The sequence below is a fragment of the Alnus glutinosa genome, chromosome 2 (assembly GCF_958979055.1).
Source record: "Alnus glutinosa chromosome 2, dhAlnGlut1.1, whole genome shotgun sequence".
NCBI lineage: Eukaryota > Viridiplantae > Streptophyta > Magnoliopsida > Fagales > Betulaceae > Alnus > Alnus glutinosa.
In genome coordinates, this window is record NC_084887.1 from 5,208,684 (window position 1) to 5,280,000 (window position 71,317).

Below are 71,317 nucleotides of genomic sequence, written 5' to 3' on the forward strand. Positions count from 1 at the left end.
CACCCGTGGTAAATTTTGTATTTTATATTTTATTTCGTTTATAGTTAAAGATAAAAATGATACCTCTTTTCAATTTTTGTCAAAAAATTTAACAAAAATCTACGTCCTATGTCTTAAAACAACCGACAAATATCTCTATTTATAACTTAAAAAAAAAAAATTCATGATCGGTTTGGTAGTGGTCGAACCACTCCCATAGCTCTTGGGGGTTCGGTCACCCCCAAATCGACCAATTGTCGATCTAGGGTTGGTCTAACCCACCTCCAAGGCTTTTGGGGATGTTTTGATCACCCATGGGGGTGGTTCAGACACACATAGACCGGTCAAGGGGTTGGCTTGAGTCACCCCTCTTTTTTTTTTTAAAAGAAAAAAAAAATGTTTTTTACTTTTTTTATTTTTTTTCAAAGCTTTTAAAAAATAAAGTCTACTATACGAAATTCACCACGGGGACAAAAAAATAAATCTTTAAACCATACGAAGCAAAAAGATATTTAATCCTTAAAAAAATAAAAATAAAAAATAAAAAAAACGACGATCTCTCCTACCGGAGAATTAAGTTCATGTTCTTCAAAGAGAAAAACGAAGAGGAAATACAATTGGGTGAAACATTCTAATAGGTTTGTAAATAATGCTGAAAACAAATTCTTTATTGGCTAGATTGATGTACGTACAAGCATTAATTAGAATTCTTTGAATTGTTTTGAGGTAACTTTACAATAATATTCTTAATTAAAATCCTATAAATTATATTTAAATTAAAATGTTAAAATCTTGTCATTTCAACATTTATATTATATATACTTAGAATATTTTTAGTGTTTGTTTATTAGTTCATTGTATCTCACTTAGTCACATCCAAGTAACAAGATCTAAACCATCCAGTTTAAAAATAATAATTCGAATTTCAAAAACTCTAAAAAAATCATACCCAAATGAAAAAAGTCTTTGGTAATTGTTCTGCATTTTGTTATTTTTCCTCCTTGTCTCTACTAAACCTGGTTACTCTGGTATATATAGATAGATACCCATGTGAATTGTGATTCAAGTGAGTGTATTTTTTATTTGGAAGTGCCTGTCATGTGTAAGAAAATGATTAATTATGTTGATTTTTGGTATTAGCGGCCACTTTTTTATGTGGCCGCTAATAATCAATTATTAGCGGTCACTTATGTGGCCGCTAATAATATTTAGCGTTTTTTTTATGTTTTCAAAATAATATGTGCTAACTTTTTTCTTTCTTTTTTCTTCTTTTTTTAATGTTTTCAAAATTTTCATTTTTTTTGTTTGTTTTTATTTTAAATATATATTTTTCATTCTTAATTTTTCTTTTTGTTTTTCTTTAATTTTTTTAATTTGTTTGTAAAAAATATTTTTAAAAAAATTGGTTTTTTTAAAATAATAAAAAGAAAAGTTAATTTTTGGTTTTTCTATCAAAAAAAAAATCGTTCTTTTTCCTTTTTTTTTTTTTTTAAAAAAAAAAAAAAGAGATTAATAGAAAACTAGTTTTTCTTTTTTATTTATTTTATTTATTTTTTCGTTTGTTTTTTTTTTTTAAAAAAAATGTTTTCCAGAACTATTAGCGGCTACTTTTTTGGCCGCTAATAATCAATTATTAGCAGCCACTATTTTATGTGGCCGCTAATAATATTTAGCGTTTTTTTATATTTTCAAAATAATATGTGCTAACTTTTTTCGTTTTTTTTTTTTTTAATGTTTTCAAAATTTTCATTTTTTTTTGTTTGTTTTTATTTTAAATATATATTTTTCATTCTTAATTTTTTTCTTTTTTGTAAAAAATATTTTTTTAAAAAAATTTGTTTTTTTAAAATAATAAAAAGAAAAGTTAATTTTTGGTTTTTCTATCAAAAAAAAAAATCTTTATTTTTCCTTTTTTTTTTAAAAAAAAAAAAAAAAGAGATTAATAGAAAACTAGTTTTTCTTTTTTATTTATTTTATTTATTTTTTCATTTGTTTTTTTTTAAAAAAAAAAACAAAAATGTTTTCCAGAACTATTAGCGGCTACTTTTTTTGCCGCTAATAATCAATTATTAGCAGCCACTATTTTATGTGGCCGCTAATAATATTTAGCTTTTTTTTATGTTTTCAAAATAATATGTGCTAACTTTTTTCGTTTTTTTTTTTTTTAATGTTTTCAAAATTTTCATTTTTTTTGTTTGTTTTTATTTTAAATATATATTTTTCATTCTTAATTTTTTTTTTTTGTAAAAAATATTTTTTTTAAAAAAATTTGTTTTTTAAAATAATAAAAAGAAAAGTTAATTTTTGGTTTTTCTATCAAAAAAAAAATCGTTCTTTTTCCCTTTTTTTTTTAAAAAAAAAAAAAAAAGATTAATAGAAAACTAGTTTTTCTTTTTTATTTATTTTATTTATTTTTTCGTTTGTTTTTTTTAAAAAAAAAAAAAATGTTTTCCACAACTATTAGCGGCCACTTTTTTGGCCGCTAATAATCAATTATTAGTTGCCACTATTTTATGTGGCTGCTAATAATGGATTATTAGCGGCCACTTTATGTGGCCGCTAATAATATTTAGCGTTTTTTTTTTATGTTTTCAAAATAATATGTGCTAACTTTTTTCCTTTTTTTTTTTTAATGTTTTCAAAATTTTCATTTTTTTGTTTGTTTTTATTTTAAATATATATTTTTCAATCTTAATTTTTTTTTTGTTGTTTTTCTTTAATTTTTTTAATTTGTTTGTAAAAAATATTTTTTTTAAAAAAAATGGTTTTTTTAAAATAATAAAAAGAAAAGTTAATTTTTGGTTTTTCTATCAAAAAAAAAGAAGAGATTAATAGAAAACTAGTTTTTCTTTTTTATTTATTTTATTTATTTTTTTGTTTTTTTTTTTTTAAAAAAAAAAATGTTTTCCAGAACTATTAGCGGCCACTTTATGTGGCCGCTAATAATATTTAGCGTTTTTTTTATGTTTTCAAAATAATATGACCTAACTTTTTTCCTTTTTTTTTTTAATGTTTTCAAAATTTTCATTTTTTTGTTTGTTTTTATTTTAAATATATATTTTTCATTCTTAATTTTTTTTTCTTTAATTTTTTTAATTTGTTTGTAAAAAATATTTTTAAAAAAAAATTGGTTTTTTTAAAATAATAAAAAGAAAAGTTAATTTTTGGTTTTTCTATCAAAAAAAAAATCGTTCTTTTTCCTTTTTTTTTAAAAAAGAAAAAAGAAAAAGAGATTAATAGAAAACTAGTTTTTCTTTTTTATTTATTTTATTTATTTTTTCGTTTGTTTTTTTAAAAAAAAAAAAAAATGTTTTCCAGAACTATTAGCGGCCACTTTATGTGGCCGCTAATAATATTTAGCGTTTTTTTTTATGTTTTCAAAATAATATGTGCTAAATTTTTTCCTTTTTTTTTTTAATGTTTTCAAAATTTTCATTTTTTTGTTTGTTTTTATTTTAAATATATATTTTTCATTCTTAATTTTTTTTTTTGTTTTTCTTTAATTTTTTAATTTGTTTGTAAAAAATATTTTAAAAAAAAAAATTGGTTTTTTTAAAATAATAAAAAGAAAAGTTAATTTTTGGTTTTTCTATCAAAAAAAAAATCGTTCTTTTTCTTTTTCTTTTTTTTTTTTTAAAAAAAAAAGAGATTAATAGAAAACTAGTTTTTCTTTTTTATTTATTTTATTTATTTTTTCGTTTTTTTTTTTAAAAAAAAAAAAAATGTTTTCCAGAACTATTAGCGGCCACTTTTTTGGCCGCTAATAATCAATTATTAGCAGCCACTATTTTATGTGGCCGCTAATAATATTTAGCGTTTTTTTTATGTTTTCAAAATAATATGTGCTAACTTTTTTCGTTTTTTTTTTTAATGTTTTCAAAATTTTCATTTTTTTTGTTTGTTTTTATTTTAAATATATATTTTCATTCTTAATTTTTTTTTTGTTTTTCTTTAATTTTTTTGTAAAAAATATTTTTAAAAAAAAATTGGTTTTTTTAAAATAATAAAAAGAAAAGTTAATTTTTGGTTTTTCTATCAAAAGAAAAAAAGATTACGATCCTATTGATCTATCACGATCGATCATATTGATCGATTACGATCGATCGGATGATCTATCAATCATATTGATATTTCACGACCGATTGGATGATCTATCGATCCTATAGATCGATCAGATGATCTAACGATCCTATTGATCAATCACGTTCGATTGAATTATCTATCGATCCTATAGATCTATCACGATCGATTGGATAGGATCGATACTATCACGATCGATCGGATAGGATCGATACTATCACGATATATCGAATGATCAATCAATCCTATTGTTCGATCACGATCAATCACAATCGATCGGATGATTTATCGATCCTATGAATCTATTACGATCGATCGAATGATCTAACGATCCTATTGATCGATCACGATCGATCGGATGATCTATTGATCCTATAGATCGATCACGATCTATCGGATGATCTATCCATCCATAGGATCGATCACGATCGATTTGATGATCTATCGATCCATAGGATCGATCGATAGGATCGATAGATCATCCAATCGATCGGATGATTTATCCATCCTATGGATCGATCACGATCGATCGGATGATCTATCGATCCACAGGATCGATCGGATGATCTAACGATCCTATTGATCGATCACGACTGATTTGATAATCTATCGATCTTATTGATTTATCGATACTATTGATCGATACAATCATGATAAATAGAATGATCTATTAATCCTATGGATCGATCACGATCGATCGGATGATTTATCCATCCTATGGATCGATCACGATCGATCGGATGATCTATCGATCCATAGGATCGATCACGATCGATCGGATGATCAATCGATCCTATCAATCAATCACGATCGATCGAATGATCTAGGATCGATCACGATCGATCGGATGATCTATCGATCCTATCGATTGATCACGATCAATCGGACGATCTATCGATCCATAGGATCGATCACGATCGATCGGATGATCTATCGATCCTATCGATCGGATGATCTATCGATCCTATCAATCGATCGAATGATCTATCCATCCTATGGATCGATCACGATCGAACGGATGATCTATCGATCCTATGGATCGATCACGATTGAACGAATGATCTATCGATCCTATCGATCGGATGATCTATTGATCTTATAGATCGATCACGATAGATCCTATCGATCAGATGATCTATCGATCTTATCGATCGATCACGATAGATCCTATCGATCAGATGATCTATCGATCTTATCGATCGATCACGATCGATCGGATGATCTATCCATCCTATGGATCGATAACGATCGATCGGATGATCTATCGATCGATCACGATCGATCGGATGATCTATCGATCCTATTGCTCTGTCATGATCGATCGGATGATCTATCGATCCTATTGCTCTGTCATGATCGATCGGATGATCTATCGATCCTATGGATTGATCGTGATCGATCGGATGATTTATCGATCCTATGGATTGATCTTGATCGATCGGATGATCTATCGATCCTATTGATCAATCACGATCGATCGGATGATCTATGGATCCTATTGATTGATCAAGGCCGATCTAATGATCTATTGGTCCTATTGATCTACCATGATTGATCGGATGATCTATCGATCACATTGATTTATCATGATCGATCGGATGATCTGCCATGATTGATCGGATGATCTATCGATCCTATTGATCTATCATGATTGCAAAGATGGAGAGAGATACTGATGGTGCATTTGAGTGTTGAATTTTTGAAATCAGAATTAAATTTTTATTCTGTTTGCGAATTTTGAGGTTTGATTTTTTAGAAAAAGTTGAATAAAATATGATTTATTTTTTAAAAAAGTAGAATCAGAATTATATTTTATTTTCAAAATTTCGTATCCAAACACATCATGAGTTGAGAAATAGAGAGAGAGGGATAAGAGACTTGGGTGTTGAGAGGGTTGAGGCTTTTGGGCAAAAACCGAATTTTATTTATTCCCACAGGAAATGAATAGGTATTCCACTTCTTTTTGAATGGAATACATATTCCTCTTCATAAGGGAATAGCTATTCCCATAAATAATATACAATCAAACAAAGAAATAGCTATTCCGTAAGAATAACTATTCCTTTGCATGGGTTTAATCCGCGAACCAAACGAGGCCTTAGGGAAATATATATTAAAACTCGGGCAAATTAAACTTGTGTCCAACATTTCTATGGACATTTTTTCTACATGTTCTGAGTTTCACATGTGATATGTGCGCGTGCATATGGAAACAAGTTTTTCATTCACATCTCACATATATCTCCGCCACACATTCATTTACAAACATACGTTTGTAATTGATAGAGAGGGGTCTATCTCTCATTGAATTAAACAGGCTCTATTATCACTAACACGATTCGATTTTTTGCTTTAACGTCTGGGGCTCCGTGCCCATCGCCGTATTGGTACGTGCATTGGGCAATCCGAGCAAGGTTGATTGCTGTTACCACTAAACCTTCTCCAAATGGAGAATCAACTACTCGCTCTTCATTCATCTTTTTCCAAGTCCTATCAATCATGTTATGGATGTGTTTCTCAGCAGCTTCCTCAGAAACACCAGTTTCACGCATGTAGCAATGGATTGAATTTGCAGTTTCACCTCTCTTCAACTCTCCCTGTATTTCAAATAAACAACTAAATATGTGAAGTAGGGGTTCCAATATATATTGATGATATAGACCTTAAAATTCATTTCACACAGAAGACACTATAGAATGTTGTAAAAAAGATTACCGCCGAAGTACTCAAATCATTGCAAAGTCGAAAAATAATTGATGGCAAACGCAAAAGGTCGTGGTATTTTTCTAAGCCCTCAAGTGCTTGCTTTGTGAACTTTTGATTCAAGAAAAAATAGGCATGAACAATGAAGACCGCCCCCGAAACAGATACCCAGCCATTGTCAAGATAGTCCTTAAAGATTGGCATATCTTTGTTGTAACACCACTTAGCTTCTTGTAGGAATGCTTTGCACAGATCAGCCCACTAACATAAGGGAAGCAACTCCAAAATTATTAGATTTAATATTTCAAACGAAATGCGATTCATGTAAAAAACAGAAAACGATAGAATGGTTACATTTACCGCTTTTGTTAGGTATGGAAGGATGTTTTCTCCTTTCTCCTTAAGAGTGTCATATACCATCTCATTAACAGTGTTGTAGAGAGCTAGGAAGCATAACTTCATATGGTGAGGAAGATTTTTAACGGCATTGACATCCCATCTGAAAACACAATCAAGAAATTTAAAGTATGATATGTCTAATTAATTGTATAACATAAAAGTTATAACTAAGGGATTCCATTACATTGCAAATGTTTCCTTTTTCTTTTTCTTTTTCTTTTTTTTCTTTTTTTAATAGAACTTCACTTATAACCCCTGAACTTTCACCCATTTTTGAAAGAAAGTACATAAACTTTAAAATGTCTCAATTTAGGGTATGAATTTTTCAGAAAATTTCAATCTCAATCATCTGTTAGAATTTTCAGTTAAATCCTATCAAAATTTTTAAAATACACCTGTATTTATTTTATAAAAAATAAAATTATAAAATTTTTCAAACATTCATGCATGGTATTTTTGCCAATTCGGTTAAATTTTAACTAACACCTAAATCCTAACAATTTTTTTTTTCCTTTTTCTCCTAAAAAAAAAACGATGGGTATTATGAAAATTTTGACAGAATTTAACAGAAAATTCTAACGGATGACTGAGATTAAAACTTTCTAAAAAATAAATACTATAAATTTAGACATTTTAAAATTTAGATACATTCTTTTAAAAGTGGTGAAAGTTCAAGAGTTACCAAGTGAAGTTTCCTTTTTTTTTTTTCTTTTTTTCTTTTCCTTTTAGTGGCATATAAAGGGAAGACCTATCAAGTATTAACCTTTCAACAGCATATGTGAACAGCTCTAGTTCATCCAAGGTACCATAAACATCATAAACATCATCAATGGTGGTTACAAGAGCAGCCACTTTTGTTAACCCTTTACGAAAATTACTTAATTGAGGTTCGAAGGCTATTCCAACCGCCCAAAAGAAGCATTCCATCAGTCTATCTCTAATGAAGCTCAAGTTGTTTGCCAAACCCATTTCTTCCCACCACCTAAATGGCATAGGAGAAGCCAAATAAGTTTCAAATTAACATTCAAGAAGCCAAGGCAAAGTCAATTTTCATCTTTTAACAGAAGACTGCGACCTTAGTGATGTGAATAAATACTTCAAATATATATTTCTTACCTTGACATATCTTTAAGTTCTCTTTGAAACACCGACTGTACTATGTTAAAATCCAACTTTGCAAGTTCAAGTATAAGAGAATTTGCACCTTCCCTCTTATTGTATGCCTCAATATACCACCGAGCCTCTAGCCTTAGCATCCTACAGTGCAATGGAACCTCAAATGCATGACTAACTTGTTCTGCCATGCTTTTACTCACATTTCCTTTGAGGTCCTTGAGATGCATTCTTGTGAATGCCCTGGCCTCTTCCAAGATGTTTTCTCCTTCAAAAGCAAGATAAGAAGCTTCATATAAACTCAACATTCCTTTGACATCCTTACTAAGGCATTCCTTGAAATTGCCACTATGGTCCTTGAAACTGTTAAATACGTCTGTGTTTCATACAAAATATGGTATAAGAAGATAGTAAGATCAACACAGAAATGAAATCAAGAAGTTTTAGGATCGACTGTATCAGAAGAGAGAATCAGCATGATATCATAGAAGGTATATATATATATATTTTACCTTGAGAGACCTGATAGCCTTGTTGTCTGAGGAGCCTAAAGCTTAGAGCAGTAGCATGGAGACTCTTCTGTATTCTTTCATCACAGAATTTTGAAGATGCAAAGTTGTCAAGAGCTCTTATTATGTCTCGCTCAAATCTGTATCCCAAACCTAATCTTTGAAGATCATCAATCAGTTCAAGAGTTGCCAATAAGTCCGCATTTTCATTAGTAATCATACTCCTCACATCCTCCTCCAGCTTCTTTGCACTATCTTTGTATCGCTGATCCTGCATGATCGTTCACAATTTAAGATAAATATGTATAGCGTACGTAGGTGATTCTTTTTCATCTTATTATTGTTCAAATTTCTCTTCCGTTTTGTCATGAGTTATGTAACAGTCAGACAAACGTTTTTCGACTTTAAAAAAGAGAAATCAAGGGAGGGGGGTTGAGGGGAAATAAATCACGTTGGAGTTGAAGAAAAATGTGCATAGTTACCGCATAATCACTGTTTAAGGACTGCAAAAAATCGTAACTCCAGAAGCTTGGCTGGTAATTGGCGGATTGTCTTTCAACTTGTAAATGGGAAGTTTGTATACTCGCAAAGCGTCGGAACTGCCCATACTTGTGGTCGGGAAGAGGAGATCTCTTTATGGGATATTTAGGTAATTTATGAGGCAAGGAGAAATTCTGGGACAAGGAAAATGCGTGGATTAGTGCCATTCCGCTTATGGTATAATTGATTTGCTTGTGATTTTCAAAGGAAGGCGTTAAGCTCTATATATATAGAAAAAATACTATTTAACCCTCCAAATTATTAATCATTCTCCGGGTAACTTTTCGAACTATCAAAACTTGAATTTTGGCTCCCCAAACTATTAAAACCTTTGAAAAATGTCATTTTTTGACGAAATATGCTCATAATACTCTCGACACGTGTCATTTTTCAATTAAAAATTAACAAAAATTAAAATAGAATTAAAAAAAATAACTAAATTCAAAAATAAAAATAAAGTTTAAAAAAAATTCAAAAAATTTCCAAAAAAATATTGCGATCGACCGAAGGACGTAGTGCTTCTTTCCAGCATCGTCGTTGGGCACGATGCACGCCTGTAACTCGGCAAACTCGTCCCCGCCTCTCTGAACCCGGACATGGCTAATTTTCTATCCTTCGATATTTATGATATTAATCTTTCGAAGGTTATGAACGATTCCAATCTAAATTTTGTTTTGTTACAAACGACGAGCAAGTCTATCATCTTTGTAGAAGACCTCGATCGGTTTCTGACTGAGAAATCAACGGTCATGAGCTTATTCGTCGGTGTTCATATCCATTTTTCTTTTTGTGATTTTTGGCATTCAAAACGTTGACCAACAGCTACTTGAGGCTCAAGGATTACAAGCTTTTCTCTCAGGTGGAGGATATTTTTCAGAGTAAGGCTAGCTTGAGCTCGATCGAGACCAACGAGCTAATGATTGTGAACTGGAACTCGCCAAGCCAGGCTAAAAAATCGATCATCACGGCGTAGCAAACGGACGGTGACCGTAGAGGTGTCAGGAAGATTGGGTCGCAGTTGGAAAATAAAGCCACCCCAAACACCTATATTTTCTTAAAAAAAAAAAAATTAATTAATTAAATTAAATAAGAAATAAAATTTTAGATTTTTTTTTTTTACTTCTTTTAAATTTTTTGATTTTTTTTGATTTTTTGAATTTTTTTATTTTTTAATTGAAAAATGACACATGGCCAGAGTATTATGGGGATATTTCGTGAAAATGAGCATTTTTCAAAGGTTTTGATAGTTTGGAGAGCCAGAGTCCAAGCCTTAATAGTTCAGGAGACTATCCGAAAAATGACTGGTAGTTTGGAGGCTAAACTGTATTTATATATATATATATACCTCAAAAATTTGCTTAATTTTTGTGTATGACTTGTGAAGAAAACGTGAAACGTATGGGTGGACGTAACGAGTTTGAAAGCAGAGTTTTCGAACAGTTTAAGGTTCACAAATTATTCAAGATTCACATGTCCATTGTCCGATCTCCTCAGCCATGCGCAGCCCCGGCCTAACTAGGCCCCATTTGACCATTTGAATAAGACTTCTAAATAATATATATATATATATATATATATATATATATATATATATATATATATATATATAATAAAATCTTAAGGCTATAACAAGATAAAAAGTTAATAAAATACTCTTTAATTAAGCCCCCACTTAATAATTGTACGTGTAATGCAGGTTATTTTCAAAACAAATTTTAAGAACTTGGTAAAAATTTTATAAATAGTTTTTAGTTAGACCCTCAATCATTGTAAAAGTAATTACAAATTGAAAGTCTCATTATTCACATTCAGAAGAAAAAAAAAATCCATAAATTCTTGAAAAGTTTCAGTTATTTACTTTTTTTAAAAGCCTCATTTTTACATTCATGAAATTAGTCTAACATGCATAATTTTTTCTCTAACGTTTATTTGAATTGAATGTTTAAAAAAATATGAAAAGTCTTTAAAGTGTATACATTTTTTTTTGCATTATGTATGTTCTATTATAAATCAATCTTTATATAACTTATTTCTATTTTTATCTTTATTTTTTTTTAAATCTTATTATTGCGTGTATTTGAATTAAGTGATAAGTAATTCTATATATAATAAGTTATAAAAATTAAAATTAAAATACAATTTACAAATAGAAGAATGTGCTCTAATTGACATATTAAATAAAAATATATAATATAAATATTAAAATAAATTAATATTTAAGTATAAGAAAATGGCCTCACTTAAAATTATTGTCTTATGCCTCAAAATTTATCAAACATGCTCTATCCTCACCCCATATGTAAAGTGATGTGTTAAAATATTAAATAAATGATTAAATTTATCTTTTATTATTAGTTTAACATATTATCAAAATAAAGATCACGTGTTTAAATCTTACTTTTCTTATTAACCTTTTAAAATTTGTCTTTTTGGATAAGTAATGATTTGAAGCAAACTATACACTACAAAAAATAAAAATAAAAAATAAAAAAGCAAAAATGCAGAAAAATTGTCTGGACTCAATTCCAGACGGTTTAAAACCGTCTAGGATATAATGTCGCTAAATGATTTTCTGGACGGTTTGGGCAAAACCGTCCGTAATTCCAGACGGTTTGGTCCAAACCGTCCAGAAACATTTCTGGACGGTTTTGCCTAAAACCGTCCAGACTTAGTTTTTTTTTTTTTTTTTTTTTCCGTTTATTATTTTATATTAATTAGTTTTTTGATATTAATATGGTCTGAATTTTTCATATATATGCCGGCCGGTGACAGAGAAGGAAAGAGGAAGAGAGATCTGGACGGTGACGGAGAAAGAGAGAGAGGAAGAGAGATCCGTCACCCACGCACACCGGCCGGCGACGGAAAAAGATAGAGGAAGAAAGATCCGGCCGGAAACCCAGATGGTCTTGCCAGATACGGCCAAAAATGTCGTGACAAAAAACCCACACACACCGGCGTGGATTTGACAAATCCGGCACTCTCTCCTGTTGTCCCGATCTCGACGTTCTGTCAAGATCCCGTTGTCATGAGGGCTGTCGTTCGGCCGGCTGGGGTTCAGATTGAGGGGTTGTCGTTCGGCCGACTAGGGTTCAGATCGAGGGGTTCTGGTGGGCTGTACGCCTTCTTTGCGTGTGAATGTGCGATGTGGGGTTCAGATCGAGGGGCGGCTGGGGTTCATATTTTACTCATTTTCTTATCAATCCGCGTCATTTTCTTTTAGACGTGTTTAAGCCGTTGATAATGTTTCAATCTACGGCTGAGGGTGTCGATCCACGTCATTTGACTACCTTATGAATTTTCGGACGGTTTTTCTCAAAACGTCCATAATTAATAATAATTTTTTTTTAATTCATGCGCTTTTTGTCATCATTTTTTTTAAAATATCATTAATATCAATAATTCCAGACGGTTTGAAAAAAATCGTCCGAAAATGTAAATTTCCAGACGGTTTTTTCCAAACCGTCTGTAAATTTATAGACGGTTTTTCTCAAACCGTCCATAATTAATAATATATTTTTTTTAAAAATTCATGCGATTTTTGTAATCATTTTTTTTAAAATATCATTAATATCAATAATTCCAGACGGTTTGTAAAAAACCTTCCAGAAAAGTAAATTTCCAGACGGTTTATTCAAACCGTCTATATTTATTTATTTACAGACGGTTGTTTAAAAACCATCTGTAAAATTTTAATTCTTGACAGTTTTAGAAACCGTCTAAAAAAAACCTGTCCATAATTGCCATTTTTTTTTTTTTTTTTTTTTTTTTTTTTTTTTTTGTAGTGATAAGACTTGTTGCAAGAAGCACTATGTAGACTGGACTACATATTTGTCAATCGCAGCCTATGGAGTAGGCCAGGAGACGTAGGTTTATTGTTAACCTAGCTAGCTTTGATGAGTATTTTTGTGTATGCATATAAAAACGTTGAAGGTATGCTTGGGTAGAGACAAAATTATCAATGACTTCGAAAGCACAATTTTATGTAGCCCTCAAGCTATTTTGGAGTAGACAAAATTAATTTGGACGAAGAAAATGTACGTTGCATCACTCCAAAAAATTAATCAGAGCATATGAATGGTCCCAAGGTGCATGTCTCAGGGCACCGACGAATCAGGGGAAGGAATTTTTAGTATGCTCTTAGAATTGTGAATCGTAAAGCTAAGACTTACATAACAAAGCTAAGAGTCCGAGTTACATAACAAAGAATCAATGTGAAACTTAACATTTATAAATGTCTTTATAATTTATCAATTATATGTGAGTTATTCATCTTTTCAATAGAAGACCAAAGGGGTTACAATTCATGTGCCCTTGATGAAAAATTGAGTAATTTAATGTCTAATGGAGCTTTTTATGGTGAATAAAAGAAGGCTATTAGACTGACAAAGAATCATTGATGTTGATCAGAGGAGCCAAGACTTATCTCACAGAAGGAATCATGATTTTTCATCATGAGACCAAAGCATAAATAAGAGATCAAGCTTAATTTTAATAGAGACTAAGCCTAATTTTTAGGCTCAAATATAATTATCATGCAATTTGTAATGTCTCTACAAATTTTTAATTGTTTTAATTAATGTTTAAAGTAGTATACCTTTTCTTGGATAATCTGCCGCATTATTGGGTGCAAGAAAATTGTAGAGCAATGCACGTGCTCGACCGCTGGCATTAGTGAAAGCCACGTGAAAAACCAGTGACATCCCCACGAGAAGCCTTTTATGCTCCGTTTGTTTCGACGTAAAATGGTTTTCGTCGTAAAATAATTTCAAAAAAGTCATTTTTTTGAAAAATATTTTTCGATGAAAGCATTTTCCGGTGTTTGGCGCTTATAGAAAATCACAAATTTTTTTTAATGTTTTTATTCAATCATATTAACTTATAAAAATTACCGAAGACGAGATTCTGTCACTGACCGACAGATTCCGGACACTTTTACCGGATTCTACCATTCCGGCTACTATAGCCAGAATCCAAGATAAAGGCCGGAATCCGAACAGTTTCGTCGAAATCTGGGTTGGCCGGATTCCGGCTAAAACAGCCAGATTCCAACACAGAACGGCCGGACTCCGGCATACTGGCCGGAATCTACCAGAACCGCCGAAATCCAGACTAACCGAATTCCTGCCCATATTTTTTAAACAATAAGGAATTTCGAAAGTAAAGTGGAGAATATTATTCGATGCATTTGGAGGGAATATTTCATAAAATACCATAAACTTTAGGGGCAATTTTAAAACTTTTGAGGGACTAATCACTAATGCCCCCAAAGCTATATATACCTAGTTCTGCCTCGGTACCTTGGGTTCTGATCATCTACATCTGGGCTTTTTCCAAGTGAAGAGGTCCATTTAGAGAATTGCAACAATTCGATTGTAGTCAAACCATCTTGATGCTGTACAGGACAAAAACCCCAAACTGAAGAGGGATACACAGTAAGGGCCCAAGACCGCTTCACATCTTGCATGGACTCGTCTAGTCAAGGTTTAGGCTTTCTTTACGACCAGAGAAATAATATTGTTTTCTAAAAAAAAAATAGTGGAGGAGAAAATAGAAAATCTGATATAAATAAATAAATAAAACAAGAGTTGAAATAGAGAATTGCACTTTTTGATTATGTATTTTACATGGCATTACTGGATATGCTCTAATCTATGTTTGAATCAAACGTTATCACCTACAACTGATGCAACAAACCCTATTGTAAATCAAACTTATTCAGATAACAATTATCCAATACTAGAAAAGAAAAAAAAAAAAGACTCGTTTTCAATGCAATGTCTCAAGTTATATGAGAATCGTATAGCAGTCTATTAAATAGCATTAATTGTTTATATTTGTTAACATACGAAGATAAACTCAAGAGTAATTTTATTTAGGAGATTGCTATACGACTGTCATATAATTTGATGATGTATTTATTTACTATAATTGGTTCAAAAAAGATATTGGAATATAATTATGCTCTGGTTCTTCACGGGACGTCTGTTCCTGCTTTCTATGCAAATCTGGAGAGCGGCTTGAGATGACTGAACAGAGCAAACTGCGTCGTTTACCTCAATCTCGCTGGCAGCTCCCGCCTGCAGTCTGGTCTGAAAAGGAAGGTGATGTAAGCTTCACACTGAATTTTGAAGTTTTGGTTCAAATTCTGCCACATTACCGAAACACACCCCCTTCTCAACGACTAACAAGCCCTCTCTCGAGGCCAATACGGCCTACACTTTGGGGGGTATTCTGGGTAATATCGACTATATTTTGATACCAGCAATCACAATCCCAAAGTAGAAGAGAAATCTGATTTACAAAACTCATACGTCAATCAGTCAGATGGGGTGGGTAGCAACAGGTCGGGTCAGGAATCAGAACAAGGGTCCTTTCTAGATGTGTTATTTGAACGTTCAAGATTGATTGGACGGTTAGATCCACGTGTTTTCGGCCGTGGGGACTAGGACTCACTTCGTCACCCACCTATCCATCTTTCCAATAAGAACATCTTAATGTCAGAATATTATATCAGAGATGTATAGAATCAGCCATGAGATCAGAATGGTTTCAATTAAAAATAAATCATATAAGAAATGGGCAATCAAAATATAGAATACGCTTCGAGTCCATGATTTTAGCCTTTTCGATCAAGGCATATTGATTTACACATGTTACCAACTCCTTTGTTAGGGGGTGGTCGCCCTAGTTGGGGGTAGCTACGCAAATCAACCCTTTATTTGGGGTGATTGTGCAAGCTACACTTGTCGGGTGTGACCGTGCAAGCCACACACCTTTAGTTGGAAGTGGTCGTGCGAGCGGTTCAGCCACCTCTATCTGGATGTAATAAAAACAATATATTTGAACACGTGACATGTGATATAACAAAACTGTTTACATTGCAGTAACGGATTAATGATTGCTAATCAGTTTTGGCCGGAAGGAGTTAAAATGCTATTTTAAAAATTCAAGAAATAAATTAAAATGAGAAGAATCCATAAACAAAGAGTTGTTTTGAATGGGATTTAGCCCAAGATATCAGGACATGAATCCGAAATTCCCTGTTCAAGAAATCTTTCAAGCCTAAATTTCAATTTTGAAAAAATATCCCATCAATTACCAACATTAAAAGCAAATGACTTTAAAAGCACTCGAATTAAATTGGGTTAGGCCTCTTTCTACCTCTTTTTTCACTCCATCAGCCTGAATTAAATCACGCTTTCTCAACATTACATCAATCGTAACCATTTTAAACAACTCTCCCTAAACCTAAGACGACCTATGAAATGGACTTGGTAACTTCCTAGGTGTCTGGAAAGTGGCCAAGTTTGTCATATAATATAAGTGACACGGTAAGCTTTGCCATTATTCATATATTTGGAGCAACTTCTTGTGTATAACAGAAACATCAACAAAAACAATATAAAAATACTTACCTCCAATACAAGGTCAAATTATTCAGAAAAGAATTACCTGACTGATCACTGATCAGATACCATCCTTTAAAGGTATTAATTAAGTTGAAACAAGCAATGCACCGCACATATGATTCACTTTAGAAAGATTTAGTACAACTCTTCCAGATTTCGGAAGAGTTGTAAACATTTAGCTTACTTCTAAAAATTGCTCATTCATCAAAAAAAAAGAAAGCTGTTGACGTTGAAATTTTTTAGATACTGTGGAAACGTCTATTTTGGGTTTTTTTTTTTTTTTAAAAAAAAAAAAAAAGAAAAAGATTAGAATTTCTTTTATTTTTATCTCAATAAAAGTATTTTTCGTCATGAGGGAGAGGAAATTTATAACACCCCAAAAAAAAAAAAAAATTAGTTTTTTTAGAGAACCCAAAGAAAAGTATTGTATAGTAGATTAAAAGGAGTCAAAACTTTTATAATGTAGAGTATTATTAAAAGAGATTAAAATTTTTATTCTATAGAACTTTTGTATGACTTTTGTACATAATTTTTCTTTTTATAAAATTAGGTTAAAAAAAAAAAAAAAATGGCAGATCTCTCTTTATAATTGGGCTCCTTCTCAAACGTGTCTAAGACACAAAATGTTTTCTTGCCACCTTGTATTAGTATATTGTATTAGTATATTGTATCTCACTTAGTCACATCCAAGTAACAAGATCTAAACCATCCAGTTTAAAAATAATAATTCGAATTTCAAAAACTCTAAAAAAATCATACCCAAATGAAAAAAGTCTTTGGTAATTGTTCTGCATTTTGTTATTTTTCCTCCTTGCCTCTACTAAATCTGGTTACTCTGGTGTATATAGATAGATACCCATGGGAATTGTGATTCAAGTGAGTGTATTTTTTATTTGGAAGTGCCTGTCATGTGTAAGAAAATGATTAATTATGTTGATTTTTGGTATTTACTGGGCAATGTTATATATGTTGGCTTGGAGTCATTTCAGCATTTGGCACATGCATGCTTCTAATTTTTCTAGTAAATTAAGTAAAGTTTTTCGTTCAAAAAAGAAAAGAAAAAAATCGTAAGCAAATTACCACTCAATTTGCAATATCTTTCCTACAAATTTACCGGGTCTTCTCACGTTGTTAGAATATATGAAAAATATAATATATTATTATATTATGTCAATATCAAAATATTCTCTATTTAAAGATTTTTTGTAATCAAATCGATCACCATGGGCTTGTATAATACAATCTTTAAGGAGATTTAATTACCATACTTGTACTTACTCACTACCATGTCAATATGGACATTTGTATTGTAACCAATTAAAGTTAATGAGAGCACAATATAGCCCTTAAGGCTATTCAGAGTGGTGTTCAGAGTGGTGGATGTAGGTGTCTAACATCGAACCACCCGTAATTCTTTATCTCGTCTTTTATCTCTCTTGCTTCTACTTTTATTGTTGTATTTTAGACTTTTACACAAATCTCATCACACGTAACCCTCCATTAGGGTTTTTCGTTAAATCTGATAGAAAATGCACGTGACTCAAAATTTGGTGAAAAATAAAACTTTTACATATATATATATTTCCTTTAGTTAAGCAAACAACAAATTACAAGCTAGCAAGGATGTTTCTCTCAATATCTGTGGGGCTAGAAGTCATACATGTTTGATCAGAGCAGAGCCGACCAAAGGAAATTTAGGCCCCCATGACTTTAGGGCTACCCTGCCAGTAGGAACCGACCAATTATTATGAAGAAAAAATAGGCATATATAGATGACACAATACACAAGCAGCCAAGCAGGAATTCTAATCCACAGAAAATGGCAAGGACTAGTGCCAAAGCTCCTTAATTGCCATTTGCAGGCACATGAAAGATAGGAAAGGTTGGGAGGTCATGTATGTTTGTCTCCATGAAGGAATTAAGGTCATGACTCATGGCCTGATGGCCTCTCGTGATATCAGATTTTGGCATCAAAATTCTCTTCCACCAAATACAAAGAATCACGTGTGGTGTGGTAGTGGCAGTGGCTCCTCTTTTTGACTTCTCTATTTTATATAATAATCCTCAAAAGCAGACGTCTGGCTCCATTTTCAAACACATGCATTTTACGTGCTTAATTATTACCGTGCCAATTTTCACATCCCCGCCTGCCCTTTTACGCGCTGCACACTAGGCTGAAAGAAGCAATTGAAACTGGCGAATCACAGAAGGACGTGTCACTGCCCCTGGACAGTATAGTGAAGTGGATGCACCTGATTGGAAGAGAGCATTGTTGTATCGATGGATGAGTTTAAAATTACGGAAGTTAATCTTAATCCGATCAATAACTTACTGATTTTGTGTTGTGATCTTGTTGAAATTTGTTAGTCTTGTAAAAAATAATCAATGTTAAATGTCGTATATGAAGGCATAGATATAAAACTATATAAATCAATTTTAACTCAACCCATTTGATTAAATAGGTCAGACCTATTAGCCTTAATTCATTAATTTTGTATTAAATTTTATATTGAATTTGCAAATTGCTTAAAAAATTGTCGGCCTCAATCACTCAAGTCATTAGGTTAAGAGGAACGCCACACATGCACTTACTCTAATATTCTTAAATACAAATTTCCTGACGTGATACTAAGGTTTCGTTTGAGTGTGCGAATTTTTTGTATTATATTTTACTATTCTTTATTATATTCAAAATTATAAATACAAAGAATTTTTTTATTTTTTGAAATTATATTTAGAGGATTTAGAAAATTTAAGAAAAAATTGGATAAAACTTTGAATAGAATTTTAATGAAAAAAAACACAACACAAACATAATTTTGAAAAATAATTAAATATAATTAAACATGCCTTAAAAATCAACATTAGATTTGAAAAAAATTCCTATTAAATTTTGCATTCAATTATGATTTTTTTAGTAGTAGTGTGAAGCATTTATCTTGGGTAAATTTTAATCTTTTCGATCGGCAATCCCAAAAAAAGGTCAGAGACTTTGAAGGCGTGAAGTTCGAGAAAATATTGGTAACGTCAACAAGCGTGCTCTCTACAGTCTTCCCCCTATGGGCTCTGTGCAATTCTGAATTCTGCCTTTCTTATTGCTGACGCGTGCAGAGTATTATTTTCTTCTGGATCCGGTAACAACAACGTACGCTACTATGACCTTTTGGATCAGCAATGACCCACATTGGTGTCTCATAATTTATTTAAAATCAGAACTGGGGCCCGAGGCCGATTATCATAAAAATGCGTATAAAAATATAACAGTAATACGTTATATCTTGGTACAGTTTTCGTTTCCACGTAAATTCTATGTTCTTCACGTCCTTATGAGATCGGTCTATCGTTTATATTTGAGGGGCAGGTCTACTTATAAACAACAATGAGAATTAAGATTTTTGCTCCTACTTGATTTAAGAGTGTTTATCAGAGTTTGATTTAGTGTGGGAGTTCTATTGATATGAATCTTTATAGAGTTTTTATTGAACCTGGATCGAGACTACTATTCTAATTCAATATAGAATAACTTTACAAAATGATATCGAATTATACACCGTTTTGAGATAAATGTACTGAACTAGTAAACGTCTCACTTAAGAGTACTCCGTTAAGATTTGATGTTAAATCCTAACAAAATACCCAAAATACCCTTATATTTTTAGAAAGAAAAAAAAATGCTACGATGTAGGTCGTGATCAGAATTTAACAGAATTTTAAAAAATATCTATGCTTAAATTTTTGAAGAGTTTTATAAATGTTTTAAAAAAAAAACACAAATTTTTTGAAATTTTTTGTAGAATTTATCAGTAAATTTTAATAAAGTACTTTTAAGTGAGACAATTAAAAACTTAAATATTTTATTTTAAGACGCTTATTTTAAAATAGCGTATAATTTAATATTTTTATATAAAGATATCCTTATAAATATTATAAAAAAGCATAAATGAAGGGGGAAAGGGTAGTGATCAATAATTTTGATTTGTACTTGTTACCGATACTATCCCTATGAAGTATGAAGGGTAGAGTGTGTAGCATCACCTGGTGCTGAGGTGGAGTGGGTAGTCAAAAATCAAAAAATGGGGATGGTGACATGGTGTGAGTGTGAGTGTGATGCATCATAATAATAATAACACGTACTCAAACCCATCACCGCAAGAAACCATCAATGCGATTAGATTCAGACGATCTCTCTCATCAGATGCGTCCAATAGCATGCAACCACATTGCCAGTTTGTACAATAAATAATTTGTGCCTTCCTCCAATGGCGCTCCAAAATTCCAAGTCCTGCTTTAACGGTACACTGTACAGCCTGCGCTAGAGTCTAGAGACTCACAAAATATCTTTCTCCACGTGGAGCTTTTTGATTCGATCCTCATTGTAGAATGCCCCGGAAGCTTTCTTGCATGTACGTGACTCTTTACGGTAATGACAGCTTTCTCTTTTCTCTTTTGTTTTGTGTTTTGTTTTTTAGCTTTTTTTTTTAATTATTTATTCAGTCACATGTGAAAAATAATTTTTTTTTTTAAATAATTTTATTAAAAATAATGTGATTTTTATATGCTAATTAAAAAATTATATATTTTTTTAAATGCTTTGTAGTCTGTTTGAATTTATAATTATAAAAAAATCGTTTAAAAAATCAAAAAATTTTAAAATATAAATTTTAAAAACGCAGTTAAACGTTTAATAAAATCACTATTTAACATTTAAAATCACAGTTTATCTTTTAAAATTACGCGTTTTTTAAAAAAAACAAAAAAAAAAACACTTATTGCCTGCAAATTGAAAACGTATATATTTTTTGTATTTTCAAATGCAATCTCAAACGATTTATGCTATGAATTTAATTTAAAATCATACTTTTTATTTTCAAAATTGCAATGACTATTTTATAAATGAGTTAGGAAAAATTTCTAGAAAATAATTTTTTAAAAATTTATGTCAATTTCTTTGTTAAAAATTTTGTTTTATGTATTTTATTTTTTAAAATAATAATAAATAATTGAAAGACAAAAATATTTTTAAAAATACAAAATTAATTTTCTTTCAAACCAAAAATTTAAAAATCTAAAAAAAGCATTAATTGTGGATGTCTAAATTCATTAAAAAGTGACTAGCTGATGATTCGTACCATTTAACAGTCTGGAAACTCTGAAACATCCATTCAACTGTATCACCAATAAATTCATTTTACTACTTTGTTTTCTTTCTTGCCGACAATCACTTTTTGGCTTTAAAATCATTCACTTCTCATTTTCTTTTTTTATTTTTAAAACAAATATATTAACCAACTTAAAATATAAAAATACTCACAAAACAACTTCAAATTATTTTTAAGGAAAAATTCTTTAGAGTTAATTTAAATTACAAATTACTTCTTTATCATATTGAAATTGATTCAAAAATCTCTGTGGTTGGCCTAATTTACAAATCATTCTTTAAAGTCAAATCTTGTTAAAAAAATTTCACATATTCCGTTCAATGTCACGTCAACACCAACAATATGACAAAACATGTCACTCTTAGTAAAAAAATATAAATATATTAAAAATACAAATAAATAAAACCTACAAATTATTTTTTAAAAATTAAAAAATGAAAAGGGGTGGCCGGGGACGGCCTGCAACCACCCCATAGGCTTGGGGTGGCCCACAGGCCATCCCAAAGGAGCCTAGGGGTGGTCGTCGGTTGGCCAGCCACCCCTTTTCCTTTTCCATTTTTTTTTGTTCAAATAATTTTATAAGTTTTATTTAATTATTTTTTTTAAAAAAAAATTATTAAGAGTGACACATGTCAGCATATTATTAGTATTGACATGGCGCCTAACGAAATTTGTCAAAATTTTTAATAGAATTTTACTCTAGTGAGCGATTTGTAAATTAAATCAATCATAGGAATCTCTGAATTAATTTTGATATGACAAAAAATAATTTGTAATTTAGGTTAATCACATAGACCAATAGTGCAATTTTTCCTACTTTAAAGTTTAAATAACATCATACATTTTCTTGTACCCAAAAAACCTAGCACCTTCCAAAGATCATCAAACAGAACCTTAATCCAGTTAACAAAATAAAAATAAAACAAACAAAGCCTTAATTGATGTTTGTTGGAAGTGTTCTATCGGCAAAATGAGGCAGTTTTTAAAAATGTATTTGAGTGTATGATAAAATTTTGTTCAACCTTTAAAATTGTATTTTAGTCACTTAAATCGTGCATTTTTTAAAACACATTTTTTGTTAGGGAACTATTATTCCCCAAATCCCAAACGAACCAATTACAAAGGTTAACGCTTTACCAGCCCAGCCAGTTGGGTCGGCTCGACATTCAGACAACCTCTATCAAAAGGAGAGTAGGCATGAAAGTCCAACTAAGGTTCACCGCTAATCCTAAAAGAAGATTCGACGGCCATGTCCAATACAAGGCTCAATACATTCCTGTCAAAAGACGAGAAACTACAAGAATTCAAGATACTCGGCCACATTTCGCAAAAATGCCTCCAATCTGGTAGTGAGTGTACGTGCTCCAAATTATCAGAAGATTTACACTCTTAAACGTGCAGTAACCCTTGTCTCGAAGACCGCCACGATCAAAGAAACGTCTTTCCTCACTTTAAAGGGTTAACCATCTTAACTATTCTGTATAAATACAAAACAACCTTTAGGTATTTTCTAGTGGAAATTCAAGTGTTATCATTTTTATACCCTAGAAATTGACTTAAGCATCGGAATGGGAACAACTGACATTCCCAACGAGCGCTCTTATTGTATTATTATTTTGCAAAAGGAGATCATTATTGTTTTCAATATCACCTTATCGGAAACTGTCTCAACATTTTTTTATCTAAGATTTGAAAACATTTTTATTTTTTACTTTTTTAATATGTAATTTTTTTTTATTCAAGCACAGTCACAAATAAAGGATATTTTATACAATTTTGTTTTGAAAACACACATTCTTGCAAAATCCAAGGACCAAACACATTCCTAAATTGTACAACAGTACTAGGGTCCCAAACGTGGTCCATTACTTGTTTTATTCCCTAACTAAAGGAGGATGTAATCATATATATCTTATATCACGAGGTAAAATATTTTACCAGGAATTATATTTTACCCTAAACAGTAAAAGATCTGATTGGACCTAACTTTGTTTCAATTTTACCAACCGACGCATAGAAAAGTTAATATCCCTAAAAATATCTCTAAAGCATCCTATCTTTCACCCCCAAAACAAAAAAGAAACATTACAAAAAAAAAAAAACAAAAAACAAAAAAGAAACAACCATTCACAGTTTTAGATTTGTATGCCAAAAGCGAGTAAAAATATATCTAAACTAAAATAGTTTTGATACATGTAAGTTTCTAGAATCTTGTTAAGTCAAAAATTTAATTTAATTTATTATTATTTTTTTGTGTAGATTTTGTATTGTTTTCATAATTGTTAATACAAATATAAATATAAAAAAAAAAAAAGTTTTGAAATTATATATATATATATATATATATATATATATTTTTTTTAAAAAAAGAACTGGGAAACATATTTGAGGATGTGAATTTAATTGAATATAATACGGAGAATGTGAATTCAATTAAATATAATACGGAATTCATGTTTGGGTAATAATAGTTTTTTTTTTTTTTGCAAAAATATTGGGATTGAAAAAAATTTGAGTAGCACAACCAATCGGGTTGAATTGGGTTGCAACTTGCAAGCCAAATATAAATTCACAAAAAAATAAAAAATAAAAAATGAAAAGAGTTGGAAAATATTGGTCACCCAAACAAGCCATAATGACCTAAAACTAAAAAAGATGTGTTACTTCTAAATCACATTACCGTATATTAACTGTATACATAGTACACACATGTATAGGTCTCACATGTATAGGTCTCATACCCTATGTGTCTTGGTGTAGAATTGATGTAGGATAATAAGATATAGAAAAATTATTTTTCAAACCAAAAAATACTTAGAAACTACATTCACCTTTATATAACATTATAACATTTTTTTTATAAGAATAAAAAAAGTTAAAAAAAAAAAGAATAATGCTGGGTAATACTTTTTTATCTCAATGAAAAAAAAAAAAAAAAAAGTAGAAAAAGTTTTGCCTTGCAATGAGTGGCCCCCCAAAAATGCATAGGAAAAAGCATTACTCATAAAAAAAAATAAAAAAATTATCAATCAGAGTTACCTACTTATTTTTCACATGAACATGCATCTTAGACTTGAAATCAGGAACCAATAACCAAAAAGGCCCTTAAAAAATAATAAAAATAACCAGAAGGTCCTGGATTAAATTAAAAAAAAAAAAAAAGAAAAGAAAAAGAAATATTGGACATGTGACATTTAATAAATTAAAAATAAAGACAACCTATAGCCTGTTATGAGTGACCTAGAAATAAATTAATAAAGACAATCTCTCATCATCTTTGAAATTAATCATGCACAACTTTGGTTCCCAAATCTGTCACTTGTAAATCCTGGACCCCTCATTGGCCCCACACTCTCAGCATCAACATCAACTACATATTCAGTAGCCCATGCCATATTTCCATACATATATCTACACATATCCCACTATTCCAAAATCAATAAAGAATGGCACAGCTCTCTAGGCCCCAAAAAATAAATGCCTTTTTTTTTTTTCTTCTTTTTTAATAAAAGTAGAATAAATGAATTTTATTCGAATTATTAGTTTCCAACTTTTAAGTCGCAGGAAATGGCAGTGAATAGAGTGCTTGTACTCTCCAGCTGGTACTGTCGTCAGCAAAGTAAAACAAAAGTGATCCCACACCCGGGACACCCCCTATTCCCTCTACACCCTTCCCTCCCATAGTCCCATTGTCCACACTCGCCCCACCCCCCATTCCCAAAGACTAATTTCATTAATTTATTTTTATTTCTGACAAAATATTTTGATGTATTCTAAAAATAAAAAACTGTTTTTTTTTATTAGTAATATTTTTTATTTCAATATTTTTTTGTTAATATTTTGAGTAATACTACTCTTTTAAATTAATTTTATATTGATTGGCGTTATATGCACTAAGTAGTTAAACATGAGAAATTACATAAAATACCTTAGGTTAATCGCTATGATAAATGGGGTGTATGGAGTAAAATTAACAATTTTTTTTTTGTTTTTTCTTTTGTTTTAAGAAGAAATAAGAACAAAAAATAAAATTTTTACCAAACAAAAAAGTTTTTTTTTTTAAAAAAATTGAAGTGAAGGTATTTTTTCAAATTTATTATCTAAAATTGTTAGTGTGTTTTAAGAACGTGAGAAATGCATATTTTTTTAATAACATTAATAAAGTAAAAAAAAAATTATGAAAAAAAATATATCTTTTATATATATATATATATATATATATATATATATATATATATATATATATATATATATATATATATATATATATATATATATTTTGACATGTCCACGTAAGAGGGGGATGATGATTCGAACTAGTGACCTCTGTTTTATAAGACGTGATTTTTAACCGATTGAGCTAACCCTTAGGACATATCTTTTATATGTTAGAGGACATACAATTTTTTAAATTATTTATTTATTTATTTCTTGTATTCTGACATTTCACATATTTCTATGTTAATTTGGTATGGTTTATCCATCCACCCTTCGATAAGCATTTCTCTTTATAAATTAAGTTGGTGAAATTTGGAAGAAAAGTTTATAAAAAATAATAATAATAATAAAAAAAAAAAAAAAAAAAAAAACGCTTAGATAAAGTGTCATTCTGAAGAGAGCGTCTGGTTTAATATATGCACGCGCGAGAAGATGAGAAGGAGATTTGTCGAAGCCCTTTCTAACCAATGCTGCCAGTGACAACTGGATAGCTGAGTGGAACCAGCTGTCGTTCTCCACGTGGCGATTGTTAATTAGCTGAGATCCTGTACTCGTCCTTTTTGAACAGACCGCATAGACATGTCGTACTGAAGGCCACTCATACAGTGCCCACCTTTGGCCAGCTAAGCTGGCATTTTAACCTAACGGCTACATTTTTTAATTTTTGTTTCATTTTTTTAAAATTTTTTGGAATTTGAATCACACGTGGCATCACAATCGGTGAGGACGTGGTGAGTGGGATATAGCAAGAGGCTGCTTGTGACTCTTGTGAGAGAAGCCAATAGAATCGGCTATAAAAGGCCAGTGTTCTTGTATCTCTCCACCACACAGCAGTTTAGAGTGGAAAGCCTCACTGTATTCTCTCACTCAAAAACTCTGCAATGGCTGTTTCAGTGTCTGTGTTCTTGGGTTTCTTTGTGGGTCTTGTAGTGGTGGGTTTGGTTAGCTCAAAAAACTTTGATGAGCTCTTTCAGCCCAGCTGGGCTGTGGACCATTTTGGCTATGAAGGAGATCTTCTTAAGCTCAAACTTGACAATTATTCCGGTACATATCGTTTTCCTGATCAAAGAATCAAACTTTTCATTCTTTTTTGCAATGGGTTTATTGGGTTTGTGTTGTATTTATCGAATCTCTCTTTTCTGCATTTTATAGTCATCTACTAGCTTCCTGTGCCTGTGCTATCATCATGATTTTACCATTATTATCGCATGTTCAGCTTGTCTTCTTCCTTAGATAGACTAATGAAATTGTGGGTGGGCAATTTACAGGCGCTGGATTTCAATCAAAGAGCAAATATATGTTTGGGAAAGTGACTATTCAGATTAAGCTTGTGGAGGGCGACTCTGCCGGAACTGTTACTGCTTTCTACGTAAGTGAACATCAATAAAATATTAATTAAGTGATTAATTTAACTCAATGGGTTGAACATTTTCCCAAATGCAGACAATTTATAAAGTTGCCTGTATATGGACCCATCAATAGGCTAGCTAGTACTGCTACTAGTTGTAGCTTCTACCTACTCCTCCTTAAACCCTCGTGACTTTCTGCAAATCTCATTAAATCTACTAAATGTCTCCATCAAAAGCCATGAAAGTTGAAACCACTGGTTACTACACTTTAGAACGCAAACCTTCATTTTCCTATTGGCTTTAGTGTTAACATCTCTCGTTAGAGAATCACCAAACGTTTTCACTGTTTAATTGACTTTATCTGTCACAATAATTGTACTGCGTACTGTCTGTGACACTCTGACAATGATAATCAAGCCTCTTTACTCTTCTTTTGTGTAGGGTAATGATAATGATACTTTGCGGGGGCCCATCTAACTTTTTCTTTTTTCCTCTTACTACAGATGTCATCGGACGGTCCAAATCACAATGAGTTTGATTTTGAGTTCCTCGGCAACACCACCGGTGAACCTTACACAGTGCAGACCAATGTGTATGTTAATGGTGTAGGTAACCGTGAGCAAAGGCTTAACCTTTGGTTCGACCCTACCAAGGACTTCCACTCCTACTCCCTCTTCTGGAACCAGCGCCAAGTTGTGTAAGCACCCTAGCTTTTCCTCTACACGACATACGTATGACAATAATTTGTATGCATATGCATGTGTATATCTGTCGACTAAAAATACTTTTCACATTCATTTTTACCTCCTTATGACATTACGGCATGTCGTGTTTGAAGTGGCTTAAATTATTCTGTTAGTTATTAAATGTGTAGTTAAAATTTTATTGAAGAAGACTTTATCTTATTTTAGCTATTTGTTTTTTCAAAATGTTTAATCCGGCTCAACATTTTAGCTATGAAACATGCTATACATATATTTTTTTTACATCTCATATACATACATCCCTTTTTGAAATTAATCATTTGATTTATAAAAGATCCACGTGGTTGATTTGAAAAATAGATGTAAGATTTATTTATAATTGTAACTTTTTTATTTACTTTCACCCTTTAAATAGAGTAATACTATAGAGTTTTTTATTTTATCTTAATTTTTAAAGTTGACGTGACTTATAAAATTACTGATCAAAAGATGAAATCCCATTGTTTTTTTTTTATTAATATAATTTATGCATTATTGAGTAGAGTGTTTAGCAAATTTTTAATTATTTTGACTACCTGGATGTATAGTTTTTTTTTTTTTTAATACAATTTTTGTATAATTCTAACAATTTTTTTTTTCAAACTAATTAATTGATATCTTTTTTTACATGGGGGGGTCATGATTGATTTTCAAAAAAATTGTTAAAGTTGTAAACGAAATGATATATGTGTGTGTGTTGGAATATTATTCAGAAAGATTGTACGTCTACTATTATTGGTGTGAACCTTGTTGGTTTGTTGTGATTTCAAATGGGTTTGAAAAGCTCTGCACAAGGCGAAGGATGCTTTGTGTTAATCGGAGTTCTCTCTCGCTAGGTACAAGTTGCATATAAAAAACATACCTACCCTCAGAAAAAGGGGTGGAATCTTGCCGAAATGTGTCCCCCCTAGTGCCCACATATACCTGAATTCTAGAGATACGGACAGATGCCAATCCTGTTCTGCTTTTGTCGTTGGCCTTGGCGTGTAGCCAATGCCGTACACAACATGTTTCTGTGTTATGGCTCAAGCATTCTTCTTCCAAGTCCTAACAATGGCTCATCTTCTTCTGTGTATTTGGGTTTGTTTATTATAGGTTTATGGTGGACGAGACGCCAGTAAGAGTGCATACCAACTTGGAAAACAGAGGAGTGCCATTTCCAAAGGACCAGGCAATGGGCGTGTACAGCTCAATTTGGAATGCCGACGACTGGGCCACGCAGGGCGGGAGAGTGAAGACAGACTGGACCCATGCACCCTTCGTCACCACCTACAAGGGCTTTGAAATTGATGCCTGTGAGATCCCGAAGTCGGTGGCCACTGCCGACATTGCCAAGAAGTGTAGCAGCAGCGAGGAGAAGAAGTATTGGTGGGACGAGCCGACGTTGTCCGAGCTCAGCGTGCACCAAAGCCACCAGCTTTGGTGGGTTAAAGCTCATCACATGGTCTATGACTACTGCACTGACACTGCTAGGTTTCCGGTCACGCCTGTGGAATGTGTGCACCACCGCCACTAGTGTACATGTGGGTGGCAATCAAAGGGAGAGATGGGATCATGGGGAAGATTGTAAAAATCACATGTTGTTTGTGGGAACGTTGTAAAAAAGGGAAGGGGGGAGCGGGGGAGATGAAATCATAAGTGTCATAAAAACATGTGCTCCATGTTTGTTTCATATTTTGGGTTAATTTCAGTTTCAAGTTCTATGATATGATGTTTGATAGTTTTAAACCTTATATTTGTGATTTTGAAATTCCTATTGGACCCATAACCAAACCTAATAACTTACTCACGGGTTGCCAATGGGGGACCAGGATGTGAGGAGGAGAACCATTGCTGATTATTGGCGGAGAATGGCAACAAAAGAACATTCGGGTGTTGAAGATAGGGAAGAACCATTTTTTTTAGGTAATTTCTGTCATAAAAAAAATGATAAACAACAGGGTACACACACACACCTTGTCTGTGTGCAGTTAAATTCCAAGGAAAATAGTCTCAAGGTTTGGAACCATCATGCCCACCATCGGCATCGACTAAGACTAAGACATGATCATCGACCTTATTTGTTCTTTTCTGTGGGCTCTCAATCTGCTGTCCTCCAATAATATAAGCTCAGCAAAACGGATGAGAATTCCCTATTGTAAAATTCGGGCCTTCCATGGAAAGAAGGCTAGGGTCCACTTGCTCCGGGTAGCCTATGGTGTAGGTTTATCCTACCAGAGCAGGTGAATTTCACAAATTTTCTCTTTTGGGTTATTTGAACTTTCCTACCTTCTAAATGCAGTGGATTCCAATCCCATCAAAATTATCGAGAATAGTCTTGAAGCCAGTAACAACCTATGAAATTGGGATTCTAATGCTAAAGGCATAAGCAATGAATTATAGCTTGCCCGACCCCGGCATAAGAGAGGGCATCAAAACCCTTTTTCAAGGGTAGCTAATTGCAGGAGATCTCATGAGTGTAGATTCTCGCTTATCTTTAAGTTAGGTGAACTTCCATCATAGGCAACACTTCAACATAGAGAATTCCCCCATAGCATTTTATACTCTTGGATATATTCTCTGTGGGGGATCCCAAATGAACAAGTTAAAAACTCCTATGTATGATTATGGTCTTAGTTTAGTATAAGTTAACATTTTCAGTGGAGGCCAGGCTTCCCATGCATCCCAATGTCTATATAACTCCTCCATAAATCATGATAAAATCATATTTTAAGGTGCTCAAATTCCAAAACCAAATCTTTCAATCACAAGATATGAAACATGAACACGAATATATGAACATGTTGCAAGGTTTCTATTTTGGATTTTTGTAATATATTTTGGATGCCCAAGTCTTATTCCCTGTCGATTTCCGAGAAAGAAGAGAAGTGGTCCTAGTGGGGAAAGTTCATTGGCAGTTTGCTAAAATGCTACATTGGTTTCTTCTAAATTATTCTAGACATTGCAATAGCTGTCAACAAACATGTGGAACTCGTGCAACAGTTACTTGGCATTATTGACTAGCGTGGTTGAGTTAATTAACACAACATTATTTGATAAGGTGGACCTTTGGGTTGAGTTTTCCTTCGCTTGGCGTAGTGCCCATAATTATTTTTAATCATTTACGAACTCAAATACAAAATTAGTAGGATAGAGTTTAAGAGTCTGATTCGTTTAATTAAATGATCGGGTTAAAATTCATCTATATAGTTTCATTATATATATATAGATGCTTTGATAGAACTCAAACTCGGCACACGACATTTAAGACTGTCAATTTTTGTAACGACCCGCAAATCTGACACAAAATCAACGAGTTAAAATTGATGAATTTAACCTATTTAATTCTCGACACGACCTAACCCGACACATAAAACACACATTACCACCCCATGCTTGGTGTGGCCATTACTTTTTGATGACAACAATTCAAAGCACAAATAGAGAGAGAGAGAGAGAGGACATGAGGAGGTTTGAAAGGAGGTGATGGTTATCGACTCCAGGGGATGGATCTGGCCCATCGAAAATGATGGATGGCAATAAAGTTGATAGGAGTCATCTTTTGAGCATCAAATGACTCAGAGGCATTACTAATAAAGAGCAAGCAAGTAAAACTGTGGAGGCATTCCTTAGGAAGAGGGAAACATCTCTTCAATTTGAAAGACAACATAAAACACATCAAGACAGACTAAGAACCACCAATTTCTTTTCATCACTGAAGCACCTATGGCCTATGGGAGAATAAATCCAAAAACAAGTGAGGCATCAACATCCAAATAAAAGATAAATGATAATGATACTAAAAAATAAATAATAATAATGATATGAAATGCGAGTTTTTATGCCCCAAATGATTTATATTGGGGCACAGGAAGGTGGGGGACAGCTAATTGTTGAATCAAATAAAAAAAGAGTCATACACCCTTTTTAATTATTAAAGTGGAGAGTATAGAAACTTTCCTCTAAATTGTAATAACCAAGGTCGGCTACAAACCACCTTTTAAGGGTCTTTCCCACATAAATTATGTATTTTTCTTCTTTGGGATCCTATATATATATATATATATATATATATATATATATATATATATATATATATATATATAGAGAGAGAGAGAGAGAGAGAGAGAGAGAGAGAGAGAGAGAGAGAGAGAGAGAGAGAGAGAGAGGTGTGTGCGTGTGTAAGTTTCAAGAAGTAAAAATATTTACCTATATAATTTATCCAATTTTTTATTTTCATATTTGAACTTACATTTTAAAAAAAATAAAATAAAATAAAAAAATCCATAGAGGGGAGTTTAGAAATATTATTCATTTCTTTGAAGTACATTCCACGTATAAACTTTCATTTATTATGAGGCAATAAGTATTATTCAACCATAAATTTACATTAGTATAGTCACTAATTTAGGGTTGGTAATTTGGGTCGGTGGTCGGTTGGGTTCGGGTCGACCTGCTTGACCCGTCATCTCGTTAAAAGTCACTTGAAAGTTAAATACAACATGTTTACTTAAACGGGTCAAACTATTCAACAAGGACACTCGCTTAATAAACGGGTCAACACATTTGTAACCTGTTAAGACCAAAAAGTGATATGTTTAACTCATTTGAACTAATTCTACACGACTTGTTTGACCTGTTTTGATCCAAATACGACTCGTTTGACTGTTTGACCCGTTCTAACATGTATTTATTATACAAAAAATATATGTTTTTGTTTGGGAATACGTTTGAAAACAAATGGCAATTTAAAAACTTGATAACATCCACATTTTTACATAGCAGGCAAGGGATGCGTTTTAAAAAATGCACGATTTTAGAGACCGATTGCGATTTTACAAAACTCTTCAATACGATTTTATTAACTGTGTTTTGAAATTGTTATTTTTTTGAACTACACGTTTTGAAACCAATAAGCCCATTGGACAAAAAGCTCTGTTCTCTCTCTTCGTTTCTTCACTTGGTTTTCTTCTTGCTTCAGCTGGATGAGGGAGGAGGGAAGGACCACATCTCTTCCCTCCTCTCCTATCTTCTTTCCTTTATGTTTTTTACTACTTTTGTTGTTATTTGGCTAGAGGTTTTTCTAGTCCACCTCACCTTTGTTGAGGTTTTATCTGTCGTTTTGTACGACTTATCTCACCTGAATTTGCAACTTCAGTGTTTTGGCTTCTCTACCGTGCCGTCCACCGTGCCGTTCAGGTTCGCTACCGTCCTCCCCGCGTTGGTGGCTGATTATGTTATAGTTCTTAGTTTTAGTTTATTAAAAGTTAGATCTATGTTCCTACAATGCTTTTTGCCGCACTCACCAGCGTCCCCTTTACCCGATGGCACCAGCCGATACTTCTTCCGCCGTCCACGCGCTGGAGCGTGACTCGCCGATGTCGAGCTGGCTGTCCTCTGCTCTACCAGTCGTTGAATTTGCTTATTTTCGGGCTTTTTTACTGTTTATTTGATTCTGTATTTTTATGTTGCTTGAGTTATTGTCTCCTTTTAGGAGAGACTCTTGTATTTAAATTTGTGTTGTTTCTTTTCTTTTCTGTAGTTTCAAATTCGGACTTTAACAATGCTTTTACCACTTCAGCCTCCTTTGGGTGATTGTTGTTGATTCTAATAGTGGATATAGATAGTCTTGTTTTATTCTGTACCTCTTTGGCTTATGAAACTGCCTTGTGTAGCTCCTTGAAAAGGGCCAATCATTTATTTGTTCCATTTCCTACTTTTTTTTGTTATATATTTTAGCATTGTTTTGGTTTGTTTTGAGTCCACTACAAAAAAAAGGACAATTATGGACGATTTTTTTCAAGACGGTTTTGCCCAAACTGTCCGGAAAATTCATAAGTAGTCAAATGACGCGGATCAACACCCTCAGCCGTAGATTAAAACACTATTGACGGCTTAAACGCGTCTAAAGAAAATGACGCGGATCTGAACCCCACATCGCATATTCCCCAAGCAAAGAAGGTGTACAGCCCCTCTAAACCCCACATCGTAAATGTGAACCCCAGCCGGCCGAACGACAGCCCTAAGGGTTTTTAGTGAAGCAACATGCTATTCATTGATTTTTGTATTTGTTTTGGATCAAAAGGGTCTTTCCTTTTTGGGTTTGTTGATTCACACGAGCGACAGGATCTCGACGAAACGGCGGGATCGGGATGACAGGAGAGAGTGTCGAAGATGGAGTGTCGGATCTGTCAAACCCACGCTGGTGTGCATGGGTTTCTGGCCGGAATTGGCGAGGTCGTCTAGGTTTCCAGCCGGATTTGGCGAAGTCGTCTGGGTTTCCGGCCGAAACCCACGCTCGGTATCTCTCTCTGGCCAGATACAAAGAGAGATCTGGCTGGTTCTCTCTTCCTCTGTCGCCAGCCGGTGTGCGTGGGTGACAGATCTCTCTTTCTTTGTCGCCGTCCAGATCTCTCTTCCTCTCTCCTTCTCTGTCGCTGACCTGTGTATGAATCGTTCATACAATTTTTTTTTAAAAGGTATCAGGCCGTATTAATTAGTTTTAATATCAAAAAACTAATTAATATAAAAAAATAATCGAAACAGGAAAAAAAAAAAAAATAAGTCTAGACGGTTTAGGCCAAATCGTCTGGAATTCTGGACGGTTTTGCCCAAACCGTCCAGAAATTCATTTAGCAACATTATAAACTAGACGGTTTTAAACCGTCCAGAAAGAACCGTCTTAAATTCATTTCAAACAGTTTTTCTGCATTTAAATCGTCCAGTTTTTTTTTTTTTTTTTTTTTTTTTTTTTTTTTTTTTTTTTGTAATGGTCTATTATTAGGGAGCCCACCCATTTTTCTTTTATAAGATCAACCACTTCTTCTTCATTTTGGATCAGGAATGGTAAGGATCCCGATGTAATATTTTCACTAAATCAATTAAAAAATAAAAAATAAAATAAGCCCATTGGACACTAACTATCAATCCAATCACTGGTCCCCGAATATGATCTCCTGAAAGCAACTTTGTATTGGGTTTTTGGGAATTGAGGTTTAAAAATAGCAACATTTTTGGCTCTGTTTGAAAACCCCGTTCCCCCTCCCCCCAAATTTTCTCCCCACCGGGGGGGCCCACTCAGCAGGTTTCATAATTTTTTCCTGGACATTTTATGCCCCTGTGTCGTGCAGCCAGCTTTCACGTGGCTTAAACAAATCCAAAGCTGCAAATGACAGCTTTGGATAAAAGACTGTATTGCCCTCCCCCAAAATTGCCCTCCATCTCCATCGCATCACCATGGTTCGTCTTTCTCCTTTTCCTTCACCCACCTTCATCTTTCCTCTTCCATTTTCGACAGCCAGTTTGAAAATCAACTTGTGAACGGCCATACATATTCCAGTTTTCAAGGTCTCATTTGTCCTCTTCCAATATTTTCATTCGTATTTCTTTGCAAAATATGTGTATCCCTTCCCTAACAGTAATTTTCATCTCTTCAGAAGGATTCTTCCGTAGCCTAGCATTCAGTCTATTCAAATCACGTGGGAAGCAAACGCTCCATCAATGTAGTCCGGCCTGTCACCTACTCGATTTCAGAGCGTCATAACGCCTTACTTTGGTCAGTTATTTTTCGAAACCCAAATCAACCGTGCGATACGCTGCAGAGCTTTGGCTCACCCATCAGCTCACCCACCCGCTCAAACTGTTGAATTTCGATTTCTACAACCCCACATCACTCTCCTATAAGTGAATCTATCATCTTCCAGAAATCACCAAGTGACGATGGTCATAACCTATTTGAAGGAATTTTCCCCTGAAATCGAACATCTCCGACCCAAGAGGAATTTCCCCGGTGTTGCATCTCGACCCAGGCCCTCCAAGACGCAGACAACAACGGGTCCAACAACCAGATCACGGGCAAAGGTAAATTTCAACTTCTTCGTTTATGTCTCGATTATTGTATATTGTGGTCTGTTTTTCGGTCTGTTTCCTAATATTGTGGTCTGTTTTTTTGGTTTTAATTGTCATTGATGGTTGAAACTGGTAGCTTAGTGTAACAGTACCGAATAGCTGTTACTGATTTCATGAGAGAAATGAGAAAGTTTGAGAGAGATTTTATGAGAGAATTGTAAGATAGCCTCCTAAAATCTGCACTCCAGAAAAATCAACATAAAAAAATTTGATTCCAAATCAGGGAAATGAATGCAAATATATGAGTAAAATGATAGCTTCTTATCTGTTCTCACTTCTCAGAAAGAAAATGACTTAAAGCAGACACAAGAAGTTTACCTTTACAAGATTCTTTTGCATGTTGTTTCGATAGTATATAGATATCATGCGTTTGCACAACTGCCATGGAACTGAATGCAGATCTATCCCAATTTTCCGCTCCCAAAACTTGTGTGCTTCTTCTGCTCTATGGTCCATCTCTAAAGCTCTTATTAGTTGGCCATATGTTCCCATTGTGGTTCCCTGCCCCTTGCTTAGCATCCACTTAATCACCTAGCAGAGATTAACAAATAACTATGCCTTATAAGTTAAAAAAGAAACATAATGAGATTGGTCTCGTATATCCTTTTTATGATTCAACAAATAATTAAAATAATTAAATACCGAATTTCCCAGTTTCCCATAAAAGATTAGAACAGAACCCAATACTTGCACGATGCAAAATTATGCAAATTTTGATACGGCTTGCTTAACATGACCCGGTCACTTCTCTTTTATATGACCTAAACATTTAACTAAACGAAATGAGTGGGAACAAGTTGCTGAAAATGTACCCAGTATTATTACATATCAAGAAATGGAAAAAAAAAAAAAAAAAACGAAATGAGTAGAAGGCATTTGTCTTCAGGAGACCAAAAAGGGGATTATGTCCTATATATAGTATTGTGCATAGTTTATGGGGGTGCAGTCATGTAGATTGGAGTTGTTTAGACTCCAGAGGGGGATTCCGGTGGTATTTTGCTCATGTGGCATAGGACGGTGGTGGAGAAAATCAAAGAGTGTGTGGGTGAGTTCTGGCTGTTTCTTTTATGCAATGTTGAGAATCAATTTGCTTGGGCATTTGCGGGTGCTTGTGGTGCAAATGCCGATGGTGTGAGAAGATTTTTATGTGATGGATTGGCTGGTTTACTAAGTTGGTGAGACTTACCCTGGTGCATTTTAGGGGGGTAGGGGGTGGGGGGGTTCAATGTAACTCGTTTTCCAACTAAGAGATCAGGTGAAGCCCACTTATGACAATGTCAATTGCGACTTTCTCTTCTATAAGTTGAGGAGAAGCGGTTTTGGGAATAGGTTTCTTTCTAGGGTGATGTATGGGGGTTGTAGGTACTCCATTGTTCAGAAGTTGAAGGTAGTGAAGTAAGTCTTGAAAATTAAGAATAAGGAGGTTTATGGGGGTATTAAACAAAGGGTAATGCAAGCTAAGGAGAGGCTGGACGAAGCTCAAAAGGATGGTGCTAAGTACTTTTAGGAAGGCTACTGCTGTCCGGAAGGAGAATGAGTGCCACCATGAGTACTTGTCTATAAGCAAGTCTTATGAGGCTTTTCTTAAACAGAAATCCCGAAACCAATGGCTCAATTTGGGTGACCAAAACAATTCCTATTTTCATTGGATTGTTAAGGTTCAAAATTCTAAGAATGTGAACCAGGTTTTTGATAATAGTAAAGCAGCGATAATTCAGTTTGATGAGTAAGAAACTCTCGGAGGATTTTATTAATGCAATGCAGAAGGATGTGACAGAAGATGAAATAAGGAGTACTATTTTTGCAATGAAGCTCCTGGACCCGATTGGTTTTCTGAGGGGTTTATAAGGCTGCTTGGTCGATTGTGGGAAATGAGGTTGTTTGTGCTATTTAATCCTTCTTTGCTACGGGTAAAGGGGGTTAATTCAACCATTCTTACTTTGGCACCTAAGAAGTTGCATCCAGCTACTATGAGTGCCTTTCGGCCAATATCATGCTGCAATGTCATCTACAAGCGCATCACCAAAATATTAGCTGATAGATTGCTTGTTGGCTTGGATGGGATTATCAGCCCTCATCAAATTCCCTTTATCCCCAATAGTTGCATAGCTGAGAATGTTCTTTTAGCTCAAGAGGTAGTTAAGAACTATCATAAGAGAGGCGGAAAACCAAGATGTACCATTAAGGTGGACCTAATGAATACCTACGAAAATAGAAATTTGTAAAAATTGGGGTATTGCTCTTGATGTTTTGCATTGATAGTTTGGGTTGTATAGTTGTTCCTGTTTTGACAGCTTTGGCTTAGATGCTATATTGCTATTGTTGAGCATCTGGTGGAATTTTTTGTATTGTACTTTTGTTGGTTGTATTATTGTTGTTTGGTTTAGGCAGTTCTTGTTTTGTTGTTTGTTTTTGGTTGTAGTGTTGGCAATCTGGGTGTATTTTTGAGTTTTAGTGCTAGAGTGTAGTGTAATCCTTGATTTGTTGTTGTTTTCTTTGTTCAATGCTAATTAAAATTGTGATTCAATTTTGTACCATAATATTGTCAATGTTCACTGCAGCACGAACCCTACTTTTTGCGCACACGACAGACGAACCGAAAGGTATGTATCTCTTTTTCTATCCTCGCCTCTACTGCAGTTTCCTATATTCATGCTATAACATATTTTTTATAATTTTCCTACATTTGTTCTAATCACGTCCTTAAATAGATGTCATTTTCATCAACCCCCCGGAAGTCTCCAAGAAAACACCCTTCACCATCCCCGTCCTCTTTTGGGGTGCATTTGCCGCCCCCCAAAGCGGTATGGACCCCCAACACTGAGTTAGCTTTAGTGTACTCCCTCGTAAATCTAACCCCAAGAGGAATTTTCCCGCCTTATGCGAGGCATTTGGCCACAATCACTGAGCATTTTAATAACACTATTCAAGTGGAAGGGTTCCATTACACCCAGAAGCAAGTTGGCAAGAAGCTAGAAAAATTCAGGACCGATTGGAAGGATTTCAGCGAACTCCTTGATGGTAGCGTAGTCACCGGAGAGGGTTGGGACGATGTGAAGAATACATTGTCATTACATGCACATCAATGAGAACAACTGAAGACGGTAACTCTCTCAATTGACAGTATATAATTACCATTAGTAGAGATATTGAAATCTACAATTTTTCGATTTTGTATATATACGTTATCATTATTTGCAATTTCTGCAATTTGAATATTACCTTGTCAATTTCACAACTGCACTTAACATTATTTGACAACCTCAGTCACCATGTTGTGCAGAAATTCGGGCCTAAAAAATATTACAGATTCAAGAAGGGTGGACCCCCAAACTACGCGAAATTGAATGACCTCTTCACAGGGACGCGAGCTACAGGGCAGTTTAGACATGCCAGGACAATGGACTTGCCAAACGATGACAATGTCGCCGTGTTCGACCTCAATACTGTATCACCAGCAGTAATTGACCTCACTGAGCCACAACGGCCTCCACCGCGCATTCACAAAAACAAAGGTAAAAGGGTTGCATCCCCGACAAGCAACTCACCAAGGTCGAGCAAGCGGGGGTCCAAAGGTGAGGAGGTGATGGTAGGTCTGACCAACACTTTCTATCAGATTCGGGACCAGTTGCAGAGTACCATGATCAAAAGCTCGACAGCCAGTTCCGTGGGGAATGGCTGCCCCGACACCGGTCGTCCTCGAGATTGGTTAATTGATGCAATGACCCAAATTAACGATCTATCCGGTCAGATGGGGTTGTCTACAAATGCAATTCTTAGAGCGTCTACCGCCTTGAAGGGGACTCATGAGGCGAAGTTGTTCATGTGCATGTCACCTGCAGTTCAGAGAGCCCACCTAATGAGTTTCGTTTTACCTGGCGATAATTAGTATAATTGACTATGTTTATGTGGGGAGGGCACCAGACTTCGTATATTTATGACTTCTTTATGCACGGACTTCGTATATTTATGTTATTATTTATGCACGGACTTCGTATATTTATGCTTTTATTTATGCACTCACTTATGAATGTTTGCGTAGAAGATATTTAAATTATGAATTTGCAGTGTAATGATGAGTATGTTCATCGTACTCAGTTTTTGGAGCTTTGATGCAGGTGGTATAATTCAATATAATAGTACTCAACATGGATGGCAGTGGAACGTCCGGTATTAACTCAGACTATGAAAACTGGGGTGATACCCCTGACGACCCCCAATATTGTGCCACTGAGGTACCTTACAATGAGTATGACGAGGAAACTAACACGGAACCGGACTATGCTGAAATCTTGAATCTTTTCGAGAGTCTGTTTAGGGTGATTGAAGAACTTCACTTGAACATGCAACAAGCTTCTCGAATTGTGCGTATTCCGCAACGCACATCCCCTTTGACGGGTCATATGTGGATCTATTGGGTCCTGACGAACCCCAACCGTACTACATGCTACGAGCGCTTCCGGATGTATCCCTGTACCTTCATGAAGCTATGCAGCACATTAAAAAATAATGGCTATCTAGGGAATAGCCGATATGTTAAGATCACTGAGAAAGTAGCAGCATTTCTCTTAGTTGTTTGTCAAGCGCACTCATAGAGGAGTGTGGCCGACAGGCTGCAAAGATCGACTCACACCATAAGCACATACGTTGGTCAAGTATGCAAAGCCTTATGTAGATTAGGCAATACGTTGATACAGCCGTGTGCCACCGAGATGCCTCACCCATACGTTGCCCGTGACAGGCGATACTACCCCTGGTTTAAGGTGCGCAACCTTCTTAATACTCTTGATAAGTATTACATTTTATTTGCTGCAATTGCTATTTCTCATCTATATAGTTTTATTTAATTTCAGGATTGCATAGGTGCCATTGATGGCACACATATAATGGCCTGCGTAACCAAGCACAACGTGGTGCCATTTATCGGTCGCAAAAAAACCCCGACACAGAATGTTATGTGCGTGACAGACTTTGACCTTTGCTTCACGTTCGTTTGTAGTGGGTGGGAGGGCAGTGCGCACGATTCACGAATTTTCACATCCACTATCAACGATCCCGTGAAGCGCTTCCCAACACCGGCCGAAGGTACTATGAAATCAATCTTTAGTTGTTTGTCCAAATTCAATTCTAATGTATTCTTTATAGAATGGAATACTCAGTTATATACATTTAACTGTGTAGGATTTTATTATTTGGTGGATTCTGGATATGCTTGCTCTAAGGGGTTCTTGCCCCCGTACCGCAACGAACGATACCACCTACAAAACTTTCGTGGCGGTGGAGCCCAACATCGGAGGAAGGAAGAGTTGTTTAACCATAGACACTCTTCACTACGATCGGTGGTGGAACGAACTTTTGGGATCTGGAAGAATCGATTTAAGATTTTAGAAAATATGCCACCATACGAAATCCCAGCACAACGTTTAATGGTGATTGCATGTTGCACTGTCCATAACTTCATTCGCAAGGATTGTGCAGACATTGATCCATTATTTAGTTCCGCTCTGCAGGAGATGTACGGTGAATCTTGGATCGATGTATCGCAACGGGCTCTTATGCCAGGTGTATCGTACGTATCACCTGGACAACGACCTGATCAATCTGAGGCAGGCACAAGGTTCATGGGGATGTATCGGAATTCAATGTGTTATGATATGTGGCGCGCGGTTCATGGCGAGTAAACCGTAGCTAATTTTTAGAGGGTTGTATTGAATGATGTGAGCTACTACTCTTTGTTTTTTGTAGTGAGCTTTGTTTAAAATTTGTTGTTGAACCGGTCAAAAAAGTGGATCTAAAATTAGCTACATTGCTGGGACTATATTCAGCTCTTTCAAGGAAGTTTAATTTATATTTTTAGTTTAATTTATATTTTTCTCTTATCTTTTTTTTTTTCATCAATTATAATCTTTGAATTCTATCATTCATTACTTTTTTGATATTTTATATGTTATACTTATCATTAGGTGCCGTTGGTAATTAACTGGTCGTTGGTGGACCAACACTGTACATCAAGCATACATTAACAGTTACAAGACGAACCCTTTGTGAAAAACAGATGAAAACTGACACTGGCAGTCAATGATTTATAGAAGTTGATGATTATGAAATGTTAAAACCAATATCAATTCTTATATTCTGCAAGTGCTTCTTTTGACCCCGTTGGAAGTTAGGAACTGATGAAGATGGTTCTTCGGACTCACATAAACAGATGGAATTTTCACCGTTTTAGCCTTGTGCTTTCCTAATCTCAAAGTAGAAATATATGGATTCTGATAGGCTTCAACAACGGTTGGCAGATGGGTCCACAAGACCATATAGAATAGACAAGTAACCTAGCAAAATAATGATGAAAATCCACCGATTATCATGGTTTAACGATCACCTCAGATTGGTGATGGAAGAAATAATCAATGTAACCAAAAGTCTATCAGTTGGGGAGCTGAAGATCATAAATCGGAAATGACATAATAAACTGAAAGGAAAAAAAAAAATGAATCAACTCAAGAACCATGTTTAAATTCTGAAAAATTTCAATGCTGTTCTGAACCAATTTTCACAATAAAGTTGCAACAAGTTTAAAATGAACCAAAAACAAAGCTTGGAACTTTGACTCAATGCAAACAAGCCCATATAGTGATATAAATAAGATGAAAAAGAATACAGAAAACCCCAATTGCCTATCACACAGCTCCAGATCATCTCACATATTTCAAAGCAAAAACAGAGAAGCAAAAGAAGAAGAAACAGAAAGATCAGCTTCTGTTTCTTCTGAGATTCTCAAGATTGAAGATCAGCTCTGGAATCTTGAATGGAAACAAAGAAAAATCCATCAAGGCTAATCTCGTTTCCAAGTTGTATCAAGAGGAATCATTTCTCTAATTGAAGCACAATGTGTCAGAACCTTCCAACAGATTTCAAGTATACCAAGATGTATTATACCAAGTATTCATTGATCTCTAGACCTAAACATTTTGCAATTTTAATGATTTTAATCACAGTCATTGTGAAACAAGGTCCAATATTTACATCTAATGTAAACAGGCACATAACTGTAACCACCGCATGCCACACAAGTCCTAAGTACACGGTACGAATAATCTGTTCCCATTAGCTCATTCTAACATCAAGGATGAGCGACCTCTGGAACCACTATAACCAATACAATAGAAGACTAACAACAAAATGAGTAGTCATGCCGTAGCCTAGAAAGAAGTAATGCTTTTTCGACCAAACCCTAACTCCCGCCGAATGGCGTCGTAATGGGCCTTACATTTTGCTTCAACAAGGTCATCAGCTCCGTTATTAAAAGCATTCATTCTCTTCTCCAGTTCGTCAACACGTTCCATCAAGATCTTCTCGGTAGCGGACATATTATCAGACCACGCAAAATAATCACAATCACCGATTTTCTGCATGCAAGCATAATAAGTAAAAAGGTCCTACAACATTTACGATGAATAATATACTACAATCTTATAGGAAATTACCTTGTAATGTATACATGCGTACCACTTTCTACCCGGGTTTTTCGACGTCCTAGAGTGCCTCAGCTGTGCTGGAACTCCACAATGACATAGTGGCGAACCACTGGACACGTCACTGGCCGTAGACATTTACTATCCCTAAATTGTATATAACATTAACAATTCTCAAAGACAAATATGTATCTTCCACCGGCAGTAAATTGTCAATCGAAAACAATAAGGAAAAGCCAAATCTGTGGGTAACACTACCAGAAGAAATCAAAAAGAAAAACGAGAGAAAAGTCACCCCTTAATTTGGAACTCATCGACAGTACCCAACAACACTCACCAATTGAAACCCATAAGCTCATAAGATTTCAAAATCTCAGAAGCTCAAACAACACGGCCACAGTAATAACTAAACCATCAATACCCAGGAATTAACCAAATGAATCAACAATTTCCAACACTAAAACCCAAACAGAAAATTTCCCATAGACAAGACTTCAATGCAATCAACATTCTAAACAGTTTAGAACACAAATTCTCTCAACAAATTCTCACAAAAAAAAAAACAATTGGCTATCACTAGGGAAAAATCAAAAACACCTAACCGGTTTTATCTCCAACAAACCCAGAAATTCACACCTATTCGGTTTAAAGAAAACCTTTCAAAAAATTTCAAGACCCATTCAGTTTCTCCACCTAAAAATCCTTCAATCACCAAAATAGGGGAAAAATAATCAAACTCCAAAAATCACTATTATTCGGCCAAAAAGATAGGGATTTAACCAAAACTAGACTTCAAGATCACAACCATATGAGCCTTTCTCCCAACCGTGAATCAATATCTAAGTCTTACAAAGAACTCGCACCTAAACGGCCATCACCCGAAAACCCACTCTGATTCGGCCAAGAACAACAAAGACAGCCAACCCAAAAAAAAAAATCATACCCATTCTGATTCACCAACAAAAATCCAAATCTGAAAACCATTTTTAGAAATAAGATGTTTTTTTTAAAATAAGAAAAAGCCAAATCTGTGGGTCACACTACCAGAAGAAATCAAAAGGAAAAAAGAGAGAAAAGTTACCTTTGTAGCCGGTGGTAGCGTTCGGTGGTGCCAGGCATTCGTCAGGGTTGTCGAATTTCGTTCGGTCGTGCCAATTGTAGATGGTGGGCGACGCTCTCGCCTTTCGGTGGTGGCGTTGCTGGGTTCGGTTGGCCGTCGGTGGCGTCAGTGGTTGCCGGTGGCCGCGGCCAAACTTGAGAGGGGGGGGGGGGGGAAGAGGGTTTCGGTGGAAGAGGAAAAAGTGGGGGAAAATAAAAATATACCTGCGGGCTGCGTGAATCACTTTTCTTCAAAGGTTTCTATTGCCGCTTTCTCGACCACCACTTCCATCAGATTGAAAAGTGGGTAGGGGAGAAGGAACCATTCGGTGTCGGAGGACAAAGGTCATTTTTTTTGGAAGGAGTACGGCCGTTGCACAGGTTCACTTTCAAACTAGAAGATGAAAATGGAAGAGGAAAGATGAAGGTGGGTGAAAAATCTGGAGAAAGACGAAGAAGGTGGGTGAAAAATCTGGAGAAAGACGAAGCTGTTATGGGCAGAACTGTCTTCCCTGTGCATAACAGAAGCCCATCCGGATTGCTGGTATGGGGATGCGATGGAGATGGAGGGCTTTTTGGTCTTTTAGACACACCTGTAAATTGTAGCGTTGGATTGGACAAGTCAAAAAGAAAAGCTGGATGAACGATGCAGGGGCAAAAAAATGTCATTTGCCTTGTCCTTTGGTCTGCTGAGTGTGGGCCCGGGGATGGGGGGAAAATTTGGGGGGAGGGGGAAGGGTGTTTTCAAACAAGGCCTTTTTCCTTATTAAAGATCCATTAGGTTTTGAGTAATATAATATAAGATTATTTGCTCTCATTCCTTATTCTAAACTTTAGTGATATTGATAGCAGTTAAAATATCAAATTAAATTTATCATTTTTTATTAATTTAAAATTTTGGAATAATTTAGGATTTAACAATAGCAACATTTGATTTATAATTTGAAAGTTTTTTCTTCTTTGAGAAATTAAATCAAGTCTCATGAGACTTTATTATTATTATTTTTCTTTATGTTGTAAATCACCAACCCAAATAGTTGTGTTTAGCAATTTTACTTCTATAACAAATCCAACACTAAAATAAATAAATAAATCCAACATTGTTAAAAGGCAGATAAAAGCCCATCAACGGCTAGAAAAGCCAAGGCTCAAAGTTACATACCTTGATACCATGTTTTAATTCTACTAGGAAGTCAATAATAACTCAAATTCTTAAAAGAAAAAGAAAAGCTCATATACACGAGTTCATCCATATTTGATTACGATAAATGTTTAGTTTTCATCGTTGTTTATTTTCGTACAAGATATAGACAAATTTATCATTGAATCTGTCCATAGATTTGCAAAAGAGATGAGCAAGAGATGAATGTGTAACAATTCTCTTGATTTATTGGGACTAGCTATTTTGTATTCTCACTCATCTCTCTTTTATTTTTATTTTTTTTAAATCAACCATTAAATCTATTGGACTCACATGTTCACTCATGTGGATCCTACATATTTAATAGTTGATTTTTAAAAAAAGATTGATGGGAGTAGGGATGAATAAACGCCCTAAACTACTAATCGTCCTAAACTGCTAACTGCTTATGGCAAGGCAGTTAGCAATTTTAAGGATAGACATGTAGTGGTTAGTGGTATATATATATACACACACACACAAAAGTAATATATATATATATATATACAAAACGATATCATTTTACTCTAGGGTTTAAACTTAAACATGTTAATCATTCGTAGATTTACTCACTGTGATGTACTCTCATCTTTGCATCTCTCTCTCAACTCTGCATCTCTCTCATCTCCTAATCATTCACAGATTCACTCATTGTCGGTGCCTTACTCTTTATGTTGCTTCTGACCCTCCTCCTTTTCATCATCCTCGCCTGCATACCATGGTCCTCCTCTTGTTCCCGCACCATCAAGGGTTTATTGTTGTATGCTCGTTTCGAGGTGCATAGAAGGGTATGGTAATTTTTTGTTCCACATGTGATAAACATGTCATTGTGGAATTGAAAGAAGTGTCTTTTGGGTGTTGATTAATTTAAGGGCTTTCTTTTTTAAAAAGAAAAAAAAAAAATCTTATGTCAATTTTTTTTTGTAAAATCAGAGTTGAAGAACGTTTTAAGTTCATCTTATGTGAATTTTGGTTTGTGAATCTTAGCTATTGTTATTTTTGTGTACTCATTTTTTGGTTCCCCTTTGAAAAGTGGGTGGAGAAAGAGTTGGGAGTGCGGTAAATTTGACTTCTAATACGAAAACAAATGACCATAAAACTAAGTGGAATGTTACAAAAACATTCATTACACACTCACCCTCTCACATGGGATGTGACCCGCACCACATGGGCCCCACCCCATGTGAGAGACTGAGTGTGTAAGAGGGTTTTTTTTTTTTTTTTTTTTTTTTTTTTTTTTTTTTTTTTTTTTTTTTTTTTTTTTTTAAAGAGTAATGATATTTACACAATACACTCATATGGGGTGTGACCCACCACATAAGTCCCACCCCATATGAGTTTGTTGTATAATAATTGTGTAAAGTGTGTTGTGCAATGATAACTTCCCTTACTCTAAAACTAAAGGCAAAGGAGAGACATAAAGAGGCTAAAGATAAGAAATTCAATAGGATGTTAAGGAGAGGGAGGGAGTCCCCCCTTTGTAACTAGGATATGGAGGGCGAGGCTTTCATAGGGGGGAAGGTGAGAGACGAGTATTTTTAGGGTTTTGTCATATTTGGTTTTATTGCCAAATCATATTTGATTGTTTTATTCAAATTCTTTTAATTGAGTCTAATAAATTGTCTTTAAAGCATATAATTTTAATGTGAATATCTAAAAATGCATATGATTCTCACATGCATGTGACATTTGTTATTAATTTGTTAATCTTATTCTCCGTTTGTTTCAGCGTAAAATGATTTCTGAAAAATAATTTCTGTATTTTCCGGTGATTGGTAGGGGTGAAAATAATGGTCAACCGGAAAATGATTTCCGTTTGACAAAAAATGCTTAATAAATTTCGGATTAAAAGCGTAAATCATTTTCTGTAGATGATAGATGCAGTCAACTCTCTTTTAAACAACGCAGTCGACCTTAACGTTCAAGCAGTTGATTATTGCCGAATTTCGACAAGTCAGATTCCGACTCCAATCGGTTCCAGAATTTGAAATAATGTAAGAATCAATTCAATAGACTGAATTTGAAAAAAAAACTTTATTCGTATTTATTAGTCTTATACGAACTTAATTTTACTTTAATTCATTGCATTTCACTTAATAATAAATTTTAAACCATTTAATTTAAAACAATTTGATAAGAGTAATGCTACACACACTCTCACTTTTTTACACTCATTTCTCCACCTCCATAAGTGGCAGGGGGTGGCTCAAAGGCCACCCCCAGACATGGCCGAGGGTGGCTGCCCACCAACAGCCACCCCTTCCGTAATTTTATTTATTTATTTATATTTTTATTATTGTAATGGACACGTGTTAGTTGCCTATTGGGTGTGACATGGATAATTGACGGAATATGTTAACTTGGTAGATGACAAACGTGTTCAGAGACTGATTTGTAATTATAGTTTACTACAAGAAACTTTCATGAACTTTTTGAACTACAAGAAGTGATTTGTAATTTAAGTAAACTCGAAAATCAATGGTGCAATTATCCTTATTTTAAAATAGAGATTAGTTCATTTCTAGGCCTAAAGCAAGCCCAATGCCATGGGCTGGGCTCGTAATTCCCATAGCCCACAGGCGGCGTATATACGGTAATATTCTTTTTCTTCTTTTAAAATATATTTTATTAGTTAGGCGGTGCGCTACATAAATGTGCCGAAGTCAGCAATTAGGGTTCTTTTTAATTTTTCAATTTCAAAATTCTCCGCTTCATTCTCGTCGACGCATTTCCCAGATCCGAAACTTTCATAACCTTCTCTGATGCTCTCAGTCCGAGCCACGAGGTAAAACGCAGCGTTTAGTCCCTCTTCCTCTCTGAATTAAATATCAAAATCCTAACCCTGTAATATTGTTTTTCTTCGAAATGTTTCGTGTAGCTCAATCTAGGTTCAGCCCCTGGACCTCCAGTCGCAAGAAGGTAAAACTTTCATTCTTGTATCTTTAGATTATATCTCGTTAGGTTCAGATCTCCTATATATGGCCTCAGAACCGTTCGTTTTTTATGTAATTCTTTTTATCTCGTATTCTAATTTTAATTATTTTTTGTCAGTGATTTATTGCATGCCACTGGAAAATGGTAAATTTGCAGTATTTCTTGGTACCCATAAGAAAAAAAAAAATAGACAAGAATGATTAAGGGTAGTACTATGGTTTTTTGTGGATTATTGTGAGGTTTTACGCTCTTGGTTGAGATAATTGCGTATTGAAATGGGTCTGGCCCAAAATTGGGTTTTGAATTTGAAAATGGGTTTTGCGGTTGGCATGGTTTGCCTGGCAAAAAGTTATGTTTATGCCTAAATTTCTTGCTCTTGCGTTGATTTTATTGATTGTACCTGAATTTTGGTATATTATGGTCCTAGATTGATATTAAAATAAAGTGAAAAATTTACATACCCCCTCAAAACTACCATCCAAATGACAATGTTTCCCCAAACTACCAAAACATTGTCAATGTCCCCCAAAGCCAGCAAATAGACAAAAATGACCTTATAATTTTTTCAATAAAACAGAAGTACCCCTATAAATTCCAAAAAACAAAAAAAAAAATTAAAAAAAAAAACAAAATTTTTATGTAAAATAAAACGAAAATTTTAATTTTTCTTTTAATTTTTGAATTTGGCCACTCTTGATTTTTATGTATTTAATTTTTAGTTTTTTTTTTTTTTTTTTTTTAAAAAAAAATTATTATTATTTTAATTTTATTAATGGTATATTTGTCATTAGGGGAAACATTGACAGTTTTTGGTAGTTTGGGAGGGAGGGACATTGTTCAAATTGAAAGTCTGGAGAACATTGTCAATTGGGTGGTAGTTTGAGGAGGATAAGTGGACTTTACCCGATTCTGGTTTTAAATTTACTTTTATGTAAGCCTTAATAATTTGTTAGTGTTGTTTTGGCGAAACTGTGCTAGTGATCTATTCTTTTCGTTCTTTACTGTTTGGTGCTCACGTGGGGAACTTATGAATTGGGGTTTCTGTTACTGTACATTGGGTGGTGTCACCGGCTGTGCATTTGTAGTGTGGAGAAGTCATTCTTTGTCAGGTTTTATTATTATTATTGTTATTATTATTATTTATTTATTTATTAATTTTATGGATTTGGCCAAAGATAAATGGTCCTCCTGGTCAGTTGAAAAGTAATGTAAAGAGCCGTTTTTTTGCATAAGGATGATAAACATTCTTCAAATGTTTCTGAGATTGGCATGTTAGGCATACCAATTTTTTTTTTTTTTTTTTAATTCTTATGTTTAGTTTGAGTTTCAATTTACATAACTTTTGCGTTTTATGTTCATTCCCAGTTTCATATTGAAATGAAGGCAATTTTCTGTTCTAAGTGTAAAGTCATGCTTTTGACAATTGAAAATTTGGTAGCATTCGTTTTGTAGATAAGTTTACCCTTTCTTTAAAATGTTATTTGGAATTACCACTTTTTATTTTTTGTTGTTATGTTTTTAATGTATCTCTTATGTCTGTTTTATTGTATACCACCTTACACTTACTATAAATGAAACACATTTCTCTAGTCTATTAGCAATTGAGAAATAACATGGTGGTTTTTGCTAGAATGCAAAATTATTGATAGCATTAGTACTGGTGTTAACGTTTGATGGATTTTGTTTTTAAGAAGATTATGTACTAAGGAGCGCCTGACGCTTTTAATGAGATTACTTATAAAAAAAAGGATTGTCAATTATTACTCATCTTAGAAAAATGGAAGTGAACTAGAAATTGGGGCTTTGTCTGGATATGAAAAATAATGGTTTTGCCTGAATTTGATGGCCTATGTTTGCATTTGTTTGTTTGTCTCTAACACTAGTATTTGTGCAAGATATCTGTCATATCTGCCTAATTTGATCACGGTGTTTCGATCTCACTACAAAACTCATGTTAATATACTGATCTTGGACTAAAGGGAAGCAATTGAGCTTTTTTCTGTGAAAATATTAACTTCATTGCAGATGTCTTGTTGTATATAAGGAGGCTCTACTTTAGGCAAAAGCAAAATAGCTGGAATTACTTAGTTTCGTTTAAGTTAACTTCCAAATTAAGCTGATCTTTTCGTTATTAGACTGGTAGTTGAGAAAAATTTACGGGGAAAACCTCGATTAGAAACTACTTTCTGCAAATTGTAGTATTCTTTGCTATTGCTTTCATGGTAATTATTTTTTTTTTTTTTGGGGGTGGGGGGCGTTATAGTGGGAGTTAATGATTGAAGGAAATACGGTAGCCTGTTAATTTACATTTGCAGGTTGCCATATATATTGTGCAAGTTTGCTGCAAAGTTCTCCTTTGTCTTGGGGTTTTCTCTGGTTATTTTTCTTGCATTAATAAGTAGTTTTGGCCATTAGATAACTAGTTTTTGTGATGAGGGGTTGCCATTCTAAAATCAAAGCCCTTTTTTTTAACATTGGCAGGTAATTCACATAGTTTTCTTGGTTTTTCTGTTCATTCCTAATTTCAATTTGCATGCGCAAGTTGGATAAAACTCATACTAGGGGGGATGGATCTAGATCCCTGGCCTCGATTCTTTCAAGGTGGAAAGAATATAATGAACAACTCGATTCTCGCATTGATGAGGATAAACCAATCCGTAAAGTTCCTGCCAAGGGTTCGAAGAAGGGCTGTATGAAAGGTAAGGGGGGCCCGGAGAACTCGCGATGTAACTACAGAGGTGTTCGGCAGAGGACGTGGGGGAAGTGGGTTGCAGAAATTCGGGAGCCAAACAGGGGGAGTAGGCTTTGGCTAGGTACTTTTCCGACTGCCATTGGAGCTGCACTTGCTTATGATGATGCTGCAAGAGCCTTGTATGGTACCTGTGCCCGCCTCAATTTTCCCAACGTTAAAGTCCCCTGTTTCTCAAATGAACCTTCAAAGGATTCTTCTCCAGTTGCAACGCCATCAGGTTCTTCTTCAATGGAAACTCCAGCTGGGTCTGAGTCCACAACAACATCAAACGACTCTGAGGGTTATGCATCCAAGGGGGGCATTGATCTGAATCCTGTTCCTCACAATGTAGAGGATGATGATGGGGTAGGTGAATCAAGAATCAATTCTTCGCCTCCCCGAGTCTTATGATGTATATTTTTCATATTTTTGCATGGATTATGGCAGAAATTTGACATGTATGTACTTGGGTGGGTAAGGGTGGGTTTTGATACTTGTACTTTTGTGGTGCCTGGAAATTGGGTACGGATGCTTCCGGTCACTTTCCTTTTGTTCCGTTTGATTAGCCGCAACTTCGATTTGTCATATCAAATGAGCATTTGATTTCTTACAGTCTTACAAAAAAAAAAAAAAAATAATAATAAAAAAAAAAATTATAGAATGATTTGGCAGCGTGATTTCAAGCCCAAATTCACAGGGATGTGCTTGTGTTGCGCGGTCTTGATTTCTAATTTGAGTACAATTATTTTACAATTATTTTATAATATTCATGTGTTAGTTTTAATTAACTCTTAATTTTTTGAGTAATGATTAACTACCACCTAAATGGACAACTTTTTACCACCTTGTCTATGTGGGAAGGTGGTCTCCCACCTTAATTTATTTTTAAAAAATTAAAAAACTCAAAAAGTAGTGGGGGACCACCTTGTTACATAGGCAAGGTGGTGAAAAGTTGTATATTTGGGTGGCATTAAATCATTATTCTAATTTTTTTTTTTAACAAGGATTGATTTTAAAGTTGGTTAGTGTCAAGTTAATATTGTGGGATATAGCATAATAAAAATGTGGTTTTTGCCCATAGTCTTCTAATTTCACTTTAAAAATTTAGTAAGAAAAGCGTATATATATTTTTTTTAATAAGTAATACTAAAAACTACAATTTTTATCCGATAATTGATTCTAACCTTGGATCAATTATCGTTAAAAAAGTAATAATAATTCAGGAGTTAATTGGGATTGACAATTCATCATTGTGGTAAAGGGGCTGAATTTGGTGACTGACTCCATGTTGGACCATCTATGACCAGGCTATTGAAGATACAAGATGTCTTTCTTTTGCATAGCTTTGATTTTTCTGTTGTACAACATTCCGAACAGCTAATATATATGAACAGCTCATTTGTTGGCTAAGTATGCTCTGTCTAAGACGTCTAACCAGGTATGATTTTTAGTATTACTCATATATATATATATATATATATATTATTGGGACTAAAGATTAGAGGGTTTATTTAAGCGTTCGGGTTTAATACAACCCGAATTCACCTTAAATTTAAAAAAGAAAACAAAATGAACTCCAACATTTCAAAGCGTCATAATTGCATTTTAAAAGCAAAAGGTACACTTGAAGGTGTCATAATTGCATTTCAAAAGCAAAAAAGGAACTCCACTTCCAAACGCATGAATGACCGAAAATAATAATTATTCATATTTATTTATATTAAATAATAATTATTTTACACCAATTTTCATAACTTTAATCAGTTTACATAACTTTTTATATTTTCAATCATTTTTTATTACGGTTATCCGTAAAAAAAAATACTATCATACAACTATGACTCAAATATGATTTTAAATACAGTTTAAATTATATCAATCATCCAAACATTTTTTTTGCCTTGGAATTTGTGCACTAAATAATGGTTGAATTCTGATCTGATTTCAAACCCAATCATACCATTATATAATAGCTAAATTTTGGTTAGAATTTTTCAGGTTGTTAAAACCAGCCTTACTGAATTGGCAGTGCCGAACAAACTTCGAAAGGTAGACGAACGCACTAAAAATGAAACTCATGAAAAGTTTATTACTTTATTTCCTCTAGAAGGGAAAAGATAATCGGCATGTTTGGTAAGTAATTTTGTTGCGGAATATTTGTGTGTTGTGTAGTAAGAAGTGATTGATGTGATATAAAATTTGAGAATGTTTTATAGAAAAATGAAAAAGTTTTGTTTTGTAGTGAGTTTTTTTTTATTTGAATAATAATAAAAAATGATTGATATGATATAAAAAGTGTAAAAAAGTTAGAATATTTTTTTTTAGAGAAGTGAAAAAAAATAGAGGGAAAGTTTGAGTAGTTTGCCAAACTAATCTTGTTTACTTATTTCCTGTTCCTAGGCTGACTCAATAAAAAGAAGATATCAAGGCAATGTTTGCATACAGTCCCAGTTTTTCACACCTATTTTAACTTTTTTTACGTGATTTTTAAAATCACCATTGAATTTGATATGAATTTTTATTGGATTTGAATCTAATGGTAGTTTTAAAAGCTATCTAAAAAAAAAAAAAATAATAAGTATAAAGAAGTGGAAGAGTATGTAGCATTACTCGTGTAGAAAAATCAAGTGCATAGCATTCCTCATCTTCTAATTCACACCCTCCATAACTATAAGATCAGTTGCAATTTTTTTAATATCTTAAATTTGAGTAATTAATATCCTAAACAAAGGGATAATTGTAATATTGTTCTCCTATTGTTGAAGTTTCTCCAAGTTTTCTTATACTTTCTTTTGAACTTCGCATGCTATCACGTTATCATATATATGATCATGAAATAAGCATGTGAAAATTGAGTTTAACTATGAAGAAAATTGGAGAAATTTTAACGGTAAAGAGACTAGAACTAGCTATTACATACTTTAGGGGGGTTGATTAACTTGATTGTTTAGATTTGAAAGTGTTTGGGTACCTTGCAAATATTGATCATATAATTTATCCTAAACAAATTATTTAGAGGTTGAGTAATGCTATATACCACATTTTTATTCTATAAGTAACCCACAATACCGCTATGACACGGCAAGCTTGACTAATTAACCCTTCGATTTTTTTTTTTTTTTTTTGGAATAATTGATCCAAGGATTAGTTGGGTTTGTCACATTAGTATTGTGAGATAAACATATGGTTTAGAGCATTATTTTTGGGAAAACTTCACTTATAACCATTGATTTTTCACCACTTTTATAATTGAGTATTCAAACTTTAAAAAGTGTTAATTTGGAGTATCCATCTTTCAAGTTTTTTCAATTTCAATTCTCCGTTAGAATTTTCTATTTAATCCTATTAAATATCCAAAATACATGTATTTATTTTTTTTAAAAAAAATTATAAAATTTTTCGAAGATTTAAGCATGAGTATTTTTCAAATTCTGACCAAACTTAAATCTTTGAAATTCTTTTTTTTTTTTTTTCCTAAAAAAGTGAGGGATATTTTGAAAATTTTGACAGTATTTAACGAAAAATTCTAACAGATGATTGAAATTGGAAAAAACTTGAAAGATAAATACTTTAAATTGACACTTTTTAATGTTTGAGTACTTAATTACAAAAGTAATAAAAAATCATGGGTTATAAGTGAATTGTTTTCCATTATTCTTTAAAGGAACCATTTTATGCTCTTCTCTTTTAAAATTCAATTGACAATGTCTGAAGTATAAAGGATAGTGTACATTGAAGTTTCGAATTGATCAGGAGACAATGGCTTCGTTTGAAAACCCCCTTGCCCTCCCCTCCCCTTGGGTTTTTTTTTGGAATGATTGAAAGTTAAAATTGATGTGATATAAAGTTGATATAATTTATATGGAAAAGTGAAAAAATTTATATTGTAGTGAGTTTTTTATTTAAAAAGTAATAAGAAAATGTTGATGTGATATAAAAAGTGAAAAAATTTAAGAATATTTTGAAATTGATGTTTTTTGGGAGAAGTGAAGGGAAGGGGAGGAGAGGGGAGGGGAGGGGAAAGTGGTTTTCAAGCGGGGCCACTAGTCTTGCATATAGGTACTAAAACTGCATGAGAAATCACATCAAGACATGCAAGTTCATATAACATGAGATTTTGACAAATCAATTCAAGTAATTTCATACCATGAATCTTGTCTTCATGCTCCCTATCCAATTTGAAGCAACATATATATCAAGACACACATCAACGTGGACACACCAACCACCACCCACAACTTGTTTCGAAAATGTTAAAAGATCGATTTCATGCATGCCCCATAATCATATCATCCTGTTGGTTATCTTCACCAATCCTGAAAGCCCACTCCAGTGCCCACAAATCACCCCAAGGGGGGCCAGTTTCTGAAAGCCAAGTATATATGACTCAGAGGGATATGTCTTCAGTTGGAGTACCAACCATAAACATGTGGAGCACCATGCTAATGAACAGTTTATACAATCGATCCATATATCTACAGGATTGGTTATCTTCACCAAATATATATATATATATATGGTCTATCTTATATATAGAAATTTGGTTTCCCCTAGAGAAAGGACGTGATTAATTAAGATCATAGATTTTTTTATTATTTAGTAGATTGATGAGTCTAAGTTATGCTTCGCTTCTTAATACTGAGTTGTTTAACATATACATTTGGAAAATGCTTGGGCAGGCTACTACATCCTTTAATTACTATAACTTTTTTAAAAACTAGCGCGATGGGCTATATTTTATAGGAATGAGTGCAACATGAATTTTTGCGTGTATGTAATCAGAGACGGAGGGAGCTGAGGGGGGGGGGGGGGGGGGGGGGGGGGGGGGGCTGGCAGGGGCCATGGCCCCCCCCCCCAATTTCCTTGAAAAAAAAAAAATTTTGAGGTTAAAAAAAAAAATCTCAAAAAAAATATATATATATATATATAAGCTAAAAAACTAAAAATTTAGCCTATTGGCCCCTACCAATAATTTTTTTTTTTTTTCCACCGGCCCCTGCCCATAAGAACTTCTGGCTCTGTCCCTGTATGTAATAGTTTAAATTTTAGTGATTGATGTGATAAATGTTACATGAACTGCATGTCATGTCAGTTGTGCAAATGTGCAATCTATGTACATTTTAGTAGTTAACGTGGTAATTAAGTGTCACGTTAACTTGTAAGAAATTTGTTGTAAAAGCTGCAATATAGCATTAGTTGCAATAGGGCTGTCAATTTTTTTTTTTTTTATATGATCAGCGATCATGATATAAACCCAACACAAAATTAACGAGTTAGAGTTAAGGGGTCTGACCCGTTTAATTAAATGGGTCGGGTTAGGGTTAACTTATATAGTTTTATACACATGCATGTTTCGACAAGAACCGAATACGACATTTAAGTCTAACAATTTTTTTTACATGACTCAGAACGTGATATGGAATTATCGGGATAGGGTTGAGGAGTTTGATCCGTTTAATTAAAAAAGTCGGATTATGATTAATCTATATAAACTTATATTTATGACTCGACAGAACCCAAATCCGATCTGACATGCGAATAAGAATTGTCACCTTAAGTTGAATTTTTTTTTTTTGTTTGATGACGGAGAATTTCTCTAAGGAATGATCACTTCGTGTACATACTCATCCCTATCAAGTAAATTACGGACCCGTGCAAAGTTCTCTGAGAGGTGCACAGCTCATTCTTTTATACCCCAAAACCATCCAGATGGTTTATAATTATTTGTTGAGTTGTAAATGATTTGAATTACGAGAGATTACTTGTAAGATTTATTTGATCAAATAAAAATTGAGTTGCTTAACTATTTGATCGGTCAGGTAAGTCTTATGATTAGTGTCTCACAACTATTTGTTCAAATTGTTTATAATTCAGACAAATAATTATAGACGATCATAATCCTATTATAAAGTAATTCAATATATAGCTTCAATAATAAAGCTATTGATTTGAACTAAAATTATACACAGAGAATGTCCCGGCCGGGATAATTATACACCGTTTTGTGTAATTAAATTAATGAGTTAATCAACGAAACATATGTATTTAAACATTGATTTGTGGACATCTTGGATTATGGTCGAAAATGGCAGTTGCCGATCGACTCCATCCTTGTTCCAAGATGCCAGGGAACATGCCAACATGGGATCCATTTTTGTAGACAATGATAACCCTAGCTCAACTGAAAAACAAAGGCCACACGTACGTACATGTTCTTATCTAATAAGTTTCTCGTGTAATATTAATTGAGTTATACAAAAAAAAAAATCATGATGGAAAAATTCAAACTCCACTAACATTAATTAATGATCTTGTAATCTTAATATTTTTAATTTGATGGATGAAATCTTAGGTCCAACCCACTTATGGTACTGATTATTCTATCATTTACCTGAACTTATATAATATGGGGTTTAATTATTATTTGCTGTATTATTATCTAAAAAATAGGGCATGCCACTGAATTTGACTCTATTGCCAAAAGAAAAGAAAAGAAATAACCATTTATTGAGAGAGAGAGAGAGAGAGAGTCAATTTAGTCTTTGGCTTTCAAAAAGTGGATGAATCTACGAGGTAGCTTTGGCCTATGAGTAATGCTACATATCATCCCTTTATCCTCTCAAAATTGATGTGGCTCTTAAAATCACCATTAAAAAATTGTAATTTTAAGAGCCACATCAATTTTAGAGGGACAAAAATAAGGACAAATGGATGATATGAAGCATTACTCTTGGCCCCATACCTCTTTTGACTTGGCTCCAGTTTGGTGGATGGTTTGAATCTATCAATCATAGCATTATATTACAAAACTAACATGACGGCTAGCTGCTCAGTTAGCATCCACCACCGACCGTTGAAAAGGGAAGTCAATTTTTTTTTCTTTTTTGCAATGAAACTTCTATTTTCTCACCTTACAAAGTACAAATTGTTTGCTCATGAAACGAGTACTGTGTTGTAATGATATACGGGTCTATAATCAAGTGAAAGATAGCTCAATTAGAATTATAATTTTGGCCATAAGTCATAACTTTTGTTAGATAAGGTAAGAGCATGCAGTATTGTTATAAATAGACTTGTTCATATATAAAACAATATCTCTAGTATAAAAATAATGGATTTATCTCCCATTAAAATTAGATTTGCTATTTACGTTATTTCGATTCTTACTATATAATCTTTTATTTAAACTTGAGAATTGTTTAATAAAAATATGAGAAGTTTATAATTCAACTCCAATAGTTGTTTTAAGAGGTTTAAGATTTTTCGAACAACCCTAAAATTAAGAAGTCCAAAATTTCTCGAATTATCCTACCAAAATCTATCATTCTTGTTGATTTTTCAACCCTCGTTGCGGAGGCCCATAACATGCAAGATGTTGGTAACTCAATTTATAGTAGATTTCTTTTATTATTATTATGTAAAATATATATTTTTAAGCTTAAAAATTAGACTCACCTTTTATGAAAATTAGAGTGAATCGCCGGATAAGAAATTTTAGTTCCATCACTACTCTCACAGCTCAATACTTTTTGCATTGTTAAGATTTGAAAAGTCTAATGAATGAGTTAATGAACGAAACATGTTTAAACAGTGATTTGTTGACATCTTGGATTATGGTCGAAAATGGCAATTGCCGACTTCAGTCTTCATCCCTGTTCCAAGATGCCAGGGAACATGGGATCCATTTTTGTAGACAATGATAACCCTAGCTCAACTGAAAAACAAAGACCACACGTACAGGATCTTATGATTCTTATCTAATAATTTTCTCAATTTTTTTTTTCTTTTGGGAAAATATTCCAAAATGGTTTGTGCTTCTTCGGATTCATGCCACACCATGTGAAAGGGCTGTCAATTTTTTCACGACCACGACCTGGAAGCCAACGAAATTAAATGATTAGGGTTTAAGAGTTTGATTTGTTTAATTAAATGAGTTAGGTTATTGTTGACCTATATAGTCTAATATCTATGTTTCGACACAACCCAAACTCAACACGTGACATAATAGCAAACAATTTTTAACATGACCCTACGAGCCAGACATGCGAACAAGAAGAGCGACTCCAACATGTCAGAGGAGGGGGAGAGGTTACGGGTTGTGGCCACCTAGACTTTTTCTTCTTCTTCTTTTTTTCTTTTTAAAAAATGAAAATGGTATAATAGTCTTTTCACGTTATTTTTTTGAAAGAAAACTGAATAGAGGTTTTATATTTAAAATCTTTATGAACTCAAGTATTAAATTAAAAATTCAAGTTTGAAACACAATTTTCAAAAAAGCACTAGGGGATTTTGAAATATTTTCCTCTTTTTTTTTTTCCACTAAATTTGTTAGGAAGTATGAAAAGTAAAAAAAAAAAATAAAAATAAGAGAGGAGTTGAAAGAAAATTACAAATATACATTTGTATTATGAGACATGTTAGTTACACAACAATGCTGACGTGTCTAACATATTTTTAAATTTTTTTTTTTTTTTTAAAAAAATGCTGGACACATCAACATTGTTACGTAATTATTGTGTAAGAGTTGTACAAATAACATATCTCTTGTATTATTATGTTGTTATTCAAATAGTTTAAAAGGACGGATTGATTAGAAGGATTTGAACTGGATCTCCTCTTTCTTGTCTTTTTTTTTTTTTTTTTTCTTAAATGTATAAACACTATTTTTGTCTTAGATTTATTTTACAATGTTGATGTAGCAGTTCTAAGACTCTTAACTAATTTTTGAATAGTTCTTATTAAAAAAAAATTAAAAATTAATTGAAACTGTCACATCAATATTATGAGATAAAAATATAAATCTTAGGTTGAACCCACTTACTGTTACTGAGATTGCGTTTGTGATTGCGATTTCATAGGCAATAAGTGCGATTTTAAACCAAATCGCAGAACATAGATCGTCTGGGAACTGCGTTTTTAAAAATTGCAATTTGAAAACGCAGAAAATTTGCTTTTTCAAATCACAGATAAGATGGTTCTTTTTTGAAAACGCAGAATTTTAAAGGTAAATTCGCGATTTTAAAGGCTAAACTGCGATTTTGCCAAACGCTTAACTGCGTTTTTAAAAATCACTATTTTCAAATCGCACATTTTAAAATCGTTATTTTAAATCGTACTTTTTGAAATCGCAAACCTAAATGGACCCTAATTATTCTATCATTTATATATGGGATTTAATTCTGATTTACTGTATTATCTCAAAATAGCATATGCGAATACATTTGATTTTAAGCCAAAAGAAAAATAAAGAAAAGAAATAACCATTTATTGTGTATGTGAGAGAGAGAGAAAGGTAGCTTTGGCCCATAATTCTTTTGACTTGGGTTAGTTTGGTGGACGGTTGGGAACTTTAATCAGTTAGCATCTACCACCGACCGTTGAAAAAAGAAAAAGTCAAAATATTTAATCAAACTTCAATTTTCTCACCTAGAAACCGATCTCCTTCTTGTGAAGTACCTCCTATCTCGTATGGTTGTGGATGAAGTTGCAAAGATCTTGGTAACTCAATTTAGGATTTAGTTGACCCGTTTGACTTGTATATAAACGTCTTATAAATGAGTTGACAGGATTTAACGAAAAATCTTAACGGATGATTTTTACTTGAAACTTTTCGAAAAATAAAAATCCTAAATTGAGACGTTTTGAAGTTCATGTAACTTTTTAAAAAAATGGTAAAAGTTTAGTACTGTTCGGTGAAGTTGACCCTTAAGTTTTTCTCAAAAGTGTGTTTTAACCTTTTTTATAGCAAAAAAGTTATAGAATTAGTTTTTTATGTACTAAAAAGTACTTCTTAAGCCCTTGACGCAATCACAAATAAGCTGTTAGTAGTCTCTTTGTATTGTTAGAAATACTGACCCTTTGAAAGAGTTTTTAAGTGAGACCATAATACAGTGTGTTGGGACACCATTAACTCAAAAATTTAAACTTTTTAGTTTAGGTCTAGCCATGTTATATTAACCGCTATTACAATTTTGATATATTTCTAATGTGAGACTCAATCATTTTATACTCACACGTATAGGGATGAAACTAGACATTCAAGGGTGAAAAAACCCGAGGGATTAACAAACAGAACTATGTTTTTCTAGTTGAGACCATTTGGGATTAAAGTTATAAGAAAGGTGGAGCATTTTAATTCATCCATCCGGATAGGGATGTACGTAAATAAGCCATCAAATTGGGCATTAGGTTTGTCAATTTTTTACATGATGAATAAATTCGAAATAAATCTAACACGAAATTAACAAATTGTCGTTGACGGGTCAAACCTGTTTAATTAAAGGGATCAAGTTATGATTGACCTATATAATTTTATATCTATATCACGAATCGATACGTAAACACAAATTAGCCTCCCTAATTTAAGCCTAGTTAATTTATATATAAATTTGAAGAAGTTGAACCCCAGTCAATGAAATATTGAATTTAACCCAATGGGATTGTGGACTATATATATATATATATATATATATATGTGGAATTCAAGAGGCTAAAGGGAATGGAATAGTCAATTAATGTACTTAACTAAGCTCTAGCTGTAATGCCAACTGTGCCAGTGTGCTTTCATTTTCAAACCAGAAGGGGCATTTTATGATAACGGGTAGTTTTCTAGATTGCCAATAAAGCAAAAGGGAATTAGGCAAATTCATCGGAACGTCGTACTTTTGGTGGTTGTAGGTCGAAGATGGTCGTCTGGGCCACATGGGTTAATAACTTATTCTACAAGCATAATTAATTGAAACCGAAATAATTATGGGGCAGGTTTTGAATTCATGACATGCGTGCAATTTTAATTAGGTTTTAAATGATTATTTATTTTAAAAATTTAAATCGATAAAAAAAAGAAATATGAGGAAAAAATTCACTTACAACCTTTGATTTTTCGTCATTTTTGCAATCATAACCTCAAACTTTAAAAAGTATCAATTTAGGGTATTCATCTTTCAATATTTTTCAATTTCAACCATCCGTTAAGAATTTTTCGTTAAATTCTGTCAAAATTTTCAAAATATCATTAATTTTGTTTAGGAAAAATAAAAAAAATTGCAAGGATTTAGGTGTCGGTTAGAAAAAAAAGGATATTTTGAAAATTTTGTCAGGATTTAACAGAAAATTCTAAGATAGTTGAAATTGAAAAAAATTGAAAGATAAATATAATAAATTAATACTTTTTAAAGTTTGTAGTCATGATTGTAAAAGTGATGAAAAATAAGAATTATAAGTAACGTTTTTACAAAATATAAATATAATAATTTAATTTATATTATAGAAATAAAAAGTGATATTAGCTGCACCACCCATAAAGCCAACAATGCACTCTGCACTCATCACCGATCTACTCACTTACAATAGAGGTTATGTTTGGTAAAGATTGTTGAATAGAATTTTTTTTTTAGAGTAGTAAGAAGTGATTTGTGTGATATAAAGTAAAAATAATTTGTATGAAAAAGTGAAAAAATTTTGTATTATAATGAATTTTTTTATTTGAATAATAATAAAAATTATTATTAATATGATATAAAAAGTAAAAAAAATTAGAATGTTTTAAAGTTGATTATTTTTAAAAAAAGTGAAAACAAAGTAGGTGATTTGTTATGGTATTTGCCAAACATGACCAGAATCAACAAAACAAATAAAAACTTTGAACATAATAATTAGACCCACCAAAAATCAAAATATGATTACAATTGATTAACCAGCTTTTAACAAAGGTAAATAGGAACATCATCATTCATCTTGCAATTTTAGTTAGTTAATTTAAAATAAAAATTTAAAGAATTCTAGACAATGCATTTTTTTAAAAAAAAAATCACAAAAAAAAAAGAAAATTAAAATCACTTTTACCATGTGATAACACTTTTTGAAGTAAAAAAAAAAAACAAAAATCATCCTATAAAAAGTTTTTAAAAAACTTTTAACAAAAGTTGTTGAATCAAGATACTAACCATGAACAGATCATAGGCTCGTCACTCGTGTGGCCCTCAAAGCTTGAAAAAGAGAGGGATAAAGTAAAAGTGGGTAAACGACGAAATAACGGACTTTTATGTCTTTAATTCGAAGTACAACCAAGTTTTTTCACGTTGCTCAACTCATGTGCGTTGTTTGGTAAGGAAAGGACCGTCGGTTAAAAAAATTTGTATAGAAAAGTAAAAAAATTTTGTATTGTAGTAAATTATTTTTATTTAAATAATAAAAAATAATTATTAATGTGATATAAAGTTAGAATATTTTAAAATTGATTATTTTTGGAATAAGTAAAGAGGAAAATGAAAAAATTTATTACTTTTGCCAAACAAGTCCATCATGGGAGGATGAAATGTGTTATTCTTATATTACATTACTTAGTATTAATTTTATATTAAGACACATAAGTATGAGATTTATGTATATAAAATCTACATATATAGAACTCATATGTATGAATCTCGAAAAATGATAGAAATACATAAGGTTTACAACAAATGTACAACAGCCCCCTCACATGGGGTGAACCCCACACATTTGTGGGGCCCACTCCATGTGAGGGGGCTGTTGTACCGATGTTGTAAACCTGGTGTACGAGAATCAGTTTCTCATGAATCTCATACCTTATATATCTTGATGTAAGATTGACGTAACGTAAAAAATAATTATTATATATATATATATATATATATATGTTTTGTAGTTTAAAAAAAAAAAAAAAAATCTGAATTTTACTGCTCCCAAGACTCAGCGGGGCGGCAGCATCTTTCTCTGTCATTTACCATAAAGAAGGCGCAAAAGATCTCGAACCCCACCTTTTAGACGAGAGGATCCAGTTGTAGTCCCCTGTCATTTTGTAACAAACAGGTGTCTCCCACATACGCTTTCACCTGCTCGGATTGACACACTTTCATAAATCCCCTTCATGACAATTGTGACCCGAATCCCAATAGTTCCCAGATGCACCTTCTCCTCACCTTCAAACCACACGTCCACTGCCGAAGATCTGAGCCGTCCATTCGCCTATATAACCCCCACTCCCTTCACACTTCTTTCATATGCGAGCCAGAGCCAAAAATAGTCTCTGTATTTCTCCCACAGGTCACAGCATGGGTAGGCTTGCTCTGGTTTGCTTTATACTAGCTGAAATCTTGGTGGTCCAAGCCATGGCTGCAAAATCTGAGGCATCAGAGCTGAACCCATCTGGGCTTAAGGTTGGGACGCTTGGGGTTGTGTCTAGAATTGCGGATCCGCCTGTTTCTGGTGCTGGAGAGTCGTCATCGGAGGGTGAGGGAGACTCCAAAGCGGCTGAAGCTCCGGTTATCAGACGGCTGGGAAAGCATCACACTGACAAGTCTGTGGCTGGTGGGGGTGTCATCATCGGTGGCCTTGTCACTGTTGTTTTTGCAGCTGTTTTCTGCTACATTCGGGTTACAAGAAGAAGAGATGATGTAAAGGGGTGATTTTGATTTTCAAACAAAAAGAAAAAAAAAAAGAAGAAGAAATCCTTGCTCATTTTTCCCCAAATTTTAGCGTAGGAGTAAAGGAGTGGCTTGGTTCATTCTGATACAAACATATAATGTGGTGTGCGGAACTAGCTAGTGTAATTCTTTCAAAATATTGTGAATATAGATTTGAGTGGAAGTATATTTGTCGTGAGTTTGTTTAAAAACGGCCGGCCGGCCGGCCACCCTATGCCTGTGGAGGTTGCCAACTCCAATTCTTTCCAAGGAATTAGTGTCAGGCAAGCTTTCTATTTCAGTTCTGTTTCACTGGCAGGGGCGGCGCCTCTGCATTGTTGCAACCGCCCAAGTTAAAGAATTTCACAGGCTCTTTATTTCTTATTAAACATGAAAATAATAATAATAATAATAAATAAATCAAAATAGACATGTCAATCTATAGGCTCAATTAAGCACAAAAAAGACAAAAAAAGAAAATAAAGGATTTATAGACATGTGAAATGCCTCAAGATAGTCAAATACTATTTCCAATTTTCAATTTTTATTTTTATTTTTTTCAATCCAGCAATGATGTAAAGTCGTTATTTTTCTTATAGAATAATCATTATATAACTAATAAAATATTAAGAAAAATTAAAAATAAAACAATATGATATTTATGTATTCCACTCTATCTTTCACTCACTTTTCATTATAAAAATGCATAACATTATTATTGAAGAGGAACAAAATAGACGATGTTAGTGACATTAAATATGAACAAATCGATGAAATTCTATTTGTACAAATTTCTCATGAGCATACTTTTGAATTTTTGGAGTTTATTGAAAGATATGTGAACATTAGAGACGGTCAAATTCATTATTAGATGCAATCCGATCTTATTAAGCACATATGGCAATTGTATAATTAATCTTAAGAATTATTAGTTTTGTTGTATATTTCTAGTTGCTATTTTTTTTTTTTTTTTTTAAAGATCAATTGTTTTGTTTTTAGTTACTTTGCTTTCATAAATTGTGTAATTTTGCTAAAATATTGAACGAGTGCAACATTCGAAAATTTAATATTTTATCTTTTATTGAGTATTGACAAAAATATAATAACAAATGAATGAGAGATAATATTTAAATGTAAGTACAAAATACAATAGAGAGTATAAAAAAAACAATTGCTAAAATAGAAAATTGTACTTTTTCAATAGCTACTTTGATTATTATTGCTAGATATACTTTAAAAGATTTAGCCTGAAGATTAGAGTTTTAGGGCTCGTTTGGTTTTCGGAATAGACCCCTGGAATGGAATGGCTATTCCTATGAAATAGTCATTCTTTTATTTGGTAGAGGTCTATTCCTTGGAAAAAAATATTCTCATTGGAATACCTATTCCTTTACGAAGAGGAATACTTATTCTTCTAAAAAATGAGAGGAATAGCTATTCTTTGGGGTAAATGCAATATTTTCTAGAAAAAACCATTATTTTATATTTTATTATTATTTTAAAATATAATAATAAAATATAAGTGAATCAGTGGGCGGCCGGCCACCCCAATGGGTGGTCAGCCACCTATGGGTTTTCTTCTTCTTCTTTTTTTTTTTTCCTTTTTTTTTTGTTTTGTTTTTTTAATAATTTATTTTCTTTTTAAATTTTTTTTTTAAAAAATGTGAAGTTTTTTTAGTAATTTTGATTGAATTACAATTAAAATATATGTATTCTTACCAAACTAAAGATTATGAATAACTATTCCATTCCGCCACCTTCTATTCCTAGGAATGACTATTCATTTTTTTAATGGAATAGTCATTCTACAAATCAAACGAGGCCTTAATGTTAACGGCAGGGAGACACTCGTGCCTTCCTGCCGAACAACTAGAGTTTTAATGTTTTGAGAAATAATATAAATATATTTTCTATCCATTTTATTTTTAGGCATTAAATTTCAAAAAAATTAATGATAAATTTCAAACTTAATTATATAAAGATATATAAAAAATATTTAAAGAATTTATGTATCATTATTTCTCGTGTATATATATATATATATATATATATATATATATATATTTTTTTTTTACTGTTGACCCAACTAGGTCTTGTCAACGCCACCACGCGGGGCGCCTTAAATTTTGCTTTATTAAACTAGTTTCACTCGGTTTGTTGGAAAGTTAGAGTAGTCAACAAAGTGCCCAAATCTTCCATCGGCTCACATGTGACATGTGGTTTATAAATTAGTTTCTACGTACTTGTCTTGCAATTTACTTTTGCGGTAAGAGAAAGGAAAATTGGTAGTGGGAGTTGGAAGTGATAGATATGATATAAAGTAAAAAAAATTTGTATAGAACAGTTAAAAAATTTTGTTTTATAGTAAATTTTTTTTATTTAAATAATAATAAAAAATTATTGATATAATATAAAATTGAAATGTTTTAAAGTTCATTGGTTTTAGGATAAGTTAAAAGGAGAAAGGAAAAACTTTTTTACCCGCGCCAAACAAGTCCAAAATTTTCCTGGCATAAAGGAAAAGCAGCACCATTATTGAGTTGTTTGCTGATACAATTGTCATTTCAAGCAACCACACAGGGCACTAGAGCCTACAGGTCATAAATGGGGCTGTAGTCGGCATCATTTGGATAGGGAATGAGGAAGAGGACCCTTAGGTCTTAAGGTGGGCAGCCCGGGGGCGGAGCCTACCTATTCAAGCATCCCAAAACTTGAGGTGTTTATTTTGAATTTGGTTTTGGTGCCGCAAACGTATGGTACTAGAGCCTAGTGGTCATAAATGGCCTTGTGGTTGGCATTGTTTGGGTGGGTTGAATTGTTTATAATCCTTTGGCTTCAATTATAGAAGATTCGGGTAGATAATTATGAAAGATCAATTGTAGGATTTATTTGACTAAATAAAAATTAGGTTGTCCAATCACTTACCCAGTTAGATGGGTCCCATAAGTAGTATCTCACAATTATCTGTCCAAATTATCTACATTTTAGGCACATAATTGTAGATGATTCTAATCCTATTTAGGTACGGAATGAGGAAGAGAACCCTAGGTCCTGAGGTGGGTAGTTCGGGTGTGAAGCTTATCTATCCAAGCATTTCAAAACTAGAGGTGTTCTTTTAGGATTTTGCTTAATTGCCATAAAAAAAAAAGAAGAAAGAAAGAAAGAAAAGAAAAAACAGTTGTAGTTTTTTCGACGGTCAAAATTTAATTCTAAGTTTTTTAGAAAAGAGAGAGAGAGAGAGAGTGAAAATTGATACTTTATCATTCTTTTTATGTGTGAGCTCAAACTTTTATAAGCCCAACAAGTGAAATATTTTAATTAAATAGGGGGTAAATTAACGAATTTAGGATTCGAACTTTAGACCTCTGACTTTGATACCATGTAAATTGTCACTTGTCCTAAAATTTTAAGCAAGTAAGAACAGATAAATTTAGTTATTTAATTAGCACTTTAACTCTTACTGTATATTTTTTACAGCACCGAAGCCAATACCATTCTCTTATATCCTGCCTGAATGTCATGGGATTCAAACAGAAAATTTGGAATCACAATATTTGCAGTTGACCTATACAAGCCAAATAAACCCAAATTATTTTTGATTGCACAAAAAGTTTCTGCTAAAGCCTCCCAAAGCCATCCAAGCCCAAAGGCCAAAACCGACCACATTGCAATTTGCAACTAAATTGTTCTAGTGGGCTCTATGGTGTGGTTGTGAGTGTCATTGTCTATGCCGTGCCAAATTAAAAGGGACCCCTAAGCCCTAACTAATTCTGAAAGAAAATGGTGATTGGCCATCATACCCTGCTTGCAAAACTAATTGATAATATATTTATCTCCAAACGATACTTAAAGTATTCTGACTCCATCCTACTCTTTCACTACTCTTCCATTGCCAAGGATATGGAGTCTCTTGCTATAGGATTAGGTACCCTACAATTCCTTTGAATTGCAAAGGCATGCAATTTGAAGTATCCAGGTCGTTCTTTCTAAATGAATGGCCTTAATTGAGTCACATCAACAAGAAAATAATGAGAAAAAGAAGTTAATAGGTGGTCGGACTACACTTTAAAGCGGTCGGGATCACCCAATTAACCTCAAAGGGGTGGTCAACCACCCAAGGGTATGGTTGGGATAGGCTGACCACCCCCTCACCCATAAGAGTACATGTTGGGTGTACCTAAGGGTTGAAATAGGATTATCTCCATTTCATTTCATGGTCAATTGCCACGTTATTTGAAAAATTTAAATGGCGCCGCATTATGTGTACCGTTAGACGCACAAAATAAAATATTGACTATAAATTATCTTATTTTCATTTCACTTAAAATAAAGAGGATCCTTGTCCCACAATTATTAATCTCACTTTCTTAGATGAGGGCATTAATTCGAACTCAACAGCATTAATGGAAGAGAATGCAGGAGCATCACAATTTGCAGGTTTTTTGTGATCCTCTAATCTTTCCCGTAAGAGTTTTCTGCTGGAAATTCCTTCTGTTCAAGGCAAGATACTTTATAGTTCATACTCAATTATAAGAATTACTTCCAGACTTTGCTTTCTAGATATTGAAGTAGAAATATTCATTGACATTTGAAGTAAAAATATTCAAAACCTACTTGCAAACCAGACATGCCCTTGGACTTTGAGGATGAAAGACATGCCTGGAACGATATGCATTTCTTTATCGTACTTTACACATTATGATATGAAATGATGTATTTAATCATTTAATTTATAAATTAACAATAAATAAACTAAAGATGAGATTTTTGTAGTTATTATATTTGCAGCTAATTGTCATCGATTCGTTCTCTCATTAACATACAACATTGAATGGCATGTTCCCTCCTTGGGTAATGGTCAAATGAAAGATTAGAGCATGGATTATTAGTGTATATGATAAGGATTGTTAGAAATCCTTATCATAAATGATGATTGGATTACCCTAAATTTAAGAATTTGATGAGATTGAATTACTTTAAATTAAATGGATTTGATTAAGATTAGAATGGATTGAATAAATTCAAATAATTTTTAAGCTCTATAAACAAAGTCTTTTGTACACAATCATACCCAGCAATAAAACCATGATGCATGTAGCCCAACAGGACTCTACCTTACTGGTGAACGTAGGTGTTTAACACTGAACTTTTGAAGTGGGGTTATTTGTCAAATGCATGCATTATGAACTGGAGATTTCAAACAATACTGGAGCCATGTTTTGAACATAGCTCTTTATTTAAACTGTTGTATGTTTGTTTCTGGACATATCTCTAGCTTTCTTTCTATTTCAAGCTGTCGTGTTCTTGATACTCCCAACCCTGGCGTTGAACCCAATTGGCCAAGACTTGATATTCATCCCCTGCTTCTCACAAGAAGGGTGGTGCGTGCCATCATGCCAATTCGGTGATTGGCCCATTGAGTTAACATTTGATAGGAGAAGATGCAGAGTATAATGGTAGTCTCTTTGTTTCTGCCTTTCATCTTGATTTCTTGTCAAAGAGGCCAGCGAGACAGTTGATATCCAAGACATAATGCACTTACTGGAAGGTAAACAATTGATTGAAGAACTGAATTCACATTTCTCATAGGGTATCAGAACTATATATAGGCTAATGCCAATATTCAATTCTGTGCCAATTTTTTTTTGGTTTACTTATCCTTTTGCATCTTTGATGAGAATGTAAAATGTCGTATTTTTCCCCTTAATATTTAATCTCTTATACTTATTTAATGTCTAAATATACTCAATATTCTTATATTTTGATTTAGGATACAAATTGAGGCATTAAATGCAAAACAAAGCAAATTGGGCGATTTTGGACAGTTTCAACATCAATTCGTAATCTGGTCATAACTCTCTCATAAAATCTCCGATTGAGATGATTCAAGATGCTGTGGAACACCAAGAAAAAGATCTACAACTTTTATGTTTTGCGTTTTGAGAGATACCGGATGAATCAAGGTCGAAATCGGGCTTGAAGTTGACGTTCTGATGCGGTTTAATTGCGGAAGTTTTCAGATATGGAAATTTCTTTACTTTGAGACTTTTCATAATCATCCAATCAATTCCGGCCAAGCCAAGCAATAAATACAAAGTCAAGCAAAAGGAAGAAAAGGAAGGAAAAGATGTGTAGAGGATCAAGAAAATAAAGAAGAGATTTGTGGGGACCACCTGGAAGAAGACAACATAAAAGGAGCATCTCTTTCCATGACAAGGCAATTTGATTTCTCTCCATACTTGGCTGATTTGTGGGGACTTAAACAAGGAAAGAATCGATAAAGTATATGGCAACAAAAGTCCACATTGAAATCATCACCTTCCTAGTTATCCTAGCCTTTATTTTATGTTTAATACTTTCCTTAATAAATTAGATTTGTGTATTGTT

The 71,317-nt window shown here is 33.4% G+C and overlaps 4 protein-coding genes across 5 annotated transcripts; 3 read left to right on the plus strand and 1 right to left on the minus strand.

The window, feature by feature from the left end:
* Window positions 1-6,145: 6,145 nt before the first annotated feature.
* Window positions 6,146-9,490, minus strand: LOC133860213 (tricyclene synthase TPS4, chloroplastic-like). Its single transcript, XM_062295858.1, has 7 exons — window positions 9,266-9,490; window positions 8,787-9,054; window positions 8,278-8,650; window positions 7,925-8,143; window positions 7,123-7,261; window positions 6,775-7,023; window positions 6,146-6,656 (listed from the first exon to the last, which is right to left on the minus strand). Exons 1-7 carry the CDS (start codon window positions 9,488-9,490, stop codon window positions 6,369-6,371), a joined length of 1,761 nt encoding a protein of 586 aa, XP_062151842.1. The 3' UTR covers window positions 6,146-6,368.
* A 17,418-nt stretch (window positions 9,491-26,908) lies between these two features.
* LOC133861179 (xyloglucan endotransglucosylase protein 6) lies at window positions 26,909-29,934 on the plus strand. Its single transcript, XM_062296901.1, has 4 exons — window positions 26,909-27,153; window positions 27,378-27,478; window positions 27,962-28,155; window positions 29,297-29,934. Exons 1-4 carry the CDS (start codon window positions 26,991-26,993, stop codon window positions 29,715-29,717), a joined length of 879 nt encoding a protein of 292 aa, XP_062152885.1. The 5' UTR covers window positions 26,909-26,990; the 3' UTR covers window positions 29,718-29,934.
* A 10,866-nt stretch (window positions 29,935-40,800) lies between these two features.
* LOC133860214 (uncharacterized) lies at window positions 40,801-41,769 on the plus strand. Its single transcript, XM_062295859.1, has 3 exons — window positions 40,801-40,851; window positions 40,942-41,173; window positions 41,270-41,769. Exons 1-3 carry the CDS (start codon window positions 40,801-40,803, stop codon window positions 41,767-41,769), a joined length of 783 nt encoding a protein of 260 aa, XP_062151843.1.
* A 6,715-nt stretch (window positions 41,770-48,484) lies between these two features.
* On the plus strand, window positions 48,485-52,114 carry LOC133861764 (putative dehydration-responsive element-binding protein 2H). 2 transcript variants are annotated; one of them, XM_062297565.1, is made up of 3 exons: window positions 48,485-48,626; window positions 48,720-48,760; window positions 51,257-52,114. In XM_062297565.1, exon 3 carries the CDS (start codon window positions 51,309-51,311, stop codon window positions 51,915-51,917), a length of 609 nt encoding a protein of 202 aa, XP_062153549.1. In that variant the 5' UTR covers window positions 48,485-48,626; window positions 48,720-48,760; window positions 51,257-51,308; the 3' UTR covers window positions 51,918-52,114. The 2 variants fall into 2 exon arrangements, with proteins under 2 accessions (XP_062153549.1, XP_062153550.1); XM_062297566.1 differs by lacking the exons at window positions 48,485-48,626; window positions 48,720-48,760 and adding an exon at window positions 49,779-49,884.
* The last annotated feature ends 19,203 nt before the right edge of the window (window positions 52,115-71,317 follow it).

What these genes read in the sequence shown, in the direction of transcription:
- LOC133860213 (XM_062295858.1), bottom strand. Translation starts at nt 9,490, where the DNA reads ATGGCACTAATCCACGCATTTTCCTTGTCCCAGAATTTCTCCTTGCCT. An exon ending in CCTTAAACAGTGATTATGCG is followed by an intron (nt 9,055 to 9,265) that starts GTAACTATGCAC and finishes ACGATCATGCAG; the next exon opens with GATCAGCGATACAAAGATAG. An exon ending in AGGCTATCAGGTCTCTCAAG is followed by an intron (nt 8,651 to 8,786) that starts GTAAAATATATA and finishes TATGAAACACAG; the next exon opens with ACGTATTTAACAGTTTCAAG.
- LOC133861179 (XM_062296901.1), top strand. Translation starts at nt 26,991, where the DNA reads ATGGCTGTTTCAGTGTCTGTGTTCTTGGGTTTCTTTGTGGGTCTTGTA. An exon ending in CAAACTTGACAATTATTCCG is followed by an intron (nt 27,154 to 27,377) that starts GTACATATCGTT and finishes GGCAATTTACAG; the next exon opens with GCGCTGGATTTCAATCAAAG. An exon ending in GAACTGTTACTGCTTTCTAC is followed by an intron (nt 27,479 to 27,961) that starts GTAAGTGAACAT and finishes CTCTTACTACAG; the next exon opens with ATGTCATCGGACGGTCCAAA.
- LOC133861764 (XM_062297565.1), top strand. Translation starts at nt 51,309, where the DNA reads ATGCGCAAGTTGGATAAAACTCATACTAGGGGGGATGGATCTAGATCC.
- LOC133860214 (XM_062295859.1), top strand. Translation starts at nt 40,801, where the DNA reads ATGCCTCACCCATACGTTGCCCGTGACAGGCGATACTACCCCTGGTTT. An exon ending in GATACTACCCCTGGTTTAAG is followed by an intron (nt 40,852 to 40,941) that starts GTGCGCAACCTT and finishes ATTTAATTTCAG; the next exon opens with GATTGCATAGGTGCCATTGA. An exon ending in CTTCCCAACACCGGCCGAAG is followed by an intron (nt 41,174 to 41,269) that starts GTACTATGAAAT and finishes TTAACTGTGTAG; the next exon opens with GATTTTATTATTTGGTGGAT.